Raw genomic sequence first — 71,854 nt, 5'->3', positions numbered from 1 at the left:
CCAGAAGCACATAGTTGCTGTTGTTAAACGTAAAAAGGTCTGCTCCAACTTTTTGCCATGGTCTCTCAGGGAGTTGGCTTGGCATTAAGGGTTGCAGGAAGCATCTGCAGACAGTTTTAACTCTTTGTTTGGGTCATAGAGTGCAAGAATGGGAGTTGACGTCAGATCGCCTTTCAGCTGATTGAACGCTTTTTGCTGTGCGCAGCTCCAAACCCACTGATTTTTCTTCGAGAGCAGGTCTCTTAGGGGCTTGTCTTTTTCGGCCAGTCCTGGGATGAATTTGCCTAATTGGTTAAGCATCCCGAGAAAGCTGCGCACTTCACTGGCGTTTGACGGCTCTTTCATTGCTGTGATCGCTCTAATTTTGTCTGGGTCTGGCTGTACTCCCTCCGCAGACAAAACGTGTCCGAGGAACTTCACTTCCTGTTTGCTAAGGTCACATTTCTCCAGGTTTAGTGTGACACCGGCCTCTTGGAGTTTATTGAGCACTATGTGCAGCCTGGCGTTGTGCTCCTGCTGATCCTGTCCCCAAATGAGGATGTCATCCATGTGACAAACCACACCTGGCAGCCCATTAAGGATCACTGACATTCTACGCTGAAAATGTTCTGGGGCTGACGCTATTCCAAAGGGAAGTCTGTTAAAGTGGAAGCGCCCAAAGGGTGTAATGAATGTTGTGTAGTGTGCTGACTCTGGTGACAATGGAACCTGCCAGAAGCCTCTGTTTGCATCTAACTTACTGAAGACTTTTGCTCCCGCCAGGGATCCAAGTGTCTGTTCAACCGAAGGCAGGATGTACTTTTCTCTGCACACTGCTTCATTGAGGTGGGTGAGGTCAACACAAATACGCACAGAGTCGTTTTTTGTTGGCACTGGGACCATACCTGCACACCATTCTGTTGGTTCTTCAACTCTGCTGATTACTCCCATGAACTCCATTCTTTCCAGTTCCCGTTTCACCTTTCCTAACAAAGGGATGGGGACCCGTCTTGGTGCGGCCAGGGAAGAAGGCACAGCATTGGGTTTCAACTTAATCGTATAAGGTTGTTGCATTAAACCTAATCCCTGACACAGCTTTGGGTAGTTCTCATTCAACACATTCATGTCAATACTGTCAGCTCTACACACAAGGTTCAGCTTGACACTTGTTGGCCTGCTTAACAGTGCTATGTGCAAATCTTTGATAATGTAGACATTTTCCTGTATTTCCTGTTCACCTTTGCAAATTGTTTCTCTGCTCATACCCAACACATCAAGTGGAGTACCACCTGGACCAAACAATGGTCTATCTGGTTTACATAACTCTGTCTCATTTTGGTTTATGCAGTAATACATCTGGGCTGGGATAACAGAGACGTCAGCTCCTGTGTCCATCTTAAATCTAACTTTGTGGTTTCTGATAGTAAGGTCTGCATACCAAGGATCTGAACCTGCATCTACAGAACCAAGAAACACGGGTGTATCATCACTTTTCTCTGTTTCTGTCACATGCACAGATTTAACAGATTTACACACTTTACTGAAGTGTCCTCTTTTACCACATGAGTGACATGTTGCATCTTTTGCTGGGCATTGTCCTTTACCATGCGCAGGGGTTTTCCCACACCTGTAGCATGATCTCCCATTTGGTGTTTTGTCCTTTGTTGTGCATTTACGTTCTCTTCGGGGTTTGAATGTTGAATGCTTTTGTTCCCTGTGCTTCGCTGTCACAGCATCTATTTCCATCTTATTTTCCCCTCTGATGTCTGTCTGTTGTTTTTTGATGACTTCAGACTGCCGGGCCTGATTAACCGCTTTCTCCAATGTCAAATCTCTGTCGATTTGAAGTCTCTCCGCTAAGCTGATGTCCCTCAGACCCACGACGAGGCGATCTCTTATTAACTCATTGTGCAGTGCACCATAACTGCAGTTTTCAGCTAAAGCATAAAGTGCGGTGACAAACGAGTCAACAGTCTCATTAGCTTGCTGTGTTCTTTGATTAAAGCGGGCTCTCTCATAGATAATGTTTTTCCTGGGAACAAAGTACGTATCCAAAGTGTCTCTTACAAAGGCAGCAGTACAAAGCAGTATGTCCGATAAAGGTTGCCCTCGGAGGATATCATCTGCTTCATCCCCCATGCAGTAGATGAGTGTGTTCACCTGGTTAGCCTCTGAGCTAAGGTGCAGGTTGCTTGCAAGTCGAAATCTTTCAAACCTCCTTATCCACTTTTCCCATTGCTGTGGCTTTGAGAAATCAAACAGCTCGGGAGGCTGGATGGTGAATGTGGCATTCGGGGGTAAGTTGGCGTTAGCATTATAGCTGCCGTTAGCTTGCTGGTGGGGCGGTGACGTGCGAGGCTGTGTAGCTGTTGCGCTAGCTCCCGCTTCTTCGTCCGACATCTTATCGTCTGGAGGAAAAACTCTTTACCGCTCCCAAAGCCGCTTGCTGTCACTCCCCGATGACAAGGCTCTTACTGCAATCCCACTTCTGACACCAAGTCGTGGTTTTAGGCAAGGATTCAAGCGACACCTTGTAGAGCACTCAAACTCCGACCTTTATTGTCTACTTCCTGTTTCAGAACCCCCTTTCACAATAAAACAGGTTATACTCAAACAGATTACACCACAAGTATGTAAATATATAAGAGGTGTTATTGACAGTCATAAACAGAAACAGTTTGTTTCCGTAAAACTGAACGTGCAGCATTTTACAACCTACTACACTGTCACTGTCTCACCCAGGAGGTGCCAGGTGGAACTATTCCAGATGTTGTCAGTTATAGTAATGGGTATAAAAACAAACAGCTGGACAGCAGAAGAACCAGAAAAACATCCTCAAAATTTTTCTGTGTTTTCCAGGTTAGACTGAAGAATGGACGGTACATCAGGTGAGATGGAGGTGGCAGCGCTCGGTCGGCCTTTCAGCGTCGGGATGCTGTACGACTGTCGCAGTGACGCGCTCGTCACTGGTAAGAATTCACATGTAAAAATTCTTTATGCATCACAAACTTTCGTTTTTTAAAGCCAGTCGACTGTAGAATAATATATATATAAGTCTGGCCTAAGTCTTCTGTTGATGACGGCAGCAGTCCAGGAGTTGAGTTAATTTTCTTTAAGTTCCACAGAAGAATTGGTTACATCAGAGCTTGCCAGGCTTAATCCAAATGCAGTGCAGCCTTACGTGAACTTACAGTTGTAGAAGATACGGTATATGTGACTATGAGCATGGTTTTCTGGAAACAGAAACAGGCAATTCTGTAATTAGTAGAGTCAAAGATAACTAAGAAACAATCACAACACATCATCTACTCAATATAGAGGTATTTAACAATGTCCACAAGGGGTCACTGTAGACCATAAAGACCATCAGCTGAAGCGGCAGACATGAGCCCAAACAGGTTCCCATCACTCCAGCCTTTCTGCCAGTAAAAGTAGCCACGCCCCTAACTCCAGTATCAGATACGTGTTATAAAATAATTCACCCGTGGCTACTTTTACTACGGACAATACCTACAACCACGATTACCGACACTAACAAGCTGATCTACAATACAATACTAATAACCAATAAAACAAAGTAATAACAAACCAACAAACACGAAAACACCAGACATTATGATACAGACTTATAGTTTGTTTTTCCTCGGTGCGCCTGCTCGCTGCTGAAGTCAAAGTAAACTTTATTGTCATCTCCGCTACATACAGTCCAGTAGATAGAGAGACGAGACGACGAGGCTCCAGTTACAGCAGTGCAAGTAAACAAACAATATATATAAGAAGAGTAAGAAAATAAATATACACTTTAGGACTCGGGGTAAAGGGATCAATAACAATTTAAAATGTATAATTTATAGTTTGATGATTTAAAGTCTCACACACAACCCGTGGAAAGGGGAGGGGGCCCTGCTGCTTCCAAATAGAGCACATTTCATTCATACTGTTGTAAATCCAAGCTCATTATGGATTAATGATTTGAATCCTGGGTTCAAAGCCATCAGGTGCTCAGTTTAGAAAAAAGAGAAAAGAAGAGGAGGAGAAACGAGCAAAAGATGCAGGTAAGCAGATGTGTGATTGGATAATGGCAGCTCATCCTGAAACAATCAGAATCAGAATACTTTATTAATCCCTAAGCAAATTATGTGAGTTACAGTTGCTCCAAGAAGATATGGTAAAAATAGCAACAGTAACAGACTAAGCTCCAAACAATACATTATGTTACAGATTTTAATATTAATTAGTCATTGTCAGTTGTTGATTTGTCCTGTTCTCATTGTGTGACGAGTTATGATGGCTGTCTGGTAGCTGTTTGCATACTGTAACATTCACAAGAACCAGACGGTTGGGTCTCAGTTTGTCCGTTTATTAGGCACATAAGCAAGCGGGTTGCTAACTCAGGGGAGAGCGCCCTCGTGCTACACCTCTCTTCAGCCTGGCACACACACATAACACTGAACAACCAGGTCCCCCCTCCCCTTCCTCTACACCACCCTCCCTACTTCCTGCAGCACAACCAAACATGAATCTTAAAGGAACAACAACAGTGTGCAGAGATAACCAACATGTCACTGTACAATAACACTTAACCATCGTTACACTGCCCCCCCAGCAATAAGTTCCTCGTCCCCGAGGGAACGACACAGTCTCTGAGGCGGGGTGGTAGCCTGCGTTCCCTCCTTGACCTCCTGAGCCCCTGAGGTGGGCGCGGAGCTTCGGGGCTTTGGGGTGAAGAGTCTGAGGGAGGGGAACGCAGCCCCGGTCGGGGGCCCCTCTGAGCAGGGTCATGGACGCTCTGTACACGTCCCTCTGGAAAGGAGGGGAGGGACTGCCCTCTGTAGGGGGCCATCCGGTCTCTGTGCAGCGCTACTATCCTCCCCCTAGGAGGCAACTGCACCCTGTAAACAACTTCCCCCACTCGCTCTAGGACGCTGCAAGGCCCCACCCAGCTGCTATCCAGTTTAGGACACCGTCCCTTCCTCCTCTTTGGGCTGTAGACCCACACCAGCTCCCCAGCACGGAAGTGCCTCCCCTTAGTGGTGATGTTGTAATTCCTCTTTTGGCGCAGGCCTGCCTTCGCCAGCTGCTCTCGGGCGTAGGAATGTGCAGAATCCAGCCGGTCCTGCAGCTTCCTTGCGTAGTCCCGGCCCGGTGGTGCCTCTGGCGCGTCCGGGGGCTTCCCAAAAGCCAACTCTGCAGGAGTTCTCAGCTCTCTCCCTAACATGAGCAGGGCAGGCGTACATTGGGTGGAGTCCTGCACTGCCGACCTGTAGGCCATGAGGGTAAGGGGAAGATGGTAATCCCAGTCCCGTTGGTGTTCTGAGGTAAGGATGGCTAGCTGCTGGGCCAGCGTCCTGTTAAACCTTTCCACCAGCCCATCGCTTTGGGGGTGAAGTGGGGTGGTGCGGGTCTTCTTAATCCCAAGGCGTTCGCACATGGCAGCAAAAACCTTGGACTCAAAGTTACGCCCCTGGTCACTGTGGAGGATCTCTGCTGTTCCAAAGCGGCTGAACATCCCCTCCACTAATACATCAGCGACAGTCTCAGCCTCCTGATCTGGGACGGCGTATGCTTCCGGCCACTTGGTAAAATAGTCCATGGCCACAAGAACATAGCGGTTTCCTCTGTCTGTGCGAGGAAATGGGCCCATCACGTCCACAGCTACTCGCTCCATTGGGGCTCCTGCTGGTTGCTGCTGAAGCTGAGCCCGGGACTGGTCCTGTGGCCCTTTGTGTGAGGAACATGCATCACAGCTGCGGCAAAAGTCCTCCACATCCCTCCGCTGTTGACCCCAGTAATAGCCCTGGCGGAGGCGGCGGAGAGTCTTGGAGACCCCAAAGTGGCCGGAGCCAGTGCTCCCATGGCAGGCTTCCAGCACAGCTGACCTCAGCGACCTTGGCACCACAACCTGCCACCTCTCCTCCCCCGTGGCAGGATCCTTCCAGGTACACTCCAACACCCCCCCCTTCAGCCTGAGAGCTGCAAACTTGGCCCATAGCCCCCTGGTACAGATGGAAAACCCAGTGACCTCATCCCAAAGGGGTTGCTCCCCCTTCTCCAGCCACTGCAGGACCGGCAGCAGGTCCGTGTCTTGTTCCTGCCATGCCCTCCACTCCGCTGCATCCACCACCAGAAGAGCCCTGCAGGCGAGCTGTGCTGCTCCGTCTATTGTCGTGAGTTCCCGCTTTATTTCCTCTCGCTTCTCACAGTAACGGCAGCCAGCTGCAGCACATGGGCGGCGAGAGAGGGCGTCTGCGTTAGAATGGTGCGTCCCTGCTCTGTGCTCCACAGTGAAATTGAAGGCTTGGAGCTCCTCCACCCAGCGAGCCACCTGTCCCTCTGGCTCCCTGAAAGACATCAGCCACTGAAGGGCAGCATGATCAGTTCTGATAACAAATGCTGTGCCGCACAGGTAGTACTTAAAGTGTCTCACCCCCGCCACCACAGCCAACAGCTCTCGTCGTGTGACACAGTAGCGCCGCTCACTCCTGTTCAGGACCCGGCTGAAGTACGCCACCACCTTCTCCCCTTTCGGCCCAACCTGCGACAACACCGCTCCCAGCCCCACATTACTTGCGTCAGTGTCCAGGACAAAAGGCAGGGTGGGGTCAGGGGGGGCAAGGACTGGGGACTCTGTCAGCGATCTGCGGAGGGTGTCGAACGCCTGCTGACAGTCCTGTGTCCAGATGAAGTCACGGTCCTTCTGCAGCAGGTGGAAGAGTGGTGCGGCTATGGAGGAAAAGCCCTTCACAAACCTCCTGTAATAAGACGCCAGTCCTAGGAAGCTTTTGAGCTGTTTCTGGTCTGCTGGTGTGGGCCACCCGGTAATGGTGTGAATTTTTTCCTCCAAAGTGCTGATGCCCTCACGACCCAGCTTGTGGCCCAGAAACTCCACCTCCCTCCTCATGAAGTGGCACTTGTCGGGATGCAGCTTCAGGCCTGCAGCCGCCACCCTCTCCAACACTTGTCTCAGGGCATCCAGGGCAGCATCAAAGGAGCCCCCGTGCACTAGAAGATCATCCAGGTAAACCAGACACCGTTGCCGTGGGACGCCAGCCAGCACACTGTCCATAAGCCTCTCGAAGGTCGCAGGAGCGTTGCAAAGACCAAAGCTCAGGACTTTGAACTGCCATAGTCCCCTGTTAGTGCAGAAGGCTGTCTTCGGTCTGGATTCCAGGGACAGTGGCACCTGCCAGTAGCCACTCCACAGGTCCAGGGTGGAGAACCAGGAGGACCCGGCTACTAAGTCGAGAGACTCATCAATCCTGGGAAGGGGGTAAGAGTCTTTCTTCGTCACTTTGTTGAGTGGTCTGTAGTCCACACAGAAACGCATCCCAGGACTTTTTTTCTTAGGCACCATCACCACCGCGGAGGCCCACGGGCTATCAGATGGCTCTATGATGCCCGCCTTCATCATTTCACACAACTCTCTGTCCGCAGCCTCCTGATGAGCCAGGGGCAGGCGGCGGGGGCGCACTTTAATAGGCTGGGCATCCCCGGTCTCAATGATGTGCTCTACCAAGTGTGTCAAGCCAACACCACTTTCTTTCAGGGCAAAAATGTCACTAAACTCTTTTAGTACCTGCCATAGACTCTCTTCCTGCTGTGGAGTCAGCCCCTCACAGTTCTTTGACCAGATACTCCTCACTGCTGAGAGCCTCTCCTCCTCCTCCGCCCGCTGTTCTGCTGGCGGGTCTGTAGGGGTCTCTGCGGTGGAGGTGGACGCCGCGGCAGATGCTGTGCAGACCGGGGGAGGAATAAGCGGCACCTTCTTCCCATCAGGGAGTACGAGGAATCCTTTGCCTAAGTCCAGTACACCACCAATGGCTCGTAAAAATGCTGTCATACGCCCTCCGGCAAAGGCACTCGACTTCATGGGCCAAAATGCGGAGGGGCTCACCTGGCAATCTGCGTCTGTTGTGGAACTCCGACCTCAGCAGCACTGGTTGGTTATACTGCCCGAAGCGCCTCTGAAGTGCTCCGACCAGAGCATTATAATCTCCCCTCTGCTCCTCGGTCAGCAGCAGCAGGCATGCAGCTGCATCCTCACACGGCACAAAGCCAATTGGAGAGCTTTATGTTCCTCAGACCAGCCAGCTGCAACAGCTAACAGCTCGAACTGTGCGATAAACACTTCCCATGGCGTCTTGCCGCTGAACTTAGGCGTTTTTATATTCGCTGCAGCTTGCTGGGCGCCGCCATGTTTGTTTACATCACGTGACGGCGCGCCAAGCGAGGTCGACTCCTTCCCGCCGGAATCGCGGCCGCTGTGCGAACAGTTCCCTAGTCAAACCTGGAGAAAATCCAGCCTCGGCAGACAGCCGCAGCGCCGTTTCCCTCACTCCATGGGCGGGCGCTCGCGGACGAACCTCCCTCTCCTCCCTCTCCTCCCTCTCCTCCGTCTCCTTCTTAATCCTGCCCGGCAACATCCTCGTCTCGTAACGGCAAGCGTCGCCAGCAACAGGGTGTCGGGCGTTCTGGGGTTCTTTTTTCTTTCTTCACTTCTGACACCAATGTAACATTCACAAGAACCAGACGGTTGGGTCTCAGTTTGTCCGTTTATTCGGCACATAAGCAAGCGGGTTGCTAACTCAGGGGAGAGCGCCCTCGTGCTACACCTCTCTTCAGCCTGGCACACACACATAACACCGAACAACCAGGTCCCCCCTCCCCTTCCTCTACACCACCCTCCCTACTTCCTGCAGCACAACCAAACATGAATCTTAAAGGAACAACAACAGTGTGCAGAGATAACCAACATGTCACTGTACAATAACACTTAACCATCGTTACAATACAATGCATACTCTCTCTCTCTTCATATGTGTGTGTGTGTTTCTCTGGTGAAATTCAGTATGGTTCCGACAAAAGTTCTATGTTAACCCTCTGGGGTCCAGGGTATAATTGGCTGTTTTTGACTACTTTTAATTTTACCTCTATATTTCACCTTTAAAATATGTTTTTCTTGCCTTGTTTGGTATCATTGTTTTCAGCACAACCTCAAATATCTGAAATTTGAGTTATTTTTTCATTTTAGTATACTATATTAGCACAGTTGATCTAAACTCAGACAGGAAATTCAAAATCCGAGTAAAAAAAAGTTATATTTTTTACTGTAAAACCCACAAACATGTTTAACGAATCATTTTCATAGCTTGAAATGCAAATAGAAATTGTACATTTCTAAAAAATTATGCACAAGTTTTGCAAACAACAAAGTTATATGGTACTATTTACCTAAAAATGCAGCCAAGACCTCAGGCGTTTTTTATATAACCATTTAAATCTATTTACAGAACAATCAGGTGTGCTGCATCAAAGAAGAAGGCACACAAATTATTTGTGCCAGTCCAAAAAATGTAGTTTGTGTTCAGTATAAGACAGAGGAGAACAGCACAGGCCTAAACCTGCAGGTCTGACAGCAGGAGGTGCATCAGTCCAGTTTTCCATGTGGGAACAGCGTTTACACTGGAATCTGCCTTTGACGGCTTTTTTAGAGCAAATATGAAATTCAGCAGTCTAACTGACACACAATACAAAACAATAACTACACAACACACTAACTACAGCCTCCAAACACGCTAAACATCACTAATGTCTCACATAGTGATACCCGCTTTCCGTTGTGGGTGTCACTCCTAAAAACTTCCCCTTCTCCCTAAACAACCAACTGGCGCGCCAGAGGGAGTCTTCGCCCAGGGCGCCAAACAGGCTAGAACCGTCACTGTCTGTTGGGACTAACTCCCTTTTGGAGCCTTGTGGCCCCCAGAGGAACTGTATTTTTTTAACATTCCCAAGTTTCAGCTCCACAGGTTGCCTCGTGGTTTTAAATGCACCCAGTTGTGTTAAAGTGATCCGGACTGTTCCTTTGTCCTGCTAATTTTTTATTTTTACAATTCTCAAAGAAGGTTCAAACTGAGCCTTCAAACAGAATTAAAACCTGCTGCTTGCTCGAAGTTGTTGGATTCTAGCAGATTAGTGTTTTAAGTCCTGTGGAAACAGCCGAGGTTTTATTATTCCTGCTTCTGACTTCTATTTATGCCTTTTTGTAAAAGAAAAAAAAACAACAACAAAAACAAGCTCGAACTAGCTGCTGTAATCAATGTGCAACTGACAGGGCCTAAAGATAACATAAGGATAAGAACATCTTCCCTGATCCTCATGAGTAAAGTCAGTCACTATTAAAACAAGTTGGCAGCCATGATGCAACACCTGGAAACCCGCTCCAACTCTTAGAGCGCTTTTCCATTTGGAGCTACTCAGGTTGGCTTGAGTCGACTCAGTCTTTACGATTTCATCATTAGCTGGTAATACCTGGTACCAGATACTTTTTTAGTACCAACTGCATGTCACTGATTGGCTGATCAGTGACATGCAGTCTTTTGACAGCCGCGTCACTAAATTAGTTATTAGAACGTTTCCCTCACGAAAGTCCAAACGGCCATTTTTGACATTATTACTGTCATTATCTTAAATACTGAAAACTCAGATGCAGAGCCTGAACTCTTCATCTGAAAGAACTCAGTTAATCTGGTTCATCCAGACAAACAAAAGATTTGTGCTTCATTTACTATTTTTATTTCATTTTGATGAATAAAGAAAAAGAGATGAAAAACAAAACAAGGAAAATCATGAAATCAACAGCAAAAGTTTGACAAGTTTGCTCATAGAAAGACACCGCTCTGTGTATTTATTTTAAAATTCACATTTTTTTAAATCATTTTTTAACATTTATTTTAGAGTGTGATTTAATTGATGGAGTCCTGGTAGTACTTTTGTTGCTTCTTCTTTTGCAGGAATGACTCTGTGGGATCGTGATGACCTGATGAAAGATGTTGGAGAAAGACCGCAGGCCTCTAATGATTTTGAAATTGTTGCATCTGAATCAATTTCAGACAAATCTTCAGCTCTAAATGTTGATGCTTCACTGAAGGCAAGTTTCCTGGGTGGACTGGTTCAGGTTGATGGATCTGCCAAATATCTGAATGATAGTAAATCTTCCAGAAATCAGGCCAGAGTAACACTGAAGTACAAGGCAACCACAAAGATCCAGGAGCTGTCCATGAATCATCTTGGAAGAGGAAACGTGAAGCATCCATATGTTTTTGATCAAGGCTTAGCAACACATGTAGTCACAGCTATTCTTTATGGAGCACAAGCTTTCTTTGTGTTTGACCGTGAAGTTTCTGAACATGAAGATCATCAAGATGTTCAGGGCAACTTGAAGGTGATCATCAAGAAGATTCCCTTACTTTCTGTAGAGGGTGAAGGTTCCCTGAAGATGGAAGAGAAGGACAAAGAAAGTGTTCATAAATTCTCCTGTAAATTTTATGGAGACTTCTGTCTTCCAAAACCACCAACAACCTTTCAAGGTGCAGTAGAAGTCTACCAAAGCCTGCCAGGATTACTGGGAGACAAAGCTGTACCAGTGAAGGTCTGGCTGCTGCCACTGACAGCTTTAGATTCTTCTGCTGCTAAACTCGTCCGTCAGATCAGTACAAGATTAGTTCAAGAAGCACAGACAGTCCTGGAGGACTTCAGTGAGGTGGAAATGAGGAACAATGATGTACTGGGAACCAACACTGCACAGAAGTTCCCACAGATTGATAAGAAAATGAAAACTTTTAAAGAAATGTGCTCTGAGCTCAAGCTGGAATTCCAACAGACTTTGGCCAAGAAACTTCCATCAATCCGAGGAGGAGGAGAAGAGGAAGCTGAGCTTGCAGAGATCCTGAAGAAGAGACATTCTTCACCTTTCAGCAGCAAAAACCTGAACGAGTGGATGGACTGTAAAGAGAGAGAAGTTGACATATTAATGTCTTTTACCAGGATGATGAAAAACACCAAAATCATCTCGTCTCAAAATGATCTGTACAAGGAAAGTCTGAGTGCAGAGCATGTTGTGTGTTTTGTTTTCACCTCTCTGGGAAACCGTACCTCTCAGCTTTATCAAAATACTTAAAAGGAAAAACCAACCCAGACCTTCAAGATCCTCACACTCATGATGTAGAGAAGGAACAATGGTACGCCTCAAAAGAAGTAGCGGCTGAAATGAGGAAGAAAGCAAAACTCTTCAGTGATTTTGCAGAGGCCAACAAGGAGAACAAGAACATGAAGTTCCTGACAGTGGGGTTAACTAATGAGACCCAGGAAGGTTCCAGCATCCACCTTTATGAAGGTGGATTTGCTGTCAGTGAGAACTTTGAGCCTCCTTCAAAGCCTGAAACTGTGACAGCAGCTGACATAAACCACAACAGTGTGACACTGAAGATTTCTCCACCCAGATTTGGAGCGGAGAACATCACCTCCTACTCTGTTGAGTACTGTGTCAGTGGAGAGGATGGATGGCAGCAGAAGACAGAAGCAAAGGCTGAAGAAGTCACAGTGAGAGATCTGAAGCCAAACACAGAGTATGTGCTCAGATGCAGAGCAGTGACCTCAGCAGGTGTCGGGCCGGATAATCAAGTTTCTATTAAAACCTTACCCTGCAGCCCTCCTGGAAAACCTCAAGCTCAGCCATATTCAAGTGAGATATCAGTGAGCTGGGAGAAGCCTGCTGAGCTCGGAGAGGATGTGCAGATATTGAGCTACATGGTGGAGTATTCAAAAACAGATGATAATGAGGAAGCTCTGCAGTGGAACCAAACACAGTCAGCAGGTGAAAAGGTGATCCTTTCAGGTCTTCAGTCAGGGTCAGATGTGATTGTGGTTCAGCTGGAAAAAGCAAAGAAAGCATCACTGTTAAAGTCTACACAACATTTAACCACCTCGCAGAACTTCTCAGGATTAAAAGTGAAAAGCTCAAATCAGATTCCCCCTCAGTTTACAAACTGCCTCTGACAGAAGAACACATGAACATATATGGATGCAGGAAGTTTAACTTTGGAGAAGAAAGCACGAGGCAGAATCGTACAATAATGCTTTTTGGAGCGACAGGATCAGGAAAGTCCACTCTGATCGATGGGATGATCAACTACATTGTTGGTGTCGAGTGGGAGGACAGTTTCAGGTTTAAATTCATTAATGAGGATCAGTCAACATCACGAGCTCCCAGTCAGACCTCTGAAGTCACTGTTTACAAAATCAACCACCAGGAGGGATTTCAAATCCCGTTCTCTCTGACCATTATTGACACTCCAGGCTTTGGAGATACAAGAGGCATAGAAAGAGACAGAGAGATCACAGAGCAGCTACTTAATCTCTTCACTTCCCCACATGGTGTCAGTGAAATCGATGCTGTGTGTTTTGTAGCTCAGGCTGCTTTAGCACGACTCACACCAACACAAAAATATGTGTTTGATTCAGTGCTCTCAATCTTTGGCAAAGATGTGGCAGAAAACATCAGGATCCTGGTGACATTTGCAGACGGTCAGCGACCTCCAGTTCTAGAGGCGATCAATGCTGCAGGAGTCCCATGTCCTAAAACAAAAGACGGACTGCCGGCTCACTTCAAATTCAATAATTCAGCGCTGTTTGCAGAAAATAAATCATTTGAAAGAGTCAGCAGGAGTGATGTTGGTAAAGGAGGACGTTTTGATCAGATGTTTTGGGAGATGGGGGCAGAGAGCATAAAGAGCTTTTTTGCTGCTCTGAATCTCATACAAACTAAAAGCTTGACACTGACAAAGGAAGTCCTCAGAGAAAGAAAGCAGCTCCAGATTTCAGTTGAGAATCTGCAGGAGCAGGTGAAACTTGGGTTAGCCAAGCTTGAGGAGATAAAAGAGACGAGTGAAAAACTTAAAGAATATGAAGCAGAGATCAGCAGAAATGAGAACTTTGAGATTGAAGTGACTGTCAAAAAGCCTTTTCAGGAGGACATTTCTGGCTCTGGAAACTACATCACCAACTGTCAGCAGTGTCATGCCACCTGTCACTACCCTTGTCCCATACCAAATGATGCAGATAAAAGGCGCTGTGGAGCAATGGGATCAGATGGATACTGTACTCAGTGTCCAGGCAAATGTATTTGGAAAATACACTTTAATCAGAAGTACAGATGGGTCTATAAAGACGTTAAAGAGAAAATAACAATAAAAGAGCTGGAAGAAAAGTATGAGAGAGCCAGAGGAGAGAAGATGACTGTTCAGAAAGTGATTGATAAACTGAAGGCTGAGTATGACTGTTTGCAGGCTGAGGTAGTGAAACTGATGGAGAAATCTTCCAAGTGTCTGAACAGACTCAAAGAGATAGCACTGAAGCCAAACCCTCTGTCCACTCCAGAGTGCATCGACATGCTTATTGAAGGAGAGAAATCTGAGGGCAAACCAGGCTGGAAGCAACGAGTTCAGTCTCTGAGGTCCATGAAGGAAAAAGCAGAGACAATGGCTAAAATAGAGCAAGGCAAGAAACTCCTGCGTCATCAAGAATCACTTGATGTTAATGCTTAGCAAGTCAACAAGGCAACTCGTCCAGAGTCAGAGAACGACTTCACCACAGTTCAGTCTCTGAGGTCCATGAAGGAAAAAGCAGAGCTCATGGCTAAAATAGAGCAAGGAGAGAAACTCCTTCACTGAACATTCATGTGATCACAAAGAAGAACAAAGAAAAGGTCGAGACCAGTTTGAACTGAGACGATAAAGATCTGAACTCAGTCGATGAAGACAAACAACACGTAAAAAAAACCTCATATTTACTGTTTGCTGCCTGATAAGATCTCATTTTGAACTGATTTATCTTTAACATAGAAGTGTGATTATATTTTATTGGACTTTACAATGTTCAACTTTTGACTTTTTCCTTTCAGCTTCTTTATATTCTTTATGTTTGATCTAATATTAAGTTTATTTTCTCAGTGACTCCTGATGTTGATGTTAATGGACTTTTTATTGTGTTGATTTTTATGCTTTTATTTAAAAAGTGTAATTTTACTTTTTGTTTCCTTTCCTGTAATTTTTCTGTAATTTAGTTGCTTCATAAAACACAGTAAATGTTTATCAGCTATCAGGGCGCTGCTAGGATCAGAGCTTTGAGGGTGCTGAGCACCCAGAGAGCTGACCAGCCAGGCAACAAACTTTACTCGGAGGAGTTTGAGACCGTCTCTGTCAGTCCCTGCATCCTTAAATGTCTCCAGTTGTCCTGAGTTCCCTCTGTCTGTCTCCTTGGTGCATTTAAACCCCTGTTCCTCCCTGTCCTCGTCGTCTGTTGTCTTCGTCTCCGTTATCAGGCATCATAATTTTACCATCTCTGTGCAAGTCTGCAAATTTCTTTATTAAACCATAAGATTCTTAAATTCATCAAGTCTCTCTGTGCCTCGGTCCTCGTCACAAAACATGACATCACTGTTTTGTACATTTTAACACAATTTAATCCCACATTTTGAAAAGTCTGTAACAAAACCATCAAATCTGATAAAGGTTATTTAAATGCTGCAAAAGAAGAATGGATTGGAATAAAAAATATACAAATCCTAACCTTAATTACTGGGAGAATAATGAGTGATGCTCACAGTGAGTCAAAAGTAAACTGAGTGCATTTTTGGACAGAGATTCACTTTTCATGTGTGTGTATAATAGGTACATAATAGGTACACGGGTACATAAAAATAACTGCAAAAACAGAAGAATCCTTGAAATCTACGAATGTACAAAATAATGATAAAAGAATTATAGAAATGGAGGAACCTCTGCCTTTGGTACAATCTCTACAATGTATGAAAAGATCTTTACTGCAGATTCTACTATGGCTCTGCACAGTTTGTATTTTATTTTAACCAATGTGACTTTTCATTTTAGAAACAGATTGCAATTTTGTGTTGTAAGATTTATGAGTTTCATGCTTTCATAGTGCTACTTGGGAGAGCTTGACATTTTCTCAGTCACTGTGAAAAGTGTGAGAAACACTGATAAGTGTCTGTGTGCTTTTGGAAAACATTTAAAGCTGCTGCACAGAATCTTTGAAACAAGCTTAAAACATTTTTAGAATATAAACAGAGCTTTACTATTGGACATAAAATTGCAGAATAAAATACATATGGCAGATAAACCTATACTACAATTAATGATATCAGCTTGGAAAGAAGTAATAAAAATTGGTGGTTTGGAAAATGCCTCTAAGGTTTTAAGATGGTGTGCATATGATTCAGATTTTATTCCAAATCAATATGATAATAGATTCAAAAACTGGATTTCAAAAGGTTTAACCAATTATTATTCATTTGTCCATAAGGGTGCATTTCAAAGCTTTGAATCTTTAAGGAGCAAACATGACTTGGGATCTGATGCTTTTTTTAGATATCTACAGATCAGAAATTATTTTAATCAAAACTTAAAAGTGAACCTAAACGAATTACAATTTGTAGAAACATTCTTATTACTAACCAAATCTGAAGTGCAGAGTAAAATTATTTCTAAACTATATAACAGCATCCGGCGATGTAAAAATGACAGCACTCTGTATATTAAAGCGAAGTGGGAAAAGGAGGGTAATTTGTCAATTACAGACAAGAGTTGGGCTCACGCATGCGAGATACAGTGGGCTACCACTGGGTCTAATGTTTGGCGTGAATTTAGCTGGAAAAGCATTTTGAGATTTTTCATTACCCCTGCTCAACAAAGATATCGAGGAATTGGTGATAAATGTTGGAGATGTGGGGAAGACGTAGCTAACCATTTCCACATCTTTTGGGACTGTAAAGTTATTCGCCAGTATTGGTCTCTAATCCATGATCATTTACAAAATGTTTTTTCATTTGTTTTTCCTAAAACTTTTGAGACCATGTTTTTGTGCAATGCACCAGTGGATAAACTGAATTCCAACGACGGAAGACTCCTGTACATCCTTCTGGCCGTAAGTAAAAAGCCTCTTACGAGAAGATGGCTTAAGCCTGAACCACCAACGATAGAAGACTGGATCCATTCTGTACAAGTGTCATTTTCTCTTAAACTTCAGAGGGATACCGTCTACGGAATATGGTCTAAATGGACAGACTATGTTAAGCATATGAGGTGTGATTTTGCGTATGATGTTACAACCCTGAGTACTATGTAAACCTACCTGCCTCCTAACCCTAGTTTTTTGGGTTTTTTTTGTTTGTTTGTTGTTGTTTTTTTTGGGGGGGGGGGTTGTTTTTTTCTTCTTTTCTTTTCTCTTCTTTTTTTGTCTTCTTTATTTTTCAATTATAAGTTAAAATGTGACAGCAAAGAAAATGTAAAAAGGTAATAATAAGATAATAATAAAGATAATAATAAAAAAAAAGAATATAAACAGAGCATCTGCTTCTCTCTACAGCTCCTCACTCCACCAGGGCTGTTTGGCACTTGGACCATCCCAGCCTTGCCGTATTGGTCTATTTGATTCGCCTTTGCTTTTATTGTTTATTTTATTTTATTTTCACTTGCTACACACAGGACAGACTTGACTGGGGAAAAGAAAAGGGAGAAAGAAAGAGGGAAAGAAAAACAGTGGGGAAGAGGAACAAAACAAACAGACAAAAACTATACATATCAATCACCTGGATCAGCTGTTGAGAAAGAAAAAAGAGAAAACAAGCAAAGAAAACGAGAGCAACATAATAAACAACATCACGATGATCTATGGGAATATGACAGTAAATACTAAATATTAAACATTATTGTGCAGCACGTAAGCTCGACAGCGAACAGTGTGCTTTGAGGTAGGAGCCAAAAAGGGTGTAGTTTGTGTGTGTACACCTGTGAGCATGAGTGCGCTTGTGTTTAACAGGTTCCTTCATGTAATGATCTGCTAGAGAAGACCTTCCCAAAGTGTGGGGCCCGCCCCCTAGGGGGGGAGCAGAGCCATTGCAGGTGGGGCGCAGAATGAAAAGGGGGGAAAAAACAAAACGCTTGAACACTGCTATCACCGGGCGCCCACAGAAACGCAAAGCAGGAGATGAAACATCGTTGAATATGTTTCCAAACCAACTTCATTCTAAGCCAAAGACCAGAAAATATGGTGAAGCAAATCTTCCCTTTGGTTTCACCTGCACAAGAGCCGAGGTAGGTCTTATTAAAACCCGATCCTTTTGTCCCCGTGATAGAACAGAGAAAACCCGACTCATAGTGGTCAAAACATTTATATTTCTTTTTATTCAATCATCTTCCAGAAGAGAGAGACAGAGAGAGAGCCCTGCACAGCCCCAAAGCCAGTTGCAGAAACTCTAACATTAGAATTTAAAAACGTCTCACATATAGGTGTTATTTTGGTACTTTACACGTCACACAGTTTCGATACAAACACTCCTTATATGGTACAAGTTCCTCTTTTCTGTCTGGCTTCCTGTATTTATTAATATGCTTGTATAGCTCTACACTAACTTCCTGCTTTTCAGTCTGGCTGAGCACTTAGTTTATGACTCTAAAGGGGCCTTGCTGTACAAACCTTCATTATTAAAGTACATAAAACAATATAATAAGAAAATAAGCCTTAAAATCTATATTTAAATCTCAACATCATATAACCAAAAGGCTTTGAATAAATAATAGTAGATAGGTCTGGAATGATTTTCACAAAGCCTTCTTAAGAAGAATATTTCTTATATAGGACCAATGTTCCCTCTAAGCTGCGCTGGCTCGGTCTCTGCACACAGAAAATCTGCGTTGCGCACAAAAAGTGAAGCCACGTTAATGACAACGTGCACAACCATTGGAGATGTGAGCAGGACAGACGGAACAACTGACGGACAAAGTGTGGACTTTATACCAGTTTTTAAATTGTGTTGATCGGCCACGTAAAACCAGAGTTATGATAAAATATCTGCAATGTTTGTTTTTCTTCCTGAATACTGTCGTTGTTTATATTTACTGCGGGAAGAAACGGTAAAAACGCCTGTGAGCAAAGACACCCCCCTCCTCCCAGCCTTTCCTATTGGTGGAAAAATGCACCATGTGGACCAATCAAAACAGGATATGGCAACATGGCATTTAGTTGTTTAGGGAGGGGGAAGTTTTAGGAGTGACGGCGTGTGAGAGATTTGTGACGTTTAACACAAATCTTGTGTAGTTAGTGTGTAGTCAGTGTGTAGTCAGTGTGTAGTCAGTGTGTAGTTAGTGTGTAGTCAGTGTGTAGTTAGTGTGTAGTTAGTGTGTAGTCAGTGTGTAGTTAGTGTGTAGTTAGTGTGTAGTCAGTGTGTAGTTAGTGTGTAGTCAGTGTGTAGTTAGTGTGTAGTTAGTGTGTAGTCAGTGTGTAGTTAGTGTGTAGTTAGTGTGTAGTTAGTGTGTAGTCAGTGTGTAGTTAGTGTGTAGTTAGTGTGTAGTCAGTGTGTAGTTAGTGTGTAGTTAGTGTGTAGTCAGTGTGTAGTTAGTGTGTAGTTAGTGTGTAGTTAGTGTGTAGTTTTGTTGTGTGTGTCAGAACAATGAGGCGACTGCTGAGTGTTACAGGTGTTACAGCAGTGATTCATCTGCTGCTGTCAGGCCTGCAGGTATCAGGCTGTTGTTCTCCTTCATCTCATAGTGGACAGGAATTATTTTTTGGAGCGGCACAAATAATTTGTGTGGCATCAGATTTGATGCAGAACAGCTGATTGTTCTGTAAATAGTTTGAAATGTTTATTTGAAAAACGCCTTGGCTGCATTTTCAGGTAAACAGCTGCAAAAAACTTTGTTGTTTGCATAACAAGGAAACATTGATTCTCAGCCAGGTCGAGTGTGTTTACTATATTTGTTAAAGACGGGTTGTTTACAACGTTTTGGCAGCAACGACGGGCAGAGAGGCTCCCAGGTGCATCTTCAGCAGGGTCAGGTTTATTTAACCCTATGCTTGGACTTGTCACCGTTGGCCATAACATGATCAGAGGTTACTTATTGACTCTAACAACTACATTTCAAACAGTACTGATGAACAGGTGCTCATACAACAAGTGGCACAGACTTTATTAATATATTTGTAAATAATATTTGACCTAAATATATGGGTCTTGTGATTTGAAGATTTAGGTTAGATGCGTATCACAGTGGTTCCATTATATAAACACTCCAGTGTAGGTGTATATAGTGTATACAAGTATATGTAATTACATAGTATATATGTGAGTATATGTCCAGTGTATACAGGTATATATGCCATAAAAACATTCCACAACATGAGGATATCACCGGGTAAACTCCAGAAAGTTCTTAATATTTTATTGGTCAAGAGAAAGAAGAATGCAGACTGTGTTTAAATCAACCTCACAAATGTCACAGATCAGTCAGTAGGGCTCCTGAAAAGTCTGTGACACATCTGTGTGAACATCACCAGTTAATTTGGAACACTGGTCCCCTGACACAGAGTAATGTAGTGTACAAACAACCTCTTGCAAAAACAGCTGGCAGAACATAGAAGAGCTCATTGGTCCAGGACTCCACAGTCTATTCACACCTACAGGCTAAAATTCAAGTGTTGCAGCAGCTCAGGATTACAAATAAATCTTCCCTAGTTCAAAATTAAAAAGTTAAAGTTACAAGTCTAAAACAGCAAATACATGTGTGTATATTCATATAAAACTGAACTTTAAATTGAAAAGAGTATGAGAAAGTTTCAAGAATGAGACATGTATATGTATGAACTAAGCATGAATAAATTTAAACTGCAATAACACAGTGTGGGTGCTTAAGCTGTTCTCAAAAGTCTTTTTCTTTCCTTTTTGTAAATCCTGTATAACAAGTGTGACTTGTGGTTCTCCCTGTTTACAGAGGAAGCAGGTCACACATTCCTGAGAAATCAGTCCCTCCTCTCTGTATGTCCTATAAAAGCCAAAGGCGGGCAAAGTTTGTTCCTTACAGAGACGTCAGAGGCAGAACAACCTGAGAGACCAACTCCTGTGTGCAGTGAGTACTGTGGTTACATATTTTATTTGCTTCCTGACTGTAGTTATCTTTTGAATAAACGCTTAATCAGTATTTATATCAAGTCAGTTTTTTTTTCTTATAACAGAAAACAGTTGAAACCTTTAATTTTCTTGCTAAAAATCATTTACCTTCATCAGCTTTTTCAAATAATCTCACTTTGTCAAATCACAACAACAGTCACGTGACTGTTGTTGTGATTTGACGCTATATAAATAAAATTGAATTGAACCTTCTGTGAATGGTACTCATGGCCACTGAAAACACAACAGAGTCAACTGTTACTAACTAACTACTACTAACCCAAGTTGCCTACCGATGCATCCATCAGAGCATGAATGTGTGTGTGAATGTTAGTTAAGAAGCACTAGCTAACAGCTGAGGAAAAAGTGCTTGTGCAAATGGGAGTGATTGGATGAATGTACGAGTTCTGTAAAGCGCTTTGAGTGCACATGATAGAGTAGAAAAGTGCTATAAAAGAACCAGTCCATTTTCCATTTATCAAAATCTCATCTTTAAGGTCTCACATTCACAGGCAGTGTTAGACCTTGATCTGCCTTCTTACGGTGTGTTCACACCGAACGCGATGGACGCGAATAAAACGCCCCAAACGCCCCTAATTTGACGCGTGTACATTCGCGTCTCAACGCGTGTCCAAGAAAAATCCATCGCGCGTCAAAATATGATATTTTGACGCGCGTGAACCGGAAATGTGGGAGGAATGTGGGAGGGAGTTGTGCCAGACCGGTATCTTTGCAAGATGGCAGCTATCGAGCTAGCGCTTGAAGAGAGAGTCTCCCTTCTCTATGTACTGTGGAGAGCAGAGCAGCAGCGTAAAAGACGTCCTCGCCGTACCTGGGTCCATCAGGTCCTCCAGAGGCATGAGCAGTTTGGTGAGTTTCACCACTTGCTCCAGGAGCTGCGCCTGGATGACGGCCGATTCCAGCGCTATCACCGTCGGCCAGTTTGAGGACCTGCTTTCCCTCGTCGGTCCCAGCATTGCCCGCCTAGACACCAACTACAGACGCTCAATCCCACCTGCAGAGCGCCTGTCCGTCTGCCTGAGGTTAGTAAAAGTGTTTAATACGGTAGTCCTTTATTGATATCTGTGCTAATATGCTAATCCATCCAGTTATACACTGCTAACATGGATGTGCTATGCTAACGGTGAATGCTGTCGGTGTTTACTGAAAGCAAACTGTGGTACAGAGACGACTCTTTATAATATTTCTAGTGATACTCAGAAGCTCTCATCAAGTCCCGATTTAATTCGATTTATGCTGTTATCAGTGTTTGCATGATAGCATGGCTGTGGTGTCACATCAATGTATGCGCTCGGTGTTTGCTGATATCAAACTGTAGCATTAGGACCACTGAGTTAACCTTTGTAGTGATACTCACTCCTTTTTATTTAGACCTGGTTTAATTCTGGGATAGTTGAATATTTGTATATAATCCCTGCAGCTGTCAGACTCTATAACAGGGGTCACAGCCTTTATTAAAACAGAGTTAGATAAAACTGTGAACAGTTTGGTTCATCTCTAGTTACATGGTTCTATCTTGATAAGCTGTCTTATCACAGATTAATTTTTCAAAAATATTAATGATTTAAGCAAGGAAAGGGCTACATGTCAACATACAACTCTTTATTTCTATTAATGTCTCACTTCATTCCTACCTGATTGACATGTTTAGGAATTATGAGTGATTGGCTCACTGTAGTTGTGAAAGTTGCTACCAATCAAATTATGATATGTTAAAGTTAAAACAAAACACAACTGTTTTAGATATTATCTAATATACATTTTGTAATTATCCTTATAATTACAAAATGTTTTATGTAAGATTTAAGTTTTGTGATTTATATCTGACATCACAAAAGTATTTTGGAATTTGAATAATGTATTTTGTAACTGCAGTACACATAATACTGATTTTGAACAATTTTGTCCAGGTTCCTTGTCACCGGGGACTCCTTCAGGACCATCGCGTTCAGTTTCAGAGTCGGTGTGTCCACGGTGAGCCAGATCACCCCCAAGGCAGCGACGTCCATCTGGGACTGTCTAGTGGACGACTTCATGGCTGTGCCTTCACCTGGAGACTGGCGCTCCATCACAGAGGGATTCCAGGAGCGCTGGAACTTCCCTCTGTGCTGTGCAGCTCTGGATGGGAAGCACATCCAGACAAAGGCACCCCATATATCATATAGGAGACACACACATTGATATACACTAAATATTCATTTCATTTCTTTTTTGTGGTGCCCAAATTGATGCACCTGCTTGATTTTGTTTAAACAATTATTGCACACTTTCTGTAAATCCAGTAAACTTCTTTTCACTTCTCAAATATCACTGTGTGTGTCTCCTGTATGATATTTAACTGACATTTTTTATTGTAACAACCAACAATTTATACAGGAAAATAATGTCTATTAACAAGGTTGCCCAAACTTCTGCATCCCACTGTATCAGTATATTTTGTCATTAGTATAATATGAAATAAATTCTACATGTGTCAAGTCGTGTGCCAACATTTGCTGTGTAGTAGAACTGAGACATTAGTCATTATAAACATTTATTTGAAATAATATTAAAAGTCTCAAACAGAAAAACATTAAACATAAATATATAAAATATAAGAATTTACAGAGAGACAGGAATAAAAAGGACCAGCTGCTCTCCAGAGCAGGAACAAGGCTGAGGAGGAAATGCTCCATTGGAGACTGGTGTGGCCTCTTCAGGGACTCCAGGATGGCCAGCTCCACCGCTGATGGACCGTCCTGGGACCCGTCCCTCATCTGCCTCGGAGCCGTCCTCCTCTGTGGGCCTGTAAAACAGCACAAAACACAAAGAAATGAGAAGGCTGCTACTAGATTTTAATTTCAACATTGAAAAAAAAAAAAAACAATAACAGGATATAATCAGATTGGTTGTAGATATTTAGTAAAGGTGATCACAAGGCAATCCCACCGACTAAAAAGGTATCAGTGCTTGCTGTACATATCTGTGGGTGCAGCAGCAGGAGCTCAGGGACTGGGGAGCCAGGAGAAGCAACAGGGGATGCTCTGCTGCAGAATCAGTTGGTTCTATCAATACAGTATTAAATGTTAACAGGTTGGATATAATAATCGTAGAGTAGACAGTGGTCCCTCATTTATTGCAGGGGTTCTCAGAATAACTAGCCCCTGGTCACAGTTCTCACAATTGATTCTCAAAGTGCAAACCTTTGTAGATTGCAAAACGTAAAAGTATTATTATGCCGCGGTTTGTCTTCATCTGCCCGCCACTTTCGTGCGCCTTTTTCCCTCACGGTGCAGGTGTCTATTTCTGAATGAGGCTCATAGTTATGGGTGTTTTTGTGCTGTTTTTTCTATTGGACGCGATGGTTATCAAAACCAAACGTGATAAATTTGGCAAGCGCAGGAGACACGGCACGGAGCAGATTTGTCAATCAGGCTGCAGAATGCAATGCTGTACTGTGCAATAAAAAATCAGCGAAAAAGCAAAGCAGTGACGGATGAACAGCGGGACCACTGTGTGCTGTTTATTAATAAACAATAAAATATATTCCTAAATGATAACATGCATAAAAGCAGAACGGTATTTGTACGTCAGTGGGAAAATAGCGGTGGCTTGCTAGCTTTTGTGCGGCTTCCCCGGGTCAGTGAAAACTTTCAAAAGAGAAATGAATGAACTTACCAGGTTGCCCGATCTCTTCACATATCTTCCTCCAAGCTCGGTCCTTTTTATTCCTGTCTCGGTACTGAAAGCAGCTGGTGTTGTACAGCTCCGAGTTGTTTGCTACCGCATTGATTAGCCTTCCCCTCCATTGAAGTATGAAAGGCTTTGGCTGGATCTGCCCCTTTGACCTAGGTAACAGCCACGTCACCAGGCTCCTGATTGGTTGTCGCGGCGCGATTTGACGCTGGAGTTCAGATTTTTCCAACTCGAGCGGTAGACGCGAAACGCGCGTATGCACAAAATGCAACACAAAAACTCACGCGCGTGGTTTTATTCGCGAGTCAAACGCGCCAGACGCGCTACACTGACGCGCGTTTCGGCGTTTTAGCGACGCAAATCTGCTTCCGAATTTTCGCGGGACCCGCAATCGCGCGTCATCGCGCCTTTCCATTGACTTTACATGTAAACCTGACGCTCTATTCGCGTCCATCGCGTTCGGTGTGAACACACCGTAAGTTCTCTGCTGTTTTTCTGCAGTTTGAGCCTGGGAATTTTTCAGTCTTAAAGGAAGCAATCGACCATTTAAGACCTTATAATACTGGTGGATGTCTCTGTCCCACTGCAGCCTTTGCTTAACCGGTCTTTAACATCATGTAGACCAGCGGTCTCCAACCTTTTTTGCGCCACGGACCGGTTTATGCCCGACGATATTTTCATGGACCGGCCTTTAAGGTGTCGCGGATAAATACAACAAAATAAAACTAATACCGGTACTGAAAAAAAGAAGATTTATTCATAACACACGTGAAAAGACCCAGGAAAACAGAGTTAACGATAAAAACGATAACAAAATAATGCTGAAAACCGATAAAAACCCTGAAAACTATACATTTCACACCTTAGTCTCAACTCTCGCGGCCCGGTACCAAATGACTCACGGACCGGTACTGGTCCGAGGCCCGGGGGTTGGGGACCGCTGATGTAGACAGTTAACAGACCTTTCTCACCCTAAACGAAAATAAGACTGGTCATTAACAGCTCTGTGGGAGTCACGGTGGTGGAACGATATCGCAGACGTTCAATTTCAGAATTGTTACTGTCAAGTGTTCTCTGACTGTGAGGTGTCCACACTTGAAAAAGACCAGACTTTGAATTTCACTCAACTTTATTTAGACCAACTAGTTTGATAGCTGGTAGGTAGCAGCAGGTAAAAAACCTTTCAACACAAAAATAAAGAACATTTCATTAATCATTCAGATAAATTACACAGAAGACAGATGAAATAACAAAATACACTTCAGTAAAGCCATTTACCATGTAATTAACTGTGTTAATTTAACTGTGGTTCTTAAATAAATATACACAATGTGTCTTCTTTGCATTTAACACTTTTTTATAAACAATTGTATTTTAAAGTATACATTTTAGCGTTCACAAACATTTTAATAGACTTTAACTAAGGATTTTCTTTACAAAGAATTATTTTCTTTAAATCAAAACCAAACATTTATTCACTAGTTTTACGATCCACCCAAGGATTTGGGGGGGGTCGCTATTTTTAATATTAAGTAACATAAGTATGTGGGAACACTAACTGCACAAACAATTTATTCAAACTTAAACATTCTTTTCTGTCAATATAATTTTTAAACTTAAATGCAGCAACTATTTCCCTAAGCGTAAAACATTTGCACAACTGAGCTTCCATAGTCCCAGATACATCTGCAAAAGCAAAATGTGAACTCAAGAGCTTACCGATAGCCTGTCTTGTTCAAAGTCTTCCTCACAGTGGAAAAGTGCTTTGTTTGCCGTCCTCTCAGTATGTTGCTCCCGGGTCAAATGACTGCTGCATGCATTTAAAGGTTTACTCGGCACGCCCACCCTTGATTGCTCTAATGTGGCTCACCTGGCAGGGCGGCGCACACCAGGCCGTGCTTAGTTGTTGATTGCACCCAAGGTCTAATCAGTGGCCATGGGTAAGCAGCAGCACCGAACAGGTAGAGGGCAGGAGGAGGAAAAGAGGAATAACAGCCACACCTACTAGGTCAGCGCGACAGTTACAAACCAACAGGATACACATGCAGCCCATGCAATAATGTTACTTTAAAATGTTTCCACCTCAAAGGGCCGAGAGAAGCTCAATAGGTGAAATTTTATATGAATCGTTTTCTGAAGCAGTTGAAACATAGTAAGAACTGAAATATATTTAAGAACTAATTCAACAATACTTTATAAGTACATACTTCACACATATAATTTAATTGGTGTTCCTTAAATACAGTCTTAGTAACATGAATAACCTCAACTTGCTCTCACAGATTTATTTGTGTCCATCGTTGTTAGTGCACGTCCATGTTTTCTAACATGTGGAAGGTCCTGAGTGTGAAACCAGCTGTTCTGTTTGTAAATTTCTTTTCTCTGGTTTTCCCTCCTGGTTAAAGCTGCAGCATAAAGCTCAGACTATTTCTGAGAAATCAGAGTTCTTCCTGACCTTCCCAAAGGAACAATAGCTGGTGGAGTGTGTTCCTGTCAGGGACTTCATTCTGCTGTGAGTATGTGGTTTGACTTGTTTTGTTTGTTTTAGATCTTCCTGATTCCTCATCGCTAAGATTTCTTTTTATATTTTTTGTTGTGAGTCACAACAAAAACTAACAGACTTAAAAACTCCTTTGTCCCACACGCCATCAGACTGTTTAACTCCTCTCTGGAGGGGAGAGGGAGGGGAGACAGGAGGACAAAGGAGGGGGGAACAACTAAGCTGTAGTGCCTTTTCACCTCACTGTGCAATACCTTTTGTTAATAGTCAACGGTGCAATAGACCTCAATACTTGAAATGTGCAATTCACTTGTATTTTTATTCCTATTTATTCTATTTATCCCCTTCGTATATTTTATTTATATTTGTCTCTGTATTTATATATGTGTGTGTGTGTGTGTGTGTGTGTGTGTGTGTGTGTGTGTGTGTATATAATATTCTGTAACTCTGTAACTTCTGTCGGTGCTGTGCTTTTGGAAACCGAATTTCCCAGAGGAACCCACCCGAGGGATTAATAAAGTTTTAGCTTATCTTATCTTATCTTACAAGGCATTTTCAGGTTATTTCCTGTTCAGACATTTATTTATTTTTTATAATTTGCTTATTACGTTCGTACCACAAAACTATATCAGCTAAATGAACTCTGAGCTGTTGTTTTATAAAAGAAATGTCCATCAGCTGTAGAGACGCTGTAGCTTAAACTGCCTGTTGTCATTCTTACAGTTTCAAATACTGTCTCTCTCAATCTCAGTGTGGCTGTAACTCAGGAGGTCACCGACTAATCCGCAGGTCTGCATGCCAAATATTCTTGGGCAACATCAAGTTGCTCTCCAATGCATCCACTGGAGTATGAATGTTAGATAGAAAATACTTGCAGAAAAAGTGCTTGTGCGAGCAGGTGAATGAGACAAGTTGTGTGAAGCACTTTCAGTGCTCAGAATACAAAGTGCTGTATAAGAACCAGTCAGTTGGCAACCTTGTGGTTTACTGACTTAGACCACTGAAACTTCAGCTTTCTGTCTTCTCACCAATGAGAGGAGCAGTGCGAGCAAGAGTGACTCACACTCTCCTTTGATTACATTTACTGAACTATTGTTATATTAGTTTTTTGTTATTTTGTTATATTTCTTTTGTAAAAGAAGATGGCGGCGCGCACGGGTGCAGCGGCTCTTAGCTCTCCAGTTTGGTGCTTGTTTTTACTTTTAATGTGGATATTTTTGAATGTTTGCAACGCCGCCATCTCTTACAGTCGCCAGAACCTAATTGACCTCGGTTTTAAATATAGTTTGTTTGTTTCTGGCAACTATCAGCGAACACAAAATCCTGGAGGAGATAGCGAGACCGCCAGGGTCACCGTGGATGGTCTGCCCGCCCAGCAAGCGTAGAAGGCGACGGAGGGAAAGAAAGCAGAAGAGGGGATGCCGGTCGGGTTCAGACGCTAGGCTATGCAAACATCCACACCGGCCAGCGCTTCCGAGCCTTTTCCTATCGAACGCCAGATCCATCACCCACAAATTGGACGAATTGGAGCTACAGATAGCCACCACGAGCTTTGCACGTAACTGCAGCATTATTCTTATTACGGAGACGTGGCTTCACCCGCTGATTCCCGACGCTGCAGTCGAGTTAGCAGGCCGCACGCTACACCGGCACGACAGAAACAGCAACTCAGGTAAAAGCAGAGGAGGGGGGCTATGTGTTTACGTGCATAACAAGTGGTGTTGTAACAGTAGGATCATTCACACACACTGTTCTCCTGATTTGGAGGTTCTGGCAGTCTCGTGCAGACCTTTTTACATCCCGAGGGAGTTTACAGTAGTTATTGTGATAGCTGTTTATATACCGCCGGATGCTAACGTCAGCACGGCTCTCAGCCTCTTGCTGAACACCATAAACAAACAACAGCTTGCCCACCCCGATGGGGTTTTTATTGTCGCCGGCGACTTTAACAAAGCGTGCCTAAAGACTGTGCTTCCTAAATTTGTCCAGTTTGTCCTAAATTTGTGGACTTTGCTACGAGAGGAGAACACACTTTGGACCATGTCTATTCAAACATCAGGCATGCTTTCAGAGCGACACCCCTCCCCCACCTGGCTGGATCTGACCACCTCTGCATGTCCCTCACCCCCACCTACACCCCCCTGCTGAGAAAAACAAAGCCCCAGACAAAGACAATAAAAACCTGGCCTGAAGGAGCCCTTTCTCAACTGCAGGACTGCTTCTCAACAACTGTATGGGATTTATTCTCCAGCCACAACCTCCAGGAGTACACGGACACTGTACTCTCGTACATCAGGAACTGTGTTGACAATGTCACCGTCAACAAAAGGGTCAGGGTGTTTCCAAATCAAAAACCCTGGATGAATAGCGAAGTGCAATCCCTCCTAAAAAGCCGCAACACTGCCTTCAAGTCAGGGGACAGGGCTGCGTATAGGGCGGCGAGGGCAGACCTGAGTAGAGGCATCAGGAAAGCTAAGGCTGCCTATAGGAGGAGGATTGAAGATCACTTTGCTGACAACGACCCCAGAAAAATGTGGCAGGGGATCAATCACATTACCAACTACAGAAGCAATAACCAGGCGACATCTAGGACTGATGCCTCGCTGGCTGAGGATCTAAACCGTTTCTTCGCCCGCTTTGAGACGACCAAGCCCTCAGCTGTCACACCACTTCCACCCGCCCCCAGCACTGGCACACTAACACTTAGGGAGCACCAAGTGAGGTGTGTTCTAAGGTCAGTGAATCCCAGGAAGGCGGCAGGTCCTGATGGAATACATGGAAAGGTTCTCAGAGCATGTGCTGACGAACTGACCGGAGTCTTCACTAAAATCTTCAACCTTTCCTTGTCATCAAACACCGTCCCGCCCTGCCTCAAAACCTCCACCATCATCCCCATCGCCAAGAAGTCAGCTGTGGCCAGCCCAAATGACTACAGGCCTGTTGCACTTACGCCTGTAGTGATGAAGTGCTTTGAGAGACTGGTCTGTCAGCACATCAGGGCCGGTCTGCCTCCCACTCTGGACCCCCACCAATTTGCCTACAGGAAAAATCGTTCCACCGAGGACGCTATCACCATAGCGCTCCACACTGCGCTGAGTCACCTGGAGCACCGAGGAAGCTATGTGAGAATGCTCTTCCTGGACTTCAGCTCAGCATTCAATCATATCATCCCGGAGATCCTGGTCCAGAAACTGTCTCACCTGGGACTCTCCACCCCCATCTGCCTCTGGATCAAGGACTTCCTGACAAATAGACCACAGTCTGTCAGACTCGGCCCCCACCTGTCCAGCACCATCACACTCAGCACCGGGTCTCCACAAGGATGTGTTTTGAGTCCCCTCCTGTTTACGCTCTACACATCCGACTGCTCCCCTACCCATCTCTCAAACACCATCATAAAGTTCGCGGATGACACCACAGTGGTTGGACTCATCTCAAGGGGGGATGAGTCGGACTACAGAGATGAGGTCAACAGACTGACTGAGTGGTGTTCAGATAACAACCTCCAACTGAACACCACGAAAACTAAAGAACTTATCTTGGACTTCAGGAAGGGCAGAGCAGATCCGGCCCCACTTTACATTCACGGGAACTGTGTGGAGAGGGTACACTCCATGAGGTTTCTGGGCGTGCACATCTCTGATGACCTCTCCTGGACTGCAAATACCACGGCGGTGGTTAAAAAGGCCCAGCAGCGTCTCCACTTTCTGAGAGTGCTCAGGAGGAACAACCTGGAGAAGAGGCTGCTGGTGACATTTTACAGAGCCACCATAGAGAGCATCCTAACGTACGGCATAACATCATGGTATGCAGGGTGCTCAGCTGTGGACAGGAAAGTACTGCAGAGGGTCATCAACACAGCCCAGAAGATCACTGGCTGCTCTCTGCCCAATCACTTCAAATCACTTTTTTTTTTTTTTTTTTTTATTGTCACATCACATGTGCAGGCACACTGGCACAGCACATGCGAGTGAAATTCTTGTGTGCGAGCCCCACAAGCAACAGAGATGTGCAAACACAACAACACAAACGAGCAAAATACAAGAATGGCCAACCTGAAACTAATAAATATATGTACAATATATAATAGTGTATGCATTTCTGGATGTGTATACTAACTATTTTCCTACGTGTGTGTGTGTGTGTGTGTGTGTGTGTGTGTGTGTGTGTGTGTACACATTTTTACAAATTAAATAGTAAAAAAAATAAATAAATAAAAAAAAATAAAAATAAAAATAATAATAATAATAATAATAAAATATATAAAATATACAGAGTTGAATATGTGCAAAACAAGTGGCATTTATATACAGTATGGAGTGCATAATGTTGAAGTTCCAGTAGTGAAGCTGAGGTGTCTATGACGTGTTCAGCAGTCTGATGGCCTGGTGGAAGAAGCTGTCTCTCAGTCTGCTGGTACGGGACCGGATGCTGCAGAACCTCCTTCCTGATGGAAGCAGTCTGAACAGTTTATGGCTGGGGTGACTGGAGTCCTTGATGATCCTCCCCGCTTTCCTCAGGCACCGCTTCCTGTAGATGTCTTGGAGGGAGGGAAGCTCACCTCCAATTATCCGTTCAGAGCACCGCACTACTCGCTGGAGAGCTTTGCAGTTGTAGGCGGTGCTGTTGCCATACCAGGTGGTGATGCATCCAGTGAGGATGCTCTCAATGGCACAGTGATAGAAGGTCCTGAGGATGCGGGGGCTCGTGCCGAATCTTTTCAGTCTCCTGAGAAAGAAGAGGCGCTGCTGCGCCTTCTTCACTGTTTTGTTTGTGTGTACTGACCACGTAAGATCCTCAGCCAGATGTACACCAAGGAAGCGGAAGCTGCTCACTCTCTCCACAGCAGCGCCGTTGATGGTGATGGGGGTGTGTACTTCTCTGCACCTCCGGAAATCCACTATCAACTCCTTTGTCTTTGCGACGTTGAGGGTGAGATGGTTGTCTTGACACCAGTGGGTCAGGGCGCTGACCTCCTCCCTGTAAGCCGTCTCATCACCGTTGGTGATAAGACCCACCACTGTAGTGTCGTCCGCAAACTTCACAATGATGTTGGAGCTGTTAGTGGCTGTGCAGTCGTAGGTGTAGAGTGAGTACAGGAGAGGGCTCAGTACACACCCCTGTGGAGCACCAGTGTTCAGTGTGATGGGGGATGAGGTGATGCTGCCCAGTCTGACCACCTGGCGTCTGTCAGACAGGAAGCTAAGGATCCAGCTGCAGAGGGAGCTGCTCAGTCCTAGATCCTGCAGTTTCCTGTCCAGCTTCGAGGGAACGATGGTATTGAATGCTGAGCTGTAATCTACAAACAGCATCCTCACATACGTGTCTCTCTTCTCCAGGTGTGACAGGGCAGTGTGTAGTGTCAGGGCTATGGCATCATCAGTGGACCTGTTGTGGCGGTATGCAAACTGTAGAGGGTCCAGTGAGTTGGGTAGTGCAGAGCAGATGAAGTCCCTGACCAGCTTCTCGAAGCATTTGCTTACGATGGGGGTCAGGGCTACAGGTCGCCAGTCGTTCAACGAGGAGATGGTGGAGGATTTGGGTACAGGGACGATGGTGGCCATTTTGAAGCAGGCTGGGACTACAGACAGAGAGAGGGAAAGGTTGAAGATGTGCGTGAACACTCCAGCCAGCTGAGCCGCGCATGACCTGAGGACGCGGCCGGGAATCCCGTCCGGACCAGTAGCTTTGCGTGCGTTCACCTTCCTGAAGCACCTCCGCACATCCTCCTCAGACACAGTGTGCGCACTGACGTCATCCGCGGTGCGCACACTGTCCGGTCTCGTGGTGTTCGCTGCGTCGAATCTAGCGTAGAATACGTTTAGATCCTCACACAGAGAGGCCGTGGTCTGCGGTGTGCTGGTTTTCCCTCTAAAGTCTGTGATCGTGTTTAGTCCCTGCCACATACTCCGAGGGTTGTCAAACTGTTGCTCCACCCTGTCCCTGTACTCACGTTTGGCTGCTTTGATCGTCTTCCGGAGTTGGTAATGTGCGTGTTTGTAGTCCGATGTGTTCGCAGAGGCAAAGGCGGTGTTCCGTGCCGCCAGTGCCGCGCGAACATCTCCGTTAATCCAGGGTTTTTGATTTGGGAAGGATTTGACTGTTCTGGATGGGACGACATCTTCCACGCATTTCCTGATAAATCCGCAGACTGAGTCTGTGTATTCATCAGTGTCTCTGGCGGCCACGTGAAACATTTCCCAGTCCGCGTGATCAAAACAGTCCCGCAGCGCAGACTCCGATTGGTCCGTCCAACAGTGCACCGCCCTCCGGGTTGGAGCTTCCTGTTTCAGCTTCTGCCTGTAGGCGGGCAGGAGCAGGATGGAGCAGTGATCTGATTGGCCGAATGGGGCGCGGGGGAGGGCTTTGTACGCATCCCGGAAAGAGGTGTAACAGTGGTCGAGTTGCCGGTCTCCACGTGTGTTGAAAAGGATGTGTTGATGGAGTTTTGGTGAGACTTTCTTCAGGTTTCCCTTATTAAAGTCTCCGGCTGTGATAAACGCTGCCTCTGGGTGTGCGGTTTCCTCGCTGCTGATCACGCTGTACAGTTCCCTGAGTGCTCGGTCAGTGTCGGCTTGTGGGGGAATGTAAACAGCCGTAATAATCACTGCTGTAAATTCCCTCGGTAGCCAGAATGGCCGGCACTTAATCATCAGGTACTCCAGGTCCGGTGAGCAGAAGGATTTGACCGGGTGCACGTTCGCATAATCACACCAGCTGTTGTTGATCATGAAACACACACCACCGCCTCTGCTTTTCCCAGTAAGATCCTGTGACCTGTCCGCGCGGTGCACAGAGAACCCCGGCAGTTGTATTGCGGAGTCCGGTACTTTGTCCGATAGCCAGGTTTCTGTGAGGCAGATCACGCAGCAGTCCCGCATCTCTCGCTGGAATGAGATCCGTGCCCGAAGCTCGCACAGCTTGTTCTCCAGAGACTGCATATTAGCCAGTAATAAACTGGGTAACGGTGGTCTGTAAGTGCGCCGTCTCAGTCGAACCAGAACGCCAGATCTTCTCCCTCTGCGTCGGCGTTTGCGGCCTCCAGGGCCAGAGAACAAAGGCGTCTCAGGTGAGATGAATGGGGGGTCTGCAAACGGAGCGTCCGTGTTGCAAAACTTGAACTCCGGAAAGTTATAAGAAAGACCGTCTTTTATGTCCAGTAAGGTTTGTCGGTCGTACACAAGGAGACAAGTGCTGCTCGTGAAAAAATAAAGGAAAAGTAAAATTAAACACAGAAGAAAGCCGTTGCTTGGGGGAGCTCGCGACGAGGCTGCCATACTCGGCGCCATCTTGATCACATCCTGGAGGTCACTGCAAACTCTCGGTACCTCAGCAGAGCTGGCAATATCATCAAGGACTACTCTCACCCCAGCAACCAACTGTTTGAACTATTACCGTCAGGCCGACGGTACAGGTCACATAAAACCAGGACAAACAGATTCAGGGATAGCTTCTTTCCCAGAGCTATCACCGTAGTAAATAAGCACAAAAACAATTGAACCTATTCCATACCGTCACTGCCATTATATTATGCTGCTATTCATACTGTCATTATATTATGCTGCTATCCTGTATATATCGTACTTACTATTGTTTGAGTACTTGTGATTGTTTTATTGTACTTTTTATATTTTACATTTATATTTATTATTGAAACTTGCACCAAGGGAGTGGCACTCCAATTTCGTTGTACTTTGTACAATGACAATAAAGGCTATTCTATTCTTCTATTCTATTCTTCTATTATTGTGTATGATATGTTCGCATCAGTGTTGAAAAGAAATGCACATTATATATTTGTGCTTGTTCTACAAAGAGGTTTTGTTTCATCTGATTGTTAAAATGAATTTTTGTCAATCATTTTTTCCCAGTTTGGATTCAGGAGACAGACACCATCTCTACTTTTAAGATTAGGCTTCAAACTTTCCTTTTTGCTAAAGCATATAGTTAGGGCTGGACCAGGTGACCCTGAATCCTCCCTTAGTTACACTCCTATAGGCTTAACCTGCAAGAGGATTCCCATAATGCGTTGAGTGTTTTTTCTTCAGTTACCATTTTATGTGTTTATCAGTTTCAGTTTCAGTTTTATTTGTCATATGCAAGTTAGCACAGGGTCAACATTGCAATGAAATCTATTTGACGAGCAGCAGACAGTAATTCAGCAGTATAATATGTAAAAAACAGTAAGAGCAAAATGTTTATAAAATATAGTAAAAAGAAAAAAGTTAACAGGAAATACACACACACTTGTGAATAGATAAAGGAAATCTTAAATAGGAATGTAACCATTGACATGTTATTGGGGGGGGGGGGGGGGGCAAATGGGATATTGCACATGAGATAAAGTGGCATGAGTGAACAGCAGTACAAACTGAACAGTACAAAATTTTGAGTGGCAGTTAGTACAGTATTGCACAGAGTAAGGTTTTTATTTGTTTAAATACTAATGACAATGAAGTGACCAGTGCTGTCAGCGTTGATCTCGTCAAAATGACGTTAACCCCATAACCACATTAACGCGGCAAATCTCCGGAAGCTCGTAAACACGTGCACGCCGTGCAGCCCTACGCATGGGGCGATCCACGTCAACTTTCTTACGGATATTTTCTGCGTTAATGCGATTATGGCGTTTACATCATTTTGGCGAGATCAACGCTGACAGCAATAGTTTATACACCAGAGGGTCTGATTGTTGGGTTTTCTCTGTATTATTCTGGTCTTTACTGTACAATGTAAAGCACTTTGAAGTAACTGTTGTTGTGATTTGGTGCTATATAAAATAAACTCAGTTTAATTAAAAATATTTAGATTAACAGTTTCCTGGAAATGACCTACTGCCAACGATACGATACTTATGAAGAAAAACTAATAAAAATATGTTTAGAAGCATTTCAAATGAAGCTTTGCAGTAGCTGTGGATCAATAAAGAGTTTTAATGCCTGAACCTGCAGCTGTTTGCTTTCCAGTGGATCCACAGCTGTGCAGGATCACCATCTACTGATGTAATAAGGTTTTACCTTAGTATGTAAATGTATAAGAGGTATTATTGACAGTTATAAACAGAAACAGTTTGTTTCCGTAAAACTGAACGTGCAGCATTTTACAACCTACTACACTGTCACTGTCTCACCCAGGAGGTGCCAGGTGGAATTATTCCAGATGTTGTCAGTTATAGTAATGGGTATAAAAACAAACAGCTGGACAGAAGAGGAATCGGAAAAACCACCTCATCTTTTTCTGTGTTTTCCAGGTTAGACTGAAGGATGGACGGTACATCAGGCGGTGCGATGGAGGTGGCAGCGCTCGGTCGGCCTTTCAGCGTCGGGATGCTGTACGACTGTCGTAGTGACGCGCTCGTCCCCGGTAAGAATTCACATGTAAAGATTCTTGATGCATCACAAACTTTCATTTTTTAAATATAATATAATATATATATATATATATATATATATATATATATATATATATATATATATATATATATTCTACAGTCGACTGGCTTTAAAAAATGGAAGTGACATGCAGTCTTTTGACAGTGGCGTCACTAAATTAGTTATTAGAACGTTTCCCTCAAGAAAATCCAAACTGCCATTTTTGACATTATTACTGTCATTATCTTAAATACTGAAAACTCAGATGCAGAGCCTGAACTCTTCATCTGGAAGAACTCAGTTAATCTGGTTCATCCAGACAAACAAAAGATTTGTGCTTCATTTACTTTTTTTATTTCATTTTGGTGAATATCACAAAAAGAGATGAAAAAACACAACAAGGAAAGTCGTGAAAAAATCAACAGCAAAAGTTTGACAAGTTTGCTCATAGAAAGACACCACTCTGTTTGTTTATTTTAAAATTCACATTTTTTAAAATCATTTTTTAACATTTATTTTAGAATTTGATTTAATTGATGGAGTCCTGGTAGTACTTTTGTTGCTTCTTCTTTTGCAGGAATGACTCTGTGGGATCGTGATGACCTGATGAAAGATGTTGGAGAAAGACCGCAGGCCTCTAATGAGTTTGAAATTGTTGCATCTGAATCAATCTCAGACAAATCTTCAGCTCTGAATGTTGATGCTTCACTGAAGGCAAGTTTCCTGGGTGGACTGGTTCAGGTTGATGGATCTGCCAAATATCTGAATGATAGTAAATCTTCCAGAAATCAGGCCAGAGTAACACTGAAGTACAAGGCAACCACAAAGATCCAGGAGCTGTCCATGAATCATCTTGGAAGAGGAAACGTGAAGCATCCATATGTTTTTTATCAAGGCTTAGCAACACATGTAGTCACAGCTATTCTTTATGGAGCACAAGCTTTCTTTGTGTTTGACCGTGAAGTTTCTGAACATGAAGATCATCAAGATGTTCAGGGCAACTTGAAGGTGATCATCAAGAAGATTCCCTTACTTTCTGTAGAGGGTGAAGGTTCCCTGAAGATGGAAGACAAGGACAAAGAAAGTGTTCATAAATTCTCCTGTAAATTTTATGGAGACTTCTGTCTTCCAAAACCACCAACAACCTTTCAAGATGCAGTAGAAGTCTACCAAAGCCTGCCAGGATTACTGGGAGACAAAGCTGTACCAGTGAAGGTCTGGCTGCTGCCACTGACAGCTTTAGATTCTTCTGCTGCTAAACTCGTCCGTCAGATCAGTACAGGATTAGTTCAAGAAGCACAGACAGTCCTGGAGGACTTCAGTGAGGTGGAAATGAGGTACAATGATGTACTGGGAACCAGCACTGCACAGCAGTTCCCACAGATTGGTAAAAAGCTTAAAAGTTTCAAAGAAATGTGCTCTGAGTTCAAGCTGGAATTCCAACAAACTTTGGCCAAGAAGCTTCCATCAATCCGAGGAGGAGGAGAAGAGGAAGCTGAGCTTGCAGAGATCCTGAAGAAGAGACATTCTTCACCTTTCAGCAGCAAAAACCTGAACGAGTGGATGGACTGTAAAGAGAGAGAAGTTGACACATTAATGTCTTTTACCAAGATGATGAAAAACACCAAAATCATCTCGTCTCAAAATGATCTGTACAAGGAAAGTCTGAGTGCAGAGCATGTTGTGTGTTTTGTTTTCACCTCTCTGGGAAAGGATGAACCGTACCTCTCAGCTTTATCAAGATACTTAAAAGGGACAAACCAACAAAGAAACCAACCAAACCTCCTGGTTAGTCTGTTCAGTTTCATTTTCATGTTCATTTTTAATGTTTTCCACCAAAAATCTCACACTCCAACCAACCCAGACCTTCAAGATCCTCACACTCATGATGTAGAGAAGGAACAATGGTACGCCTCAAAAGAAGTAACAGCTGAAATGTGGAGAAAAGCAAAACTCTTCAGTGATTTTGCAGAGGCCAACGAGGAGAACAAGAACATGACGTTCCTGACAGTGGGGTTAACTAATGAGACCCAGGAAGGTTCCAGCATCCACCTTTATGAAGGTGGATTTGCTGTCAGTGAGAACTTTGAGCCTCCTTCAAAGCCTGAAACTGTGACAGCAGCTGACATAAACCACAACAGTGTGACACTGAAGATTTCTCCACCCAGATTTGGAGCAGAGAACATCACCTCCTACTCTGTTGAGTACTGTGTCAGTGGAGAGGATGGATGGCAGCAGAAGACAGAAGCAAAGGCTGAAGAAGTCACAGTGAGAGATCTGAAGCCAAACAAAGAGTATGTGTTCAGATGCAGAGCAGTGACCTCAGCAGGTGTCGGGCCGGCTAATAAAGTTTCTATTAAAACTTTACCCTGCAGCCCTCCTGGAAAACCTCAAGCTCAGCCATATTCAAGTGAGATATCAGTGAGCTGGGAGAAACCTGCTGAGCTCGGAGAGGATGTGCAGATATTGGGTTACATGGTGGAGTATTCAAAAACAGATGATAATGAGGAAGCTCTGCAGTGGAACCAAACAAAGTCAGCAGGTGAAAAGGTGATCCTTTCAGGTCTCCAGACAGAGACAGAATATGCAGTCAGGGTCAGATGTGATTGTGGTTCAGCTGGAAGAAGCAAAGAAAGCATCACTGTTAAAGTCTGCACAACATTTAACCACCTCGCAGAACTTCTCAGGATTAAAAGTAAAAAGATCAAATCTGATTCCCCCTCAGTTTACAAACTGCCTCTGACAGAAGAACACATGAACATAGATGGATGCAGGAAGTTTAACTTTGGAGAAGAAAGCACGAGGCAGAATCGTACAATAATGCTTTTTGGAGCGACTGGATCAGGAAAGTCCACTCTGATCGATGGGATGATCAACTACATTGTTGGTGTAGAGTGGGAGGACAGTTTCAGGTTTAAATTCATTAATGAGGATCAGTCAACATCACGAGCTCCCAGTCAGACCTCTGAAGTCACTGTTTACAAAATCAACCACCAGGATGGATTTAAAATCCCGTTCTCTCTGACCATTATTGACACTCCAGGCTTTGGAGATACAAGAGGCATAGAAAGAGACAGAGAGATCACAGAGCAGCTATGTAATCTCTTCACTGATCAGCACGGTGTCACTGACATTGATGCTGTGTGTTTTGTAGCTCAGGCTGCTTTAGCACGACTCACAGCAACACAGAAATATGTGTTTGATTCTGTTTTCTCAATCTTTGGCAAAGATGTGGCAGAAAACATCAGCATTGTGGTGACATTTGCAGACGGTCAGCGACCTCCAGTTCTCGAGGCGATCAATGCTGCAGGAGTCCCATGTCCTGAAACAAAAGACGGGCTGCCGGTTCACTTCAAGTTCAATAACTCAGCGCTGTTTGCAAATAACAAATCAGCTGAAGGAGACAGAATGAGTGATGATGATGATGAAGGAGACTTTGATCAGATGTTTTGGAAGATGGGGACAAAAAGCATGAAAAGGTTTTTTGCTGCTCTGAATAAAAGAGAACCTAAAAGTTTGACACTGACAAAGGAAGTCCTCAGAGAAAGAAAGATACTGGAGATTACAGTCGAAAATTTGCAGGTGCAGGTGAAACTTGGGTTAGCCAAGCTTGAGGAGATAAACAAGACGAGTGATAAACTTAAAGAATATGAAGCAGAGATGAGCAGAAATGAGAACTTTGAGTTTACAGTCGCTGTCATGAAGCCTTATAAAGCTCGTATTTCTGGTACAGGAAACTTCATCATCAACTGTCAGCAGTGTCATGTCACCTGTTACTATCCCTCCTCCACATCCAGGGATTCAGTAAAGGAAGTCTGTGAAGAAGCTGCATCACATGGATTCTGCACGGAGTGTCCAGGCAAATGTCACATTAATGTACATTTTTTACAGAAGTACAGTTGGGAGTATCAGATAGTCAGAGAGAAACAAACAGTGAAAGAGCTGAAAGAAAAATATCCAAAAACCAACAACTATCAGACAGTTGTTGAAGGACTGAGATCAAACCTGTGGGATGAAGAGTGTGATCTGGAAAATGAGGTGGAGACACTACTGCAGAAATCTGCTGAGTGTCTGGACAGACTGAGAGAGATATCAGTGAAGCCAAACCCTCTCTCCACTGAAGAGTACATCGAGCTGTTTATTAACGGAGAAAGATCAGAGACCAAACAAGGCTGGGAGGAACGAGTTGAAGCCCTGAAAGAAATAACGGTAAGGAGCGGTTTTAGTCGTTTCAGACTATTTTTTAACAAGTAAATGGCCTGTATTTATATAGCGCTTTTCTAGTCCCTAAGGACTAGTGCTTTACACAACCAGTCATCCACCCATTCACACACACATTCACACACTGGTGATGGCAGCTACATTGTAGCCACAGCCACCCTGGGGCGCACTGACAGAGGCGAGGCTGCCGGACACTGGCGTCACCCTCTGACCATCACCAGTAGGCAACGGGTGAAGTGTCTCGCCCAAGGACACAATGACCTGTCCCAGCCGGGGCTCGAACCGGCAACCTTCCAGTTACAAGGCGAACTCCCAACTCTTGAGCCACGATCGCCCTGTTTTATGTCACATTATGTCAGATAGTTTCAGCTCTGCATGAACACTGAACCCTGCATGTGCTGTAATAGGAAAGTGAACTAATACAAATTCAGCTGTTCTCCTTAAATAGTAAAACATACTGACAGCACAAACATGAGAGTTTGGATCAAATTCCTTCACAATAAGAGTCTGTGATTTTCCCAAGTAGATTTCCACAAACACAATTAATTCGTCCTAAAGTTAAAAAAAGATCAAATATAAACACTACAAAGTTTAAGAATAGTGAAAGAGTATAAAGAGTTATTTACAGCGCTGTATATTTTCTTAGCAGTGGGCAAAAAAGAGATGATGGAAAATGAAAAGTATGGACAGAAAATTACATTTGCAAATGTTTACATGATAAAACATATCTACAGTAAGCAATAGGGCTGGGTATCGTCACTGATTTCTAGTATCGATTTGATTCGCTTTGAAGCGGGGAAATTTTGCCTCAGACAGTGAGAAATATTATAATTCAGATCATGCATCAGTACATTTCCATATTTTTATGTCTATAAAAAGGAAGCTGACACTTGCGAGAGTTTATCAAAGGTGTGAACATCACAGCAGAGGCCTTTGTGTCAAAGTAGTTGATAAAACACAGAAAAACATTAAGGTGATTTTCCTGGCCTGGGATTTTATAAAAATATTCTGCAGTACATCGAAAACAAAAGAAAACCATTAATCAACATATGAACATTACCTGATGCTGCTGAAGTGAAGCAGAGCAAAGTTACAGAGGTTTTTATTAGAGACACAGCTGAGAGTTTTGCAGTTTTGTATAATTTTAAAAAGTTTACATTTGTTCAGTCTTCAACAGCAGAAATGAGTTTTTCTCTTCGGAAGTAAGTAAAAGGAAAAAAAGCGTCCGACAGGCTGTAAACAACGGTAGACTTGTGCGTAACAAGCAAGCGAATAATGCAGAAAACTGATTTTTAGACTGTGTTACGGATTCAAATATTGGGGATGGATACAAGAGGAAAAACCACAATAACAACACTGGTCCGGCCGGGTTAAGTCAAACGATGATTTTAATGATCACACGCGTGGGAGATGGACACCGTACGCAGACAGCATCAGATCTCAAAATGGTGGAGCATTGATCAAACTCTTATAGCCTCTAGTGGCCTCCACCTAATCATAAAAGCCTAAACATTCACATGCTTTCTCTCACACAGCGCCTAAGCTACGACCTTGGCTCCCCGTTTATCTGCTCCTGCTGAGATGGGGCAGAAAACTCCAGCATGTTCTCTTCTAATCAGACAAATAAGGCGATGACTTTCTGCGAACAGTATTTCTTATAACTCAGCAGTATAATGCATCATAAAACAACATCATTCATTCACAATAAATCAGCAGTCTAATGTAATGCAAATCAGTCTAACAAATGCAATAGTTATCAGCTTCTTCTAATTCAGGAGAATAATGCAAACTAAAACTACATAATAATTCACAATATTTAATTGGGGGTATAACATGGCATAAAATAATATTATAATCTCACAACGGGAAACTGATCTTGAAGAGAGAGAGAGAGAGCTGTGCATGAAGTGTGATTTTATTTCATGGCAAAACAATAAAAGTCAGAGTGAATTCATGACGATGTTTATGTGAAGCGTAGTTTGGATCTTCTTTTGCTGCTGGTTCGGTCAATATTGTTTGGAGAGAGTGTTACGTTTCGGTGTTGTCAGTGTGTTGTTTTTGGCGTGACTGTTATGTGTTTCCTGTTTTACTTTGAAAGTCTGTGTTATCTTAGTCTTTTCAGTTTACGTTTCCCTGTCTCGTCAGTTCTGAGTTGCCCCAGCTGTGTTTCCCTCTTGTTGTCCATTTTCCTGATTGCTCCCTCTAGGTATTTAAACCCTGTGTTTCAGTGTGTCATGGTCGCGATCTCCCCCGTGTTGTAAATAGTTTGGTGTTTTGTTGTAAATAAATAGTCTGTTGTAAATAGTTGTGAATGGGTTTGTTAATACTTTCGTCATGGGATATTTTCGTTTTGGGATTTTGGTGGAGAGCCTTCGTGGTTTTATTTTCCTTATCTTTGTTTTTCTACGTTGCACCTCGGTTGCCTAGGCCGGGGTGTAACATATGGGGGCTCGTCCGGGATCGCTGGAGGGTCCGAAGGAGGGACGGCTTCGGCCTCCTGTCTTCGCTGGAGGGTCCGAGGACCGCTTCAGCCTCCGTCTGTCTTCGCTGGAGGGCCCGGGGACCGCTCCAGCCTTCATCCGCCTTCGCTGGAGGGTCCGAGGGACCGCTCCAGCCTTCGTCGTCTGCTGGAGGGTCAGTGGGACCGCTCCAGCCTTCATCAGCTTCGTCTGCCTTCGCTGAGGGGAGGGTCCGTGGGACCGCCCCAGCCTTTGTCGTCGCTGGAGGGTCCGTGGGACCGCTCCAGCCTTCATCCGCCTTCGCTGGAGGGTCCGTGGGACTGCTCCAGCCTTCGTCGTCTGCTGGAGGGTCAGTGGGACCGCTCCAGCCTTCATCGGCTTCATCTGTCTGGATCAAACTTTTCACTTGGTGTTAAATGTTTGATTTTTGGGTGGGGGGAACTGTTACGTTTCGGTGTTGTCAGTGTGTTGTTTTTGGCGTGACTGTTATGTGTTTCCTGTTTTACTTTGAAAGTCTGTGTTATCTTAGTCTTTTCAGTTTACGTTTCCCTGTCTCGTCAGTTCTGAGTTGCCCCAGCTGTGTTTCCCTCTTGTTGTCCATTTTCCTGATTACTCCCTCTAGGTATTTAAACCCTGTGTTTCAGTGTGTCATGGTCGCGATCTCCCCCGTGTTGTAAATAGTTTGGTGTTTTGTTGTAAATAAATAGTCTGTTGTAAATAGTTGTGAATGGGTTTGTTAATACTTTCGTCATGGGATATTTTCGTTTTGGGATTTTGGTGGAGAGCCTTCGTGGTTTTATTTTCCTTATCTTTGTTTTTCTACGTTGCACCTCGGTTGCCTAGGCCGGGGTGTAACAGAGAGATCAAACTAACAGCTTTAGAATCAGCGCATAAAGGGCGTGAACACAAAGTGCGGACTCGCCGAAACATCAGAATCAGCGAGCTGTCGGCTTTCAGCCCCGACCGTGTCCATGCCGTCGGTGAGAAAGTCACATCTCACTGACTCTGATCTGCGGTCCGAGCTTTGTGTTTACGTCTTTGTGCTGAAGCCGTGTTCCTGCTCTCATTTACTGTCTTAGCTGTTTGGTGGTTGTTGAAGTTTTGAGGTTTCACCAGAGATTCTGGCGTTTCGGGCAAAATAAATTTATATTAAAAAATCGATTCAGGATTTTAAAGAATCGATTTCACGTTATCCAAGCCAGAATCTATTTTAATCGATAATCAAAACCCAGCCCTAGTAAGCAAAGACCTGCTGCGTAAGTGTAATAAAATCTGATTTTGTGAGCATTTCTTTATTGTTTTAATTTTATTCTCTTACCTACAAGTTTCTGTCTGTTGCATTAATATATTTTCTGTTCTATGTGAAAAACATTAAGCTGATTTCAAACAATAAAAAGTCAGAGTTGTTTTATTTGCTTTCCATAGTTGAGTTTTTCCTTCTGAGGTTTCAGTCGTCACAGCTGCAGCATGATCCAATGTTTCTCTGACTGTGGGGCAGGAAGGTGCATCTGATATCTGGAACTGATTTAATTCATTATGATTTTTTTTTGGGGGGGGGGAGAGATATTTTCAGTGTTAATAGTAAAATTCTACATGTTTTTTATGTTCAAGAACTGATAAAAATTATTGTGGTGTGAACTTTTTTCAAATACTGTGACATGGCAGAAAAATCCCTGAGCATCACAGAAATAGGTGCAGAGTTTATCATCCACACAAGATCAGCTGATCTGTCTGAGAACCTGGAGGATAAAGTTTTACCAATTTTTGCTTTAAGTTATTTTGTTATTTATATAATAATGTAAATAACCTAATAATGATCCTTATTGCTGTTTTAGAGGAGCGGTGCTTCAAAGGATAGCAGAGGGTCAAAAAAGTCACATTTGATGCGCTTTCGCCTGCAGTGTGAACATAGCCTTAGAGCCGTTTCGTTCGCAACCAGAGATGGGCAGTAATCTGATTACTTTTTTCAGGTAACGAGTAAAGTAAGGGATTACTATCGCAAAAACTGTAATTAGATTACTGTTACTCTCCCGTAGGAACGCTGCGTTACTGCGTTACTAAAACCTTGATTTTTTGCGAGAATGTCTCATGACAGTGACGTAAGCAAGTGCGACATTTGTGACAACAGCTGTGTGCAGATCAACAATGGATCATATATCGAGTGCGGGAGAGAGTATGAGCGTGCAGCGTTTAAAGCGTGGAAGTACTGACCTTACTTTGAGTTTGATTCCATAAAAAGTGACAAAAACATTTGCGTCCGTTGTGCGTGGGAAGAAAACTTCTTTTTACAGCGAAAAAACCCCTAAACTTCCAACAAGCACCGAGTAGCTACGACGTAATGGGAAACTCACAGAGAAACTCACGGATTCTTCCACTGACCGCGGCACACCTGCACCAGGGTAAACCTCCGCCTGCCCCACTCCTGCTTTACAGGTGAAAATAGAGCAACAGGACCGCTGAGTCTTTGACTTTATTTATTTTCTGCTGTGTTTTACTTGCATCTGTTTGAAAGACTGTGAGTGTAAACACAAAAAAAAAAATTATGTGCTGGAATGTGCAGAAAATAGGTTTAAATGTTAAACTAATTTCTTCCAGTCAGAGAATGTTGCAGATAATTAAATTTTTGCTTGATGCATAAAGTTAAAAGATTAAAACTAATAAAACAAGTTTTAAAAAGAGACTTTTCCATTTGATTACATTTTGTATGATGGATTATGCAGAAAAAGTAGAATTGGGCTGAAAGATCTATCGCTTTATCACCTCTTCAGGTTGTAAATCATGTTTTTAAAAAGTAACTGAGTAATTAATTACTTTTTAAAATAAGTAATCAGTAAAGTACCGGGATTACTTTTTTGGGGAAGTAATCGGTAATTAGTTACTGATTATTTTTTTCAAGTAACTTGACCAACACTGTTCGCGACCGACACATCACTAATTCCACTACAGATTACAGATTACATGCCCCAAAATGTATTTTTTTAAACATATTCCGTTACATTACTCAATGAGTGTAATGTATTCTGAATACTTTGGATTACCTATTATATTATCATGCTTTTTACAGCTACATGAATGTGCTATTGCTGTGAGATTTATTACTGTTACTGAAGGTTACTCTCCACACCAACACCAACTAGATGTTTAAATCTTAATATAAATGAGTAACAGTAGGTGGACATTAGGTAAGGCTGCACTTTTTGCAGCGATCTCGTATAGAAAACTATTCCACGCGTATATAAAACAGGTCAGCGGCTCCGAACCGTAGTAAAAGGACCTCTGGCTGATACGTCGGGTTCGTGTCGGGCTCGTAGCTGAAAACTAGCTTTACTTTGTTGTGTGGGTCAAGTTTGCTAGCAGAGACAGAGAGAGGCGTTGAAAGGCTGCTCCAACAGAGATTATTGTTTTAATAGTCTTAACAGCTTACAGCTGGGCTCGTCAGGCTCTCTGTTTGGCTGCAGTGGTTATTATTATAGTTACATGCTTCCAGCTCCCGTTTCTGCTCCGTGACAGCTCGTACTTTTCCTTTTTCTCCCTCCCTCGCTCACAGACACATCACAGGTACAGCAGTCCATTCTCCCTGCAGCACGGACTACACTGCCCATCAAGCTGCATGCTTTAGGGCGATGCCTGTAGCACTCTGCTATTGCCTTCATATTAAATCATTTTTGTGAATAATTTTTAAAAATATTTCTTCATGTCATTATGCGAGCTGCAAGTAGAGGTGACATGGGCCATGAGATTGAGACACAGGCATTAGAGCTTCTTGATGCGTGTTTTGTTTGGGGCGTGGAAACCAAACATAGAGAGGGCATAGCCGAACACATGAAACAGGAAAATACCCCCGTGTAATCCCTTTATTTCAGCAAAGTAATTGTATTCTGAATACCATCTTTTGAAACGGTAACTGTAACGGAATACAGTTGCTCATATTTTGTATTTTAAATGCGTAACAGTGGTACATATATTCCGTTACTCCCCAACACTGCATATTTGGATGCAATGACATCACGGCGATGCGACGAAGGCTGTCCGAATTCAAAGAGTGCTCAAAATGTGGCGACAAATGCGTCCTACTTTTCCCCAAATTTTAAGGATGGGTCCGATGTGTCCTTCGTGCCCTACTATATACCAGGATTCATTGCGGGTCATAGAGGAGATTTGTTTCTGATAACGATGGTGGTCGAAGAGGAAAACGCTTTCAAATGTAAGTATATGAACATCTGGTTGTACAAAAGTTAAATTGTTATAGCGGTCGTGTTGTTAAGCTTTGGGCATCTGCAGAGACATGTTTCTTTTATTTAAAACAACCGTAAACCAGCTTGTATCGCAGGTCCCATGGTTTTTCATGTATTCCCGCTTATATACAGCTAATTTTGATTTTTTCGAATTGGTGATATGTTGTGGAGACCAAACAGCTTAATTTATTAAAACGAGGAGAAAATGATCACCTTTTCACTGGGGTGAAGAATTGGGCTGCTACGGCGTGGATGTACAAGAATAAATCAGTTTACACATCATATTCATATTCCTATTAACCCTCATGCTGCACAGCAGCGCTCCCCAACCTTTGTTGCGCCACAGACCGGTTTATGTCAGACACGGAGCGTTTAAGGTAAAGCGGATAAATACAACCACATAAAATGATCCGACCAAGACAAAAACTGTGGTATTTTGTAAATATAATAATAAACATGAATGTACTGTGTAATTGTGTAACTTTATTAGCAGCGTCCTCCTGAAAATGCACCAACATTGAGTAACATCCTCCTCTCTGCCGCTTAATGCGCCCTGGTCGCTATGGTAACGTGTACATATTTCTTTCAAAATAAGACACACAGCTACAACAAGGGAAAGACCCAGGGAAACAGAGTTAATGATAAAACCCCTGAAAACCATAAATTTCAACTCTCGTGGCTAGGGATGGGTATCGAAAACCGGTTCTTGTTGAGAACCGGTTCCCACTGTTTCAATTTGCCATTTTTGCAAACGATTCCCTTATCGATTCCAGTCGCCCCGAATGACGTCACCACGTTGCGGAGCGTCATTTACCTGGCAGGAAACGGCGCGAAAGCGGCTCAAACGCTCAAAAGTTTGATTATACTTTATGAGAACGGATGACAACAGGGCAACTTGCAGTACTTGAAAAGTAGATATTTCATTTAAGGGAGGAAACACTACGAATATGCAAAAGCATTTGCTCACAAACCTTAAATGAATGTCGTGTTTTTAATTCCGCTCGTGAATCTCAACCCAGCAGCAGCGGTAACGTTTGCACGTCCTCTCCCGTTAATGCGGCAGGTAAATAATCAACTAACAGTGCATATTATGTTAGCGCGATCTGTCTTATTACAAAACCTGACATTACTGTGCATTTAGGTGACCATGATGAGAGAGACAGAGTCTGGCTCAGATGCTGGCAGTTCTTGCTGCAGTCTACCGGTAGCGTCTCCTTTCAGGCCAGGATAGACGAATGTCACCAAGCAGAGACTGTTTGTGGTAAAAGGCTTGAACCCATTTGCCGCAGCAGATGCCCCCGATTTTCGGTAAGTGAATGTGTTTAATTGTAGGCAGGGACATTACTGGGTATTCTTGTGTAATTGCTACAGAATAATTTATGTTATACTTTGTTATTGCTACAGAAGAATATTTATTTTATTATTTTACATTTACAATTTTTTTTACTGGGGACCCTGTGACACCCCATTGAAGAGACGTAGGCTGGATCTCTTAAGATCTCACTGTTGGGTTTGTAAGGCCATGTTACTTGTAAATTTCTATCTTGTTCAAAGAGAAGATATAAAACAAAGTTCTGAGCTAATCGACCTTAGTGTTCTCCTTTTTAAAAAAGAATCGATAAAGAATCGATAAAGAATCGAATCGTTAAACAGAATCGAAAATGGAATCGGAATCGTGAAAATCTTATCAATACCCATCCCTACTCGTGCCCTGGTACCAAACGACTCACAGACCGCTGCTGTACAGAACCTGTGATGTCCAGACGGCGTCCTCTGGTGTTCTGCTGTGAAAACATTTGGGTTTAGGGATTAACATAGTTGCCATGGTTTCCTTTCTTCTCTTATTTGTTGTGTGTGATCAGGACAATTCTGGAGAAGATGGGCCTGCAGGGGTAAGTCACCCCCTTGCAGGCCAGAAGACATGAGATAACTTTAAAGAATACAAAGTACGTATGTGTGTTATCAAGAAGATAATTCTTAAGAACACAAGTTATTAAATGTCCAACTACTAAGAGTTGTTGTGGTGTTTTTATTTGCCTGCTATCATTTTTGATTTCCTCTGCCTTTAGGATTGAAAGTATCCAGGCTCAGGAGAGGGGGTCAGTGGGAAGCCCACTGCTGTGCTTGGACCTGGTTTGCCCTCATGGATGAGGTGATAGGACAGATGCCTTCCATTAAGCCTCCTGTCCTAATGTCCTCTCTCCCTGAGGACACCCCAGGGCCAAGCACAGCAGTGGGTGACCAAAACGACAGCGATGACGAAGCGGCTCAGCCACCTACGACAGGGAGGAAAAGGAAAAGAGATGATGAGCAGCTAGAGCTCATCAGAGAGGACATGAGGCAGCAAAGAGAGGCTGAGGAGAGGAGAGCAGGGAGAGGATGGACAGACTGTTCACTTCTAGAAAGATTAGTTCCAAAATGAGTTATGTACTGAGAAATTTATTTATTTGAATATAATTGTTATATGAGTTGCATTAGTTTAAAGGTTTTATGTTATTAATAAATTGATTCAAACAAACAGTAATTGTCACTGAACTCAATTTGATTTACAGGCATTTTTAACATGTATGAACATAACGCTAACTTGGAACAATATTACATGGATATTTATTTGATAGCAATAAAGTAAATAACAATAACAATTAAACAAGAATATTTCAAATACACAGTATGTAAAGATGGAAAAACAATATTTACAGTTGTTCACACAGGATTTAGCTGAGTGACCTGTTCCTGGACGGTTCTTTAACAACTGTAATAGATTACAGGAAGTTTCTGGCAGTGTTGCTGAATCTGCCCGAGCAAGATCAGACGTGGATGGGCTGCTGCAACTGAGACCTGCGGTTTGTCTTTTCTGGTCAGCGAGTGGAGAATCACACAGGGTGGTCTGCAAAGAGCTTTAGGATGCTTCCTCCCACTGTCCACTGCATCGTCCATCCACAGGGTTTGCAGGGCCGGCTCACTCGTGGCTGCCACTAAGATGTTTTCAGAAATATGGAAACAGATGGTGGATGCTATATTATTAGTATAATACTTGTAACTCTGTAGCAGACAACAGTTTGATAAAGTGCTATGTAAAAAAAACAAAACAAAAGATTAGATTGTATAAGTTTCAAAGACCTTTGGTTTATATATTTTATATAATACAGTACATGTGTAAGAATGACCGATGTTGTGCCAAAAACTGATCGTCTGCCAAAAACTGATTGCACTTGTTGGTCTATAATACGTGAAACATGTCAAATGTATCCCTCGTGAATGATATCAAGTCACCTTGAGCCACAAACAACATTCCTGTAACAAGGTAGAAGCTGCAATCAGTTTTTGGCAGAGACTTTTAAATATCCTTTATTTATCCAGTTCAAAAAAAAAAGTTGAAAAATTTTTTTTTTTATGAGTAATCTGCCAAGGAGGACAGCAGACAGCGCAACAAATATATCAACAGTTCTGTAAACATACTTTAAGTGGACAAAAAGGATCAGATTGGTTATAATGTAGGTACAATAACACAGAGTTACAAAGACACTTGAAAAACAGGTAATTTTAAAATTATATAACCCCTTTGTAAACCCTGTTCACCGAAGTCTATTTACCAACATACATAAAGATATTATACATATTATACACAGAAACATTGTAAATCAGTTTTTGGCAGGCGAACACCTTTTGGATTCAATTATCCGTGTAATTAGCTGAGTAATTCCTAAATGCGTGTAGATTAAAGGAAATTATTTTACCTGGATATGATTGTCTCTGATGAGCCTCAAGTACAAAACATGCGGGTGACGACGATAAGGTTTTCCTAGCTCCTCGAGAATTACAAATGTACAAAAAAACGGAGCGACATTTCTGGGTCCATTTTAAAGTTTTCGCGCTGTGGCGCTAGCGACCGGAAAAAAACGGAAGGGCGGAGTTGAAGGCTAGAAGGCTGTCCACAGGCCATCTGTTATGTTGGATACTCATTGTTTGTTCAATAAAGTTTCTATGGAGAAAAAAGGGGGGTGTCCACAGCCGCTCACTTCCTGACTACCAGTCCGTCTAAGGACACTACCTTGTGACGTAGGTTGGTAGTGTCCTACCTACGTCACAGTGTGCTCACGAGGTGTCCTACCTCCTGAGCTTTGCCCACTAATTTACACTGAAGTAAAATAGGCCACATGTCTCTTGGCCAGTTCAGAGCAGTAGCCACCTTTTCAAAAGTGTTGAAATATGAATCTACCTCAGTCTCACGAAAGGTAGGTACCAGAGCAATATTTTTGCTAACATTGAAACTTTTTGGGGAGACTTTTAGGATTTCTTTAGTGGCATGTGTTTCCTGCCCTGATGACACCTTCAGTGCTTCTACTTCAAGCTGCTTTAACCTGATTTATTTTTCAGCTTCTATCTCAAGCCTACGGATCTCCAGCCGGAGATCATAATCTGCTTTACGCACCTTCTCCTTCTCCTGTGCCTCCAACTGTAAACGTAATAAGCAAACCTTAAGCTTTGCATCACTGCTAGATGTTTGGGATTCTGGAGTGAAAGGGTTAAAGTGAGGCAGAGTTTGGGGAGCCACATCTGATTTAACTTGGGCACCCGGAGGTGTAGCAAGTAGAGCTCCCTCTTCAGTTCTCTCTGGAGAAGCTGGATTAGCAGAGGCTCCAGGGGAAGCTAAGGGGTCCGGAGAAGGTACCTCCATCTATTAACCCCTCCAACAAAGCCTGCTTAACATCCTTCTTCACTCCATGTTTTGGTACGGAAAGTTTATACTGGGCAGCAATACTTAACTAGTCATCTTTGCAGCACAAGTCAATTTTTTCAACGCTAGGCTGATTAACAAAATCAAGCAGGTCAAAACTCATCTTCAACTGCAACCATGAAACATAGCCACCCTAAAATCACGACACACTTTCATTAATTTAGGTTGTCCACAGCATAAAAAGATCCCGGACGAGCCCCCACTTGTGTTACGCCCCCCCACCATGGTGGAGGCAAAGATAGGAAGGAGACAGCAACACTGGACAACCACAATCAATGAGGGAGGAAGACAACAGAACAGTGAAGAATCAGGCAGGATTTATTGGTTGCTCACCTTGATAGTCAAACTTAACAAAAGAAAAGAGGTGGGGGAGGAGGACTGGGCGGTTGATCCAAATCAAAGAAATTAATAAAACAAAAAGAGGTCGATAGCTTCCAGGGCCTAACTAAAACAAAAATGCAAAACAAAAGGCCTAACTAAGTACTCGACAAAAGGTCAGTGAAAACATACAAGAGTGGCATCAACCGCATAACCTAGTGTGACTAACAGTTTAAAACCTGCAACCAGTGTATAGGGTACCCCAGCTTACCTGTCCAGCCTCCCACCACACACAATACAAAGAAGCCTGTTCGCAAATGTTTGTCATAAAGCAGCAGCCACCAGCTGGCCAGGAAGCTGCTCATTTGTAGTGATCCTCGGAGAGTGATTGGCCACCTGTGCCCAGACCAGCCAATAGACACATGCCAATCAACTTGACACCTGAAAGATAAAAAGTACACCAAAAGCAAAGCCACATCTCTTGGCACGTAACAAGCATCCTTCCCCTGAATTCGGACACAGCATATATAATTTCCTCTTTGTCCTCTTCTGTTTTACTGGCAGTTGGCAATAGACCCTGTGCACGAGAAAATGCTAACTTCCTGGTTTGAGACCGGATGTGGGGTTGTACATTTCCGGTAGCTTTACTTTCCGGTCAATCGCTACTGCGAAGATATTCTCCAAAATCATGTCCAAAACTCGAAAACGGAACGATCGCGTTAAGTTACAAAGAGCAGAGGTGGGAACACTCACCGCTGTTGTGTCATAAAAAATCTAATGATCAATTTTGATGTTTAAAGAGTTTAGATTGATCAGTTGTTTACATCACTCAACACAAGCAGAACTGCATCACTGCAGCAGAAGACACATCGTCCATATTCAGAAGCACATCTCTGTATAGTGACTGGTCTCATGATTTAAACAGGCAAATGTTCAGCATTCAAACTACAGGTGAAGAACAGTCAAACCAGATGTTTCCCGTTATGTCGAGATCAGCTAGTCAAGTACACACCTGCACAGCATGTTAACAAACCATGTAAAAAGCCACACAAAAAATGAATGATTGCTGGTAACGGTTTCTATACATTAGTATTTACAAAGGGTATGTTGTGACCAGTGTTGGGACTAACGCGTTATTAAGTAACGCGTTACAGTAACTACGTTATTATTGTGGTAACGAGCACGGTAACTAATTATTATGCCAAAACCGGGAACGCGTTACTCGTTACTGGGATTTAGATAGGCTCGTTACTCGTTACTTCGTGTGGTGGCATCGTGGAGCTTCCACAGATTCAGTAACATTAGCAAGTGGTGGAGGCCAGCAGGTGGATGAAGGAAAAGGGAGGCAAGAGGAGAGACCTGAAGCGGCCGCTGGTCCGAGAGTGTCAGGTGAACTGAACTTCAGGTAAGAAGTTATAACCTGCAGTCTCTCTGGGTCAGATATGAACCAAGTTTAGGTGGAGTTTATTTTCGTTATGCTGACTTTTTCGTACTGCGTGCTAGCTAGCATGACGGAGTTTCTATACAGCTGGGTGGGTGCTATGTTACTGATGTTGAACTTTATTTTGTTCATAAGGTTAATTATTAGAGTTGCCAACTGTCCAGTAAAAAACGGAATCGTCTGGTATTCAGAGAAAATATTACGCGTTTCTTATTGAGGTGGAAAGGAACAGTTTGTCCCGGACTTCAGCTACAATGAAAAAGACACAAAGCTGGAGTTATTCTGTGTTTACGCTGCACAGCTGCCTCTTCTTCTCTCATCCTCTCACCCTCCCTCTCCTGTTTCTACTTCAATCATGAAACTGATCAATGATCAGCTGATTGGCTTTTCTCTCTTGTTTGTTTATCGCTCACTTTGTGCCAGAAAGAGGAAACCAGCGGATGTCGCGGTAAACAACAGCAGCACTTTTAAGCTTGATCAGCTGTTCTTAGAATTTATTTAATATTAATTTCTAGTATCAGCTGATGTTTGCTGGAGTCACAGCTGTAAAGCTGCTGGTCATGATGTCGGTTTGGATATGTGGTGAGAGGGACACATGAAGATGAAACCAGGAGATGTCCTTACTGAATCATCAGAGCTGTGATGGAGAAACAGGTTTACCTTTTAGGTGACATGAATGAGTTGAAGTTATGAAGTGTTTCTGACAGACAAATAACACCAGGATCCTTTTTTAGGTAGCTGACAGCTGGTAACTGTGCAGGGGCGGGTCTAGCAAAGTGTTGCCAGGGTTCCATGTAGGGCATTAAAAGGGAAAGGGGGGCACAAGGAAATACTTTCTTATTCTCATTTAAAATGTCTCACTTTTAAAAAAATAATTATCTGAGTCTTGCAACAAACGATTGATAGATTGATACATATATACCATCAGAACAGTGAACATCACTGTCACAACAGCATTTATTTTCATTCAAAGGTTTTATGATTTTTCCTATAATGGTGGGCCGGTCTCTAGTCAAAATGCCCGGGACGATTTTTTTGTCCCAGTCCAGCCCTGTATGCAGCTCATCTGCAGTCTGGTGTTACCTACATCTTCCTATTCAGAAGGCAGAATTTCCGAGTTCTGAGTACAATCGAAAGCACCACGACTGCAGTTTTTGTGTTGGATGTAAAAAGCAGGCTAGGATAGAATCAGGTGTGGGATTTCTCTCGTGGAAATGTGCACATTATTTTTTCCTTTCTATTGGTAGGTGGCACAGTGCACTTGTGGCAAGTAAGCAAGCTAGAAGACTGGCAATCTGGCTGGGTATCCAGTTACGGAAGCAACACATTAACAAGAGAATTCTGAGTAAAACCAAAGTTACTTTCCCTAGTAACTAGTTACTCTGAAAGTAACGAGTAACTTGAAGTAACTGAGTTACTTTTGATAGAAGTAACTAGTAATGTAACTAAGTTACTAATTTAAAGTAACTTACCCAACACTGGTTGTGACTTACGTTCAAAATTACAGCGCTCCCTCGCTATAACGCTATAAGTTTGCATGCTTTTTTTTTTTTTTTTTTTTTTTTTTAAAATATACGTCACATTGTGTCCTGCGTCCTGATCGCTGCAGACGATCTCCTCCGTGACGTCTCTCCTGTACAGTACAGAATCACTACATCAATCGCTGGCAGTGTGACTCTGAAGTGCTGCGCTGTATGTCCACGATGTCCACGAAACGTTTTGCACCATCAAAAAATAAAATTGGCTACTTGATTTCACCTATCGCTGGTTATTTTTAGAACATAACACCCGCGATAAACGAGGGACAGCTGAGAAATATAACATTTGAATCCCTTTTCTCTTTTGCCCTGAGGCGTGGGGGGAAAGATATCGACAAGTCGATGAACATCATTTACAGATATATTGGGTAAATGCCCGAGACATCTATAGATTCATTCATTTGCTTAACTTGTTTTGGACCGTAACCAAGGCACGAATAGGACACCGAAAACAAAGCTCCCCACAGGAGTAGCATATGCTAACGTGCACATAGTCTATTCATTTAATTAGAGGAAGAAGTACTGCCCTCTATTGGAAGAGAATGTAATTGTTCTGTCTATTATTCACGGCAGTCGCTTAGAGTACTAATCAGGTGAAACCAGATAATCTTCCACGGCATACCTGATCATTTCTCACGGCACAACTCTGTGGCATGGCACAGTGGTTGGGAAACACTGTCTTAGAGGACAAGAAGCAGAAGTCTGTATTTCCATTTCAGCTGCTGAGTTGGAGAGTGGAGGCAGAAAAATGCCCATCACCTTATTAAGAGGTGCCCAGCAGGTATAGTGCGTCATAAGTTGTGTGGATGAGGACCCTTATGCAAATTCACAGGCAGACAGAATTCCTCGGTTTATCCAGGCTGTTTCCAGGCTGTACAAAAAGGAAAATGATGTAGCCAGTTAAGAGAAACTGCGAGCAGCATTCAGCTTGAAGAGCGCAGTCAACCTCGAGAGCATGAAACTGCAGCAGAGCTCACAAAGCAGACACTCTCGACTGCACGATGGCTTCTTTGTGCACATGTTTCGAGCAAACCCCAAAACAGTATATCAGCACAAACACCTCATAGCATCTGTCAGCACGGTGGTGGAGGGTCACTGAGTTGATACTGAACTCTTCCATATATCAAATTATTCTAGATTCAAATGTGAGGCCATCTAACTAAACTGAGTGATCAACAACATTATGAGCCCAAGCACAGCAGCAGATCTCCAAAAGAACAGCTTAAAAAAAGTGCCAATGAGTTGCAGCGGCCCAAAGTCCAGACCTCATCCTGTTCACCTGGCTGAACGTTGTCAGACTGAAGAACACACAGTTCTTAGTACTCAGTTACTGTGTCTCTAGCAGGATGGTTTGTGGATCTCCAGCTGTCTCACGGGCACTTTCCTGCTCACTGTGTCAAACGTTCAGTTATTCCTCAGCCTTTTTTAGTGTTAATGGTCCCTGCAATAAATGTGGTTTTCTTTGTTGATGTCAGTTTTAAAGGATTACACGCTGCTACATGAACTGTGTTCATATTATTGATGTCTGTCTTTGGAAAAAGAGACTGAAATCTCAGTGAAATTACATGTTCACATAAATAACATAACATTAATGTAATATACTAGAACATTTAGCTCAAGGCCTCGGAGAACAAAAGAACAGCCTCAAAGAGGCACAATCATGACTGCAGGCTTGTAGTCTGGTTTATCAGCGTGAACATTAGACACGTTTATTTCACAGGCCACACACTGCTCAGGGAAATGAGCCTGATGCTCTTCTGCTTTTCCACAAAAGTATGCTGAATTAGCGGTTATCACTTCCTGTCAGTGATGTAGCCAAGATCGACAATCATCACTAATTACTACAGAAGCTTAGGAAACCAGGAGGCCTGCAACTCTTATTCCAATAAAGTTGGGATGCTGCGTAAAAACTAAATAACAAGAGTGAAATGATTTCCAAATGTCCTAAACCCAATTTAGATTCACAAAAGCTGCTGGACTTTGTCCCAATCTGATATCAGCTGCTCAGCAGTCCTGGGTGTTCGTTCGTGTATTTTTGTTTCGTGATGCTCCAGATGTTTTCAGTTGATGAAACGTCTGGATAGTTTAGCATCCACAGTCTTTTACCAAAAGCCATGCTGTAGTCATAGCTGCAGTTTAGCATCGCCCCTGAAAAAGATCTGAGATGTCTGAGTCTGAGTTGGTACATATGTTGCTCTAAAACCTGTAAATAAGTTTCAGTATTGATTGATTTCCAGATTCCACAGCCTCTGATGCACTCCATACTCTCAGAGATTCAGGTGTTTGAGCTGATTGCTGATAACAAGCCAAATGGTCCCTCTCCTCTTTAGTCTAGAGGACCTGGCAGCCATGTTTTCCACTCAGTCCATTTTAAATGAACTTTGTCCCAGAGAAGACAGGCGTGTTTCTGGATCATGCTCACATGTGGCTTCTTCTTTGCATGGAGCCTTAAATCTGAATCTTTTGATGATACAGTTTCATGTTCAAAGTCCCTTAAATGACTTCTCTTCTTTTTCAGCTCATAGAGGGGAAGAGTTTTTATCCACCTGCTGTCATGTAAGCAGAGCCTCAGAGAGCTGTGAGCATGACTGCAGGCTCGTACTGTGGGTTTCCTGCCTGCACACTGAACACGTATTTTCACAGGTCACACATGAATCTGAGAAACGAGCCTGAAGCTCTTCTGCTTTTTCTTCTTGCAGTGAAGGTTTTTTGTCCTCACAGTGAATATAAAAGAGAACGAAGAGCAGAGACCTCAGAGGATCACACAGCTGTCTACTGTAAGTACACCGACGCTGCTTCACTTTATGTTTTTGTCTTTATTACTGTGGTGGAGAAAATTTAAATAACTTAAAGTAACAGGTGCAGTTACAGCAGGGACTGTTTCCTATTACTTAACAATTAAGAAAGTGCAAAACAATCTAAAAGTCACACTGAATCTAAATGTCATGTTTCAGAGTTTTAGATTCATCATTTTCTTTTTATTACAATTGTCACGGTCCTGGGTCTTTGGCCCAGGGACTGTTGCTTCAGAACTCTAGTTATTATTATTTTTATTTGTTGTTTATATCATAGTTTGCAGTAACTTTGTTTTCGACTGATTGAACTAGCAGCAGTGAGAACATCTGACTCACATCTGACCAAGCAATGAGTTATTTGACACCCTAAAACAAACATGTTGTGTTTGTTTGTTGATATTTTGCTGATATTTTCTAAAATCTTTAAGCTGATTAATAGTTCAGACTGACCAAGTTTTATCTCAGTCAGGCTTGTGGGCAGTTCTCTTTATACTCAGTAGATGGTATTTTTATACAGTTTGTATCAATACAGAAAGCAGGGGAACCGTCCGATCAGAAACATCCGTTATCCCCAACAGCATCATCATCAAAACATAGTAAATTAAAGGAATCAATCCAAATCACAAGAAGATAAAAAGGCAGGTCAAATTATTCTGAGGTCACAATGACAACAATGCACAGATGGGAGTGAAAAGTCCTTCTGGGAACCTAAACGACAGTTTCAGTAAAGACCAAATTCACAGCAGATCAGCTGGTAAAAAAACAAACAGACAAGATAGCTCTGGATCATATTCAAACATTCTTAGAGAGACATGTCTGTCTCTTTAATGGCTGCATTTTCACACAAATTTCTATTTGTTTCGTAACAGACACTGACTGATACTACAGAGCAAAAATAAACAAAAATAAACTTCTCCCAGTAAATAGAATACTTTCAGTATTGTTTCTACTCAGTCCAAGCAGTTTCTTTCTAATTCACACACACATTCATTCAGTGCTTCTACTTAACTTTCACATACTCACACAGGTACCATCCATCCTTCTATTTTCTTTCGCTTATCCAATTCAGGGTTGCTGGAGTCGACCCCAGCTGCCATAAAGCGAGAGATGTGCTAGAACCTGGACAGGTCGCCAGTCTGTCGCAGGGCTCACACAGATCATACAAAATAAGGATTAACCCTCTGGGGTCCATGGTATAATTGGCTGTTTTTGACTACTTTTGATTTTACCTCTATATTTCACCTTTAAAATATGTTTTTCTTGCCTTGTTTGGTATCATTATTTTCAGCACAACCTCAAATATCTGAAATTTGAGTTATTTTTTCATTTGGTATACTATATTAGCACAGTTGATCTAAATTCAGACAAAAAATTCAAAATCCGAGTAGAAAAAAGTTATATTTTTTACTGTAAAACCCACAAACATGTTTAACGAATCATTTTCACAACTTGAAATGCAAATAGAAATTGTACATTTCTAAAAATTATGCACAAGTTTTGCAAACAACAAAGTTATATGGTACTATTTACCTAAAAATGCAGCCAAGGCCTCGGGCGTTTTTTATATAACCATTTAAATCTATTTACTGAACAATCAGCTGTGCTGCATCAAAGAAGAAGGCACACAAATTATTTGTGCCAGTCCAAAATATGTAGTTTGTGTTCAGTATAAGACAGAGGAGAACAGCACAGGCCTAAACCTGCAGGTCTGACAGCAGGAGGTGCATCAGTCCAGTTTTCCATGTGGGAACAGCGTTTACACTGGAATCTGCCTTTGACGGCTTTTTGAGAGCAAATATGAATTCAGCAGTCTAACTGACACACAATACAAAACAATAACTACACAACAAACTAACTACAGCCTCCAAACACGCTAAACGTCACTAATGTCTCACATATGAAAACTCACTCTCTCTCTTTCTTTCGCTCGCCCGCTTTCCGTGCGGGTGTCACTCCTAAAAACTTCCCCTTCTCCCTAAACAACCAAATGTCACATGTTGCCATATCATTTTTTTTGATTGGCTGACATGGTAAACTCTAACACCAATAGGGAATGGGTGTTTTTTCTTTTTTCCCTCGCAAGCGAGAGTGTTTGCTAGCGATGTCTGTAGAAAACGCCGTTTTTACCGTTCTTCCCGCTGTAAACGCCACTGTTTTGTTCAGAAAAAAAACATCGCGTGTATTTTTTATCATAACTCTGGTTTTACGTGGCCCATCGACTCTGACGTGCTGCATCTTGTAGCTGTGTCGTCTTAAATTGGTCATGTGATTTTGACGCGCCGGCGCGTCCAGCGACCCCAGAGGGTTAAGCATAATTTGCATTAAACTGTGAGCATACTAAAGACCATACTAAAAATGTTTGATTCATCTAAATACTGGAAATGGAAAGTCCAACAAATACAAATATCATAAAGCTGATAAAATACCCGTGTCCACACCTGTCAGTGACAATGTGCCTCTTTATTAAATACCAACAGTAGCTTTTAAAAAACAACAACAACATTTGTTGCTGCAGACAATGAGCAGATCTGTCCCATAGTGTGGACTAAATATAAAACCAAGCCTGATAAATATCACTTAGCAACGATTTTCACAGATGTTTGACCTCACAACCTTTGTTCTTACTCTCAGGTGGCAATTTTATGAAGCTGTTTCAGCACGACTGAGGACATAAATTCATTTTAATAGTAAGTAACTATATGGAGTAAACTTGTAATAACAACTGTGAAATCTCATAGCAACTGCTGGTCGCTAGAGAAACAATGTTTATTCCCCAACCAGTAAAAGAGTGTTTGCTGCAGGTTGTTGCAACAAGAGTACTGCACAAAAAACATCCCTGCAATTGCTTTGGTCACCAGCAGATTACCATAGTTGCTCTTAGTTTGCATAAAAGACATCATCTGTTTTGGTAGTGAAATTGTTTAAATGTATTTGCAACCAATTTCAACTGGTAACTGTCAGCAAGCTCACATTTTCAATGAGTCAGGAAATACACATTTTCCCTACCAAAATAAACTACACTGTTTTTTTGTTTTTGTTTTTAACGGGAAATGAGTAAACTAAGAAAACCTTAAATGGTCAAAAGTGATGTGGTTTCTAGTTTGGTCGTCCTCAAGGACAAACAACGAAAAACATAAACAGCAACAGATGTTATGGTCCTGAGTCTGGTGACTCAGTGCTGTTGATTATTAATATTCTTTGATTCAGTTAGTTTCTCATTATATCTTTTGATGTCTAGTTCTTTGCTTTCTAGTTCTCTGCTTTTGCCTCCCCTGTGTTACACATCCCTCATCTAGTTTCTTGTCTAGCGTCTCCTTGTCAAGTCCACGTCTCTGTGCCTGTCTCCTGTTTCCTCTTTTATTTTGACAGTCTCACGTCCTTTCTTAATGTTTTCAGTTTTGCTTCCTTTCCATCTCATTATGTCACATTAGTCCCAGCTGAGTTTCCCATTCCCTCGTTACTCCCTGGTGTAATTAAGCCCAGTGTTTCCCTATGTCCGTTGTCACGTCGTACCCTCTCAGTGCTGTGTGTTTCTGCCGTGCTCTTGGTTCACATTGTTGCTTCTTGTCAGTTCCTAGTTTCTAGCTTCTGTGTTTCTATGTTTCTAGTTTCCTGAGTTCTTAGTTGTCTAGTTTCTAGTTGTGTTTTGTTCCTTGTATTTAGTGTTCAAGTTTATGCAGTGCAATAAAAGCTGCCTCCTTTCGTTCATCCCTCTGTGTCCTGAGTCCTGCATTTGGGTCCTACATCCTGCCTGCCACAAAGTGTCACATGACAACAGTAAAGTGAGAACAGAAAACTGACAAACTGTTTCTGATTACTTCCAGTTCATACTGAGCCATGGACTCTAACTCTGGTGATACAATGGAGTTGGCAGCACTTGGCCGGCCGTTTGGCCTGGGGATGCTGTATGACTGCCGAAGCGATAAACTTGTCCCTGGTAAGATTTCACCTTTCACCAGATTTAACCTGTCACATCTGAAGTTTCAGTATTTGAAGCTATTTTAAATTCTTTTGCTTTTGTAATCGATTTAGGTAGCACAGTGGTTAGCACTGTTAGCTTACAGCAAGAAGGTCCTAAATTTGAATCCATGAGGTTAGGTGAACTGATTATTCTAAATTGTTAATGGGTGTGAATAGTTGTCTGTCTCTCTGTGTTAGCCCTGCGACAGACTGGCGACCTTTCCAGGGTGAACCCCACCCCTTACCCTATGACAGCCATCACTCCAGCTGTCCACTAACTCCAGTATCACATACATGATATCAAATAATTCACTGTGCAATTGATCTGAAGGGAGACTCTGTCCACAGAGACCAAAACAGTTCTTATAGTAGGCATTAAACATGATTTTAACATAGGAAAGTTGGACGTGTGTGTGTGTGTGTGTGTGTGTGTGTGTGTGTGTGTGTGTGTGTGTATATATATATATATATATATATATATATATATACATACACACACACACACACACACACATTCTGCACCACATCTCTGTGCGTTCATCATTTGTTTGAAGCCAGCTCACCTCCTGGTACTACTTTTCCGAGAATACGCGCTTCTTTTGTGGTTCGGACTCCTTCTGACATTTTTTTGGAGGTGGAGGAAAACCAAAGTAATTGCTTAAAGGAGCTTCTTCGACATCTTTAAGAGTTCTAAACAAATGTCTGTCCTCCTCCTGAAAATCTTATGTACACAAACACGCATTGCAACTTCTTATCTTGTGTGCGTTTTTTATTTTGACAGCGAATGCGCACCTGCGGACCACTTATGTGCAGCCCTGGTTATTTAGCTCGTCATATTGCAGCCACAGAAATTCTTTTGTCCATGAAATCATAAAGCTGCACTTTCTTTTTGCCTTATAGTCTGATTTGTCATAACTTTTCCGTTTTGTGGTAAGCTTTTCTTTGGCTGTCACTTCTTCACCCTGACCTGTCTTATTTGGCTCAGCAGAACTAAAATATATATCCTGCTGCTTTTACACACGCACTCACATAAGCTCAGCGATTCTCTGCGCGATCAACCTCTCACATGTTTAAGCTGCGGGAGATTTCACTTGTCATGTTTGCGTAGTAAGCTAACGATTAATAAGACGATGTCAGAGGAATTGGTGCGCAAATTATCATCACTCACAGATCAGTGCTGTCGCTCTCTATACACAGTTCGCGCGATTGCAAAGTGAAAGCAAAAAACAAGCGCAAATTCGAACACGATTTCAATATGTCACATATTGACAGTGGCTCACCGATGCCAATGACATAATTACCCAGCTACATTCCCGATAGAATGCAAAAGCATTGACATATATTTTTCCTTCCTACGATAGGCCGATGGGCAGGGCAGAGTAGGGCTGCTCGATTATGGAAAAAATGATAATCCTGATTATTTTCACTGAAATTGAGATCTCGATTATTTGACGATATTTATTTAACCCTTTAAGACCTACCATAGAACCAAGTCCGCCAGAGCTTATATTATTTTTTTACATGTTGTAGAGCCATTTGTGGGAGCATTTCAAGTTGCTATACATCAATACAACTGTTATAGCCCATATTTTAATAATATGTATGCATTAAGTCCATAGTAACTACATCAATTGCAAAAAAGTGCAATAAACTACAAAAAAATTGAAAATCATTTTTGTTGTTTTTACATATATTTCTATTTGGAGAAATTTAAGAGGCTTATCCCTCAAAACTTTAAATACAAAAAAGTTGCAAAAAATAGTTTACAACAGGAAATTTATTTTGAGTATCTTCATAGTTTTATTTTGGAGATACAGCAATTTTTATATACTGCAGGAAAAACAAAAAAAAAAACAATCCTATGATGCAAATTTGCAAAGAAAGCAGCAGGTGCATCAAAATAAACTATTTCCAGCAGTGCAATTCGAGTTCTAAGCATCCCAGCAACTATTCAGAAAAGTCAAACATGACTTATAAAAACACCAGTATAGTCTTTTAAGGCCTACAAGTAAAAAACTACATTTTCTGCGAAAATGACGTAACTTCCGGTTTCGGGCAGGAAATGGCGGACATGCGATAGTTCGCGCTGACGTTTGTTTCAATGTGGGAAGTGTTACGAACAGCTGATCGGTTCGGCAAAGCGTGTTTCTGGAATATTATGTTTTTGTTCCTGCAAGCGCTTTTTATGCAATTTTTGCAAAGCTTTATGTGGAAGGAAACCGTGACCGAGGACAAGCTGATGGCATAAGATGTAAGTACAACTCCTCCGGTTTCATATGCAAAAATTATTGCGCTAGCTTACGTGGTTTAGGTTCTACAGGGATTTAAAAATAGTTACACAAAACGGAGCGTGCTGCTCTGACCAGCTTTAAAGGGTTAACAATAACAATGTATTGAATAATGACTTTAAAAAATAATATAAAATAGTGTGCAAATATTGATAACAGTGCAAATGTTTGCAATATAAGAAAAAAATTTAAAATGTAAACATCTATGTTTAGTGAACTTTGCAGTGTTGCTCTGTGGTGCAGCTACTACACCGTAGCAAAGTTTACACACTATGTCTACTTGATCCACGTCTGACTCCGCGAACCCATAATGTTTCCACACCACTGAAGTTTTTTTTTACCTCTCTTTTCAACCAATGGCAGTCACTCTCCTCTCCAAATAACTTCTGCTTAGCTTTCAGAGCTTCCCTCAGGTCCTCTTAATTGTTGTGATGGTGTTCGAAATGCAGAGAGGTGCGCTCGAATTGCCACACGGAGCAGCGCGAGAATAAAGCATGAGGGAGATGCTAATAATCGGCTCAGTCATTTTTAATGATCGTTGAAAGCCCAGATCGTAATCGTGATTAAAATTCGATTAATTGAACAGCCCTAGGGCAGAGATAGATTTTGGTAGCCCCACTGGAAAAATCTCTAGCCCCGGGACGTCGGGCTAGCGATTTTGCGAGCCCTGTATCTGATTGAGGAATCACTCATCTTTGGAAAAGAGAGTTTAATAAAGAGAAATGGCTCTTTCCAAAAATAAAAGCTATACTATACGCTTGTCTTCGCACTAGGATGCTGTCGGAGTAAATGTGCAGTCATATTCGTTGTGTTCCCACTAGTGCTGTCAGCGTTAATCTGAAATGACCTTAACGCCACAACACGGCAAATCTCCGTTAACGAGCTACCGCGGATCGCCCCGTGCGTGGGGCTGGACGGCCAACACGTTAATGAGATAACTGCGCTAACACACTAGTTCCCACCCATGTAATTGAGCATTGCGTGGCACATCCAACATACTGTTTTACTTTAGTCCATGACGCGCTTACCTTCAGGGTCATACGTCACATGAAAACCAAAATAGTTCCAAACGCCAGATCTGAATGAGGGTGGGGGAGGTTCAATTTGCCATGTTGCAAGGAGAGCTTAACTTCTGTCTCGCTAGCTTGCCCTGCGCTCTTCCTTCTGACTATGCTGTCTGTGTTGAGTGCTCAGTGGATCTGCGCTCGACAGTGCAGCCTAGGCGGAGTAGTCGAACGCAGATTCACTGAGCGCTCAACACAGACAGCATCGTCAGAAGGAAAGTTGATAAAATAAATTACAAATGTTGTATTGTTCGATACATATGCGTACCGAACCGAAAGCACTGTATCGAACGGTTCAATATCGATACGAATATCGTTGCACCCCTAATATATATATATGTATATATATACAGACAGGTGTGTGTGTGTGTGTGTGTGTGTGTGTGTGTGTGTGTGTGTGTGTGTGTACACGTATGTAGACGCCAGGTCAGGAGGGAGATACAGTGGGGCAAAAAAGTATTTAGCCAGCCACCGATTGTGCAAGTTCCCCCACCTAAAATGATGACAGAGGTCAGTAATTTGCACCAGAGGTACACTTCAACTGTGAGAGACAGAATGTGAAAAAAAAATCCATGAATTCACATGGTAGGATTTGTAAAGAATTTATTGGTAAATCAGGGTGGATAATAAGTATTTGGTCAATAACAAAAATACAACTCAATACTTTGTAACATAACCTTTGTTGGCAATAACAGAGGTCAAACGTTTACTATAGGTCTTTACCAGGTTTGCACACACAGTAGCTGGTATTTTGGCCCATTCCTCCATGCAGATCTTCTCGAGAGCAGTGATGTTTTGGGGCTGTCGCCGAGCAACACGGACTTTCAACTCCCGCCACAGATTTTCTATGGGGTTGAGGTCTGGAGACTGGCTAGGCCACTCCAGGACTTTCAAATGCTTCTTACGGAGCCACTCCTTTGTTGCCCGGGCGGTGTGTTTTGGATCATTGTCATGTTGGAAGACCCAGCCTCGTTTCATCTTCAAAGTTCTCACTGATGGAAGGAGGTTTTGGCTCAAAATCTCACGATACATGGCCCCATTCATTCTGTCCTTAACACGGATCAGTCGTCCTGTCCCCTTGGCAGAAAAACAGCCCCATAGCATGATGTTTCCACCCCCATGCTTCACAGTAGGTATGGTGTTCTTGGGATGCAACTCAGTATTCTTCTTCCTCCAAACACGACGAGTTGAGTTTATACCAAAAAGTTCTACTTTGGTTTCATCTGACCACATGACATTCTCCCAATCCTCTGCTGTATCATCCATGTGCTCTCTGGCAAACTTCAGACGGGCCTGGACATGCACTGGCTTCAGCAGCGGAACACGTCTGGCACTGCGGGATTTGATTCCCTGCCGTTGTAGTGTGTTACTGATGGTGACCTTTGTTACTTTGGTCCCAGCTCTCTGCAGGTCATTCACCAGGTCCCCCCGTGTGGTTCTGGGATCTTTGCTCACCGTTCTCATGATCATTTTGACCCCACGGGATGAGATCTTGCGTGGAGCCCCAGATCGAGGGAGATTATCAGTGGTCTTGTATGTCTTCCATTTTCTGATGATTGCTCCCACAGTTGATTTTTTCACACCAAGCTGCTTGCCTATTGTAGATTCACTCTTCCCAGTCTGGTGCAGGTCTACAATACTTTTCCTGGTGTCCTTCGAAAGCTCTTTGGTCTTGGCCATGGCGGAGTTTGGAGTCTGACTGTTTGAGGCTGTGGACAGGTGTCTTTTATACAGATGATAAGTTCAAACAGGTGCCATTCATACAGGTAACGAGTGGGGGACAGAAAAGCGTCTTACAGAAGACGTTACAGGTCTGTGAGAGCCAGAGATTTTCCTTGTTTGAGGTGACCAAATACTTATTTTCCACCCTGATTTACAAATAAATTCTTTACAAATCCTACCATGTGGATTCATGGATTTTTTTTTCACATTCTGTCTCTCACAGTTGAAGTGTACCTCTGGTGCAAATTACTGACCTCTGTCATCATTTTAAGTGGGGGAACTTGCACAATCGGTGGCTGACTAAATACTTTTTTGCCCCACTGTATCATCAGCCCCACCCGAGATTGGGTACCAAAGATAGGGTATCGCCCCAAGGTTCCAAGTTAAACAGTGGCGTCCCATTACAAAAATCAAATCAAATCTTTTGATATTATTACTATCATTGCCTAAAATGTTTATTATGAGTTGAGTGTTGACTGAGATGCAGAGCCTGAACTCCAGAGTTTCTCCAGTCTCCAAAATTTCATTTACTATTTTTGTGATCATCACAAAAAAGACAAAAAAAACAAAGTAATTTTTAAAAAAAGAAATTAATAAATAATAAATAAATTTATTTTAGAGTGTGATTTAATTGATGGAGTCCTGGTATTAATGTTTTTGCTTCTTCTTTTGCAGGATTGACTCTGTGGGATCGTGATGACCTGAAGAAAGATATAGCAGAAAGATCAAAGCCCTCTAATGAGTTCGAAATTGTTGCATCTGAATCAATTTCTGGCAAATCTTCAGCTCTAAATGTTGAAGCTTCACTTAAGGCAAGTTTCTTAGGTGGACTGGTTCAGGTTGATGGATCTGCCAAATATCTGAATGATAGTAAATCTTCCAGAAATCAGGCCAGAGTAACACTGAAGTACAAGGCAACCACAAAGTTCCAGGAGCTGTCCATGAATCATCTTGGAAGAGGAAACGTGAAGCATCCATATGTTTTTGATCAAGGCTTAGCAACACATGTAGTCACAGCTATTCTTTATGGAGCACAAGCTTTCTTTGTGTTTGACCGTGAAGTTTCTGAACAGGAAAATCATCAAGATGTTCAGGGCAACTTGAAGGTGACCATCAAGAAGATTCCCTTACTTTCTGTAGAGGGTGAAGGTTCCCTGAAGATGGAAGACAAGGACAAAGAAAGTGTTGATAAATTCTCCTGCAGGTTTTATGGAGACTTCTGTCTTCCAAAACCACCAACAACCTTTCAAGGTGCAGTAGAAGTCTACCAAAGCCTGCCAGGATTACTGGGAGCTCAAGGAAAAAATGCTGTACCAGTGATGGTCTGGCTGCTGCCACTGACAACTTTAGATTCTTCTGCTGCTCAACTCATCCGTGAGATCAGTACAAGATTAGTTCAAGAAGCACAGACAGTCCTGGAGGACTTCAGTGAGCTGGAAATGAGGTCCAATGATGTACTGAGAACCAGCATTGCAAAGGAGTTCCCACAGATTGATAAAAAAATTAAAAGTTTCAAAGAAATGTGCTCTGAGTTCAAGCTGGAATTCCAACAAACTTTGGCCAAGAAACTTCCATCAATCCGAGGAGGAGGAGAAGAGGAAGCTGAGCTTGCAGAGATCCTGAAGAAGAGACATTCTTCACCTTTCAGCAGCAAAAACCTGAACGAGTGGATGGACTGTAAAGAGAGAGAAGTTGACACATTAATGTCTTTTACCAAGATGATGAAAAACACCAAAATCATCTCGTCTCAAAATGATCTGTACAAGGAAAGTCTGAGTGCAGAGCATGTTGTGTGTTTTGTTTTCACCTCTCTGGGAAAGGATGAACCGTACCTCTCAGCTTTATCAAGATACTTAAAAGGAAAAACCAACCCAGACATTCAAGATCCTCACACTCATGATGTAGAGAAGGAACAATGGTACGCCTCAAAAGAAGTAACAGCTGAAATGAGGAGAAAAGCAAAACTCTTCAGTGATTTTGCAGAGGCCAACGAGGAGAACAAGAACATGAAGTTCCTGACAGTGGGGTTAACTAATGAGACACAGGAAGGTTCCAGCATCCACCTTTATGAAGGTGGATTTACTGTCAGTGAGAACTTTGAGCCTCCTTCAAAGCCTGAAACTGTGACTGCAGCTGACATAAACCACAACAGTGTGACACTGAAGATTTCTCCACCCAGATTTGGAGCGGAGAACATCACTTCCTACTCTGTTGAGTACTGTGTCAGTGGAGAGGATGGATGGCAGCAAAAGACAGAAGCAAAGGCTGAAGAAGTCACAGTGAGAGATCTGAAGCCAAACACAGAGTATGTGCTCAGATGCAGAGCAGTGACCTCAGCAGGTGTCGGGCCGGATAATCAAGTTTCTATTAAAACTTTACCCTGCAGCCCTCCTGGAAAACTTAGACTTGAACCAAATTCAACTGAGATATCAGTGAGCTGGGAGAAACCTGCTGAGCTCGGAGAGGATGTGCAGATATTGAGCTACATGGTGGAGTATTCAAAAACAGATGATAATGAGGAAGCTCTGCATTGGAACCAAACAAAGTCAGCAGGTGAAAAGGTGATCCTTTCAGGTCTCCAGACAGATACAGAATATGCAGTCAGGGTCAGATGTGATTGTGGTTCAGCTGGAAAAAGCAAAGAAAGCATCACTGTTAAAGTCTGCACAACATTTAACCGCCTCGCAGAACTTCTCAAAGACAAAAGTGAAAAGATCAAATCTGATTCCCCCTCAGTTTACAAACTGCCTCTGACAGAAGAACACATGAACATAGATGGATGCAGGAAGTTTGACTTTGGAGAAGAAACCGAGGTGCAGAATCATACAATAATGCTTTTTGGAGCGACAGGATCAGGAAAGTCCACTCTGATCGATGGGATGATCAACTACATTGTTGGTGTCGAGTGGGAGGACAGTTTCAGGTTTAAGTTAGTTGATGAGGATCAGTCAACATCACGAGCTCCCAGTCAGACCTCTGAAGTCACTGTTTACAAAATCAACCACCAGGATGGATTTCAAATCCCGTTCTCTCTGACCATTATTGACACTCCAGGCTTTGGAGATACAAGAGGCATAGAAAGAGACAGAGAGATCACAGAGCAGCTACGTAATCTCTTCTCTGCTCAGCGTGGTGTCAGTGAAATCGATGCTGTGTGTTTTGTAGCTCAGGCTGCTCAAGTGAGATCCACAACACAGAAATATGTGTTTGATTCAGTGCTCTCAATCTTTGGCAAAGATGTGGCAGAAAACATCAGGGTCCTGGTGACATCTGTAGACGGTCAGCGACCTCCAGTTCTAGACGCAGTAAAAGCTTCAGGTGTCCCATTACCTACAGCTGATGATGGGCTGCCTGTTCACTTCAAATTTAATAATTCAGCCTTGTTTGCACACAACAGATCATCTCAGAATGACGACACTGTTTACGAAGATGAAGAAGAGGAAAACTTTGGTCAGATGTTTTGGGAAATGAGCACAAACAACATGAAGAGTTTTTTTGATTCTGTAAAAGTCACACAAGCAAAAAGCTTGAAACAGACCAACGAGGTCCTCAATCAAAGAAGGCAGCATGAAATAGTAGGACAAGCTTGGTGGAAATTAAGCAGACTGCGGTCAGTCGGGCTTCGGGAGCTAAAAGAGACGACTAAAAAACTAAGAGAGTTTGAGGCGCAGATCAACAAAAATGAGAACGCCGAGTTTGAAGTTACAGTCATGAACCCTAAGCAGGAGGATGCTGGTAATTTCAGTACCAACTGTAAGAAGTGTAAGTTTACATGTCATTATCCCTGTCCTGTGAAAAAGGATGCAGCTGAAAATTGCTGTGCTGCAATGGATTCAAATGGATGCTGCACTGTGTGCCCAAGCAAATGTTCGTGGGAAGACCATGTCAGCGAGAATAAAAAATGGGAGTATAGAGAGGATACACGGAAACAATCAGTCAGAGAGCTGAAAGAAAGCATCGGTGTCACCGATGATAAGATGACTGCTGAGGCTCTGGTTAAAAAACTGGAAAGTGTATTTTCTGATAAACTGCCTGATGTGACGGAATTGGCGAAAATGTCATGTAAGTGTGAGGACACGCTTAAACAGATAGCACTGAAGCCAGATCCTCTGTCCACCTCAGAATACATCGACATGCTGATCGAGGAAGAGAAATCAGAGGCCAACCCAGGCTGGGAGAAACGAGTGCGGCACCTGCAGGGGATGGGAGCTAAAATACCACAAACATGTGCAATACTGTGATTGGTCAGAAAAACAGAAACAAAAAATCAAATGTGTGCAAGTCTTATTGTTCACATGATTGAGAACAACAAGAATAACGTCAAGTAATTCTCATGCACTCGTAAATATTTACTGCATGGACATAAATGACTAAATGAAGCAGTAGTACTGGTATTAGCAGAGCTGTTGATCATATTAATTTACATAAAAGATCACAAATCCTTAAGTTGTTTTCTTTTTACCTAATTATTGTTCAGAAGATAAGACAAACTGACTGATTGGAGACTTATTTAACTAAATCATGCTGCACCTCTGTGCCTCACATTAATCAGTACATATGATTGTAATTTGTTGAACAAAATCAACTTGAGCGTGGATCAGGATTTTACGATTGTATGAAATCTGATCATTTAATGTTCAAGTAGAAATTATTTTCATTTTAAGACTTTCACTCCAATTGTTCTTTCTTAACTGTCAATGATCATTTATAAACTTGACTGCAATGAGAATTA

At 42.8% G+C, this 71,854-nt stretch overlaps 3 protein-coding genes and 1 long non-coding RNA gene across 5 annotated transcripts in view; all 4 read left to right on the top strand.

Moving 5' to 3' along the window:
* Nucleotides 1-11,948, top strand: part of LOC113010280 (verrucotoxin subunit beta-like) — a 17,957-nt gene extending 6,009 nt beyond the window's left edge. The window contains exons 3-4 of the mRNA XM_026149291.1: nt 2,839-2,948; nt 10,770-11,948. Coding sequence (XP_026005076.1) covers nt 2,852-2,948; nt 10,770-11,935 — 1,263 coding nt within the window. The 5' untranslated portion in view covers nt 2,839-2,851 and the 3' untranslated portion in view covers nt 11,936-11,948. The remainder of the gene's footprint in view (nt 1-2,838; nt 2,949-10,769) is intronic.
* Nucleotides 11,949-20,598: 8,650 nt separating this feature from the next.
* LOC113010193 (uncharacterized) lies at nt 20,599-58,039 on the top strand. 2 transcript variants are annotated; one of them, XM_026149143.1, is made up of 4 exons: nt 20,599-20,735; nt 36,223-36,335; nt 36,921-40,552; nt 57,993-58,039. In XM_026149143.1, exons 2-4 carry the CDS (start codon nt 36,236-36,238, stop codon nt 57,993-57,995), a joined length of 3,735 nt encoding a protein of 1,244 aa, XP_026004928.1. In that variant the 5' UTR covers nt 20,599-20,735; nt 36,223-36,235; the 3' UTR covers nt 57,996-58,039. The 2 variants fall into 2 exon arrangements, with proteins under 2 accessions (XP_026004928.1, XP_026004927.1); XM_026149142.1 differs by lacking the exon at nt 57,993-58,039 and adding an exon at nt 42,992-43,013.
* Nucleotides 48,989-49,778, top strand: LOC113010400 (uncharacterized). The gene is made up of 2 exons (XR_003270340.1): nt 48,989-49,204; nt 49,328-49,778. It is a non-coding gene; the product is annotated as an uncharacterized LOC113010400 (long non-coding RNA).
* On the top strand, nt 57,958-71,601 carry LOC113010195 (uncharacterized). Its single transcript, XM_026149146.1, has 4 exons — nt 57,958-58,070; nt 60,720-60,775; nt 61,913-62,025; nt 67,798-71,601. The coding sequence occupies exons 3-4, from the start codon at nt 61,926-61,928 to the stop codon at nt 71,361-71,363; spliced, it is 3,666 nt and encodes a 1,221-aa protein (XP_026004931.1). The 5' UTR covers nt 57,958-58,070; nt 60,720-60,775; nt 61,913-61,925; the 3' UTR covers nt 71,364-71,601.
* The last annotated feature ends 253 nt before the right edge of the window (nt 71,602-71,854 follow it).

Source organism: Astatotilapia calliptera, chromosome 18, assembly GCF_900246225.1.
Source record: "Astatotilapia calliptera chromosome 18, fAstCal1.2, whole genome shotgun sequence".
Taxonomy (NCBI): domain Eukaryota; kingdom Metazoa; phylum Chordata; class Actinopteri; order Cichliformes; family Cichlidae; genus Astatotilapia; species Astatotilapia calliptera.
This window is presented reverse-complemented; position numbering and strand designations above follow the sequence as displayed.

Excerpts from the sequence above, each read along its gene's own strand:
- LOC113010193 (XM_026149142.1), top strand. The coding sequence starts at position 36,236 with ATGGACGGTACATCAGGCGGTGCGATGGAGGTGGCAGCGCTCGGTCGG. Across the intron at positions 36,336-36,920 it reads TAGTGACGCGCTCGTCCCCG|GAATGACTCTGTGGGATCGT; the intron begins GTAAGAATTCAC and ends CTTCTTTTGCAG.
- LOC113010195 (XM_026149146.1), top strand. The coding sequence starts at position 61,926 with ATGGACTCTAACTCTGGTGATACAATGGAGTTGGCAGCACTTGGCCGG. Across the intron at positions 62,026-67,797 it reads AAGCGATAAACTTGTCCCTG|GATTGACTCTGTGGGATCGT; the intron begins GTAAGATTTCAC and ends CTTCTTTTGCAG.